General features: G+C 38.7%; 1 protein-coding gene across 1 annotated transcript; it reads left to right on the forward strand.

Moving 5' to 3' along the window:
• The first annotated feature begins 22,788 nt into the window (after positions 1–22,788).
• LPAR4 (lysophosphatidic acid receptor 4) lies at positions 22,789–34,343 on the forward strand. The gene is made up of 4 exons (XM_005700597.3): positions 22,789–23,096; positions 25,358–25,407; positions 26,747–26,848; positions 32,652–34,343. Exon 4 carries the CDS (start codon positions 32,729–32,731, stop codon positions 33,839–33,841), a length of 1,113 nt encoding a protein of 370 aa, XP_005700654.1. The 5' UTR covers positions 22,789–23,096; positions 25,358–25,407; positions 26,747–26,848; positions 32,652–32,728; the 3' UTR covers positions 33,842–34,343.
• Positions 34,344–72,089: the final 37,746 nt, after the last annotated feature.

Consider the following 72,089-nt stretch of genomic DNA (forward strand, 5'->3'; position numbering starts at 1 on the left):
ATCTGAGCCACCCCATAAACAGATATAAAGAAAAAGACTGAAGTAGAAAGGGAGAAAGAACTCCAGAAAGAATGAAGAGGCTGAGTCAAAGTGAAAACAACACCCAGTTGTGGATGTGACTGGTCATGGAAGTAAAGTATGAAGCTGTAAAGAACAATATTGCATAGGAACCTGGAATGTCAGGTCCATGAATCAAGGTAAATTGGAAGTGGTCAAGTAGGAGATGGCAAGAATAAGCATCAACATTTTAGGAATCAGTGAACTAAAAAGGATGGACATGGGCGAATTTAATTCAGATGACCATTATATCTACTACTGTGGGCAAGAATCCCTTAGAAGAAATGAAGTAGCCTTCATAGTCAACAAAGGAGTCCAAAATGAAGTACTTGGGTACAATCTCAAAAATGACAGAATAATCTCTGTTCAGTTCCAAGGAAATCATACACTATCACAGTAATCCAAGTCTGTGCACCAACCACTAATGCCAGAGAAGATGAAGCTGAACAGTTCAGTGAAGACCTTCTAGAACTAATATCAAAAAAAGATGTACTTTTCATCATAGGGGACTGGAGTGCAAAAGCCGGTAGTCAAGAAATATCTGGAGTAACAGGCAAGTTTGCCTTGGAGTACAAAATGAAACAGGGAAGAAAGTAACAGAGTTTTTCCAAGAGAACACACTGGTCAGAGCAAACACCCTCTGTCAACAATGCAAGAGATGACTCTACACATGGACATCACCAGATGGTCAATATTGAAATCAGATTGATTATATTCTTCACCCCAGGGTGAAACCTGCTGCCATGTATAGCTGTGACTGCTGCACATGGTAATGACCTGCTCCAGGACCTTGCTTCAGAAATCCCTTGTGGGTTCCATATTATTCAAGATGGTGGAGTAGAAGGACGTGTGGTCATCTTCTCTAGTAAGAACTCCAAAATTGAAACGTACTGCTGAACAACCATCAATAGGAGAATGTTGGATCCCACCAAAAAAGGTACCCCACACCCGAAAGCAAAGGAGAAGCCCCAAGAAGATGGTGAAGTTGAAAGATGCTCAGTTGTGTCCAACTCTTTGCAACCCCATGGACTATGCAGTCCATGGAATTCTCTAGGCCAGAATACTGGAATGGGTAGCCTTTCCTTTCTCCAGGGGATCTCCCCAACCCAGGGATTGAACCGAGGTCTCCCACACTGCAGGCGGGTTATTTACCAGTTGGGCCACAAACAAGATGGTAGGAGGGGCAAAATCACATTTAGAATCAAACCCCATACCAACCAGAGACACTCAGAGAGCTCAAACAAAACCTTGTGTATACCATGACCCAAAGCCCCAAAGAGACTGAGCCAGGGCTGCCTTGGAGTGTCTCCTGTGGAGGAAGATGCCAGCAGTGGCCTGCAGTGGGGACAGTGGCTCTGACCGCAGCAGACCTGGGTCACACAGCATGCAGCATAAGCCCTCTTGGAGGAGTTTGCCATTAACCCCACCATACAGCCGCCAAGCAGACAAGAACCCCCAAGGAATGTGACTTTGCAGGCCAGTGGGACTTGATTACAGAACTTCCACAGGACTAGGGAAAACAGACTCTTGGAGGACATAAACAAAATCTTGTGCACACCAGGAACCAGGAGAAAGCAACAGTGTCCCCACAAAAGACTGAGTCAGACTTGCATATGAGTGTCCAGAAGTCTCCAGTGGAGGCATGTGCCAACACTTCGACCTCAGGCCAAACAACAGGGAGGGAACACAGCCCTGCCCATCAACAGAAAATTGTATTAAAGATTTACTAAGCATGGCCCATCTCATCACAACAGTTCAGTTCAGTCGCTCAGTTGTGTCCGACTCTTTGTGACCTCATGAATCGCAGCATTCCAGGCCTCCCTGTCCATCACCAACTCCCGGAGTTGACTCAGATTCACGTCCATCGAGTCAGTGATGCCATACAGCCATCTCATCCTCTGTCGTCCCCTTCTCCTCCTGCCCCCAATCCCTCCCACCATCAGAGTCTTTTCCAATGAGTCAACTCTTTGCATGAGGTGGCCAAAGGACTGGAGTTTCAGCTTTAGCATCATTCCTTCCAAAGAAATCCCAGGGTTGATCTCCTTCAGAATGGACTGGTTGGATCTCCTTGCAGTCCAAGGGAGTCTCAAGAGTCTTCTCCAACACCACAGTTCAAAAGCATCAATTCTTCGGTACTCAGCCTTCTTTACAGTCCAACTCTCACATCCATACATGACACAGGAAAGACCATAGCCTTGACTAGACGGACCTTAGTCAGCAAAGTAATGTCTCTGCTTTTGAATATACCATCTAGGTTGGTCATAACTTTTCTTCCAAGGACTAAGCGTCTTTTAGTTTCATGGCTGTAGTCACCATCTGCAGTGATTTTGGAGCCCAAAAAAATAAAGTCTGACACTGTTTCCACTGTTTCCCCATCTATTTCCCATGAAGTGATGGGACTGGATGCCATGATCTTCGTTTTCTGAATGTTGAGCTTTAAGCCAACATTTTCACTCTCCTCTTTCACTTTCATCAAGTGGCTTTTTAGTTCCTCTTCACTTTCTGCCATAAGGGTGGTGTCATCTGAATATCTGAGGTTACTGATATTTCTCCCGGCAATCTTGATTCCAGCTTGTGTTTCTTCCAGTCCAGCGTTTCTCATGATGTACTCTGCATATAAGTTAAATAAGCAGGGTGACAATATACAGCCTTGATGTACTCCTTTTCCTATTTGGAACCAGTCTGTTGTTCCATGTCCAGTTCTAACTTGTTGCTTCCTGACCTGCATACAGATTTCTCAAGAGGCAGGTGAGGTGGTCTGGTATTCCCATCTCTCTCAGAATTTTCCACAGTTTATTGTGATCCACACAGTCAAAGGCTTTGGCATAGTCAATAAAGCAGAAATAGATGTTTTTCTGGAACCCTCTTGCTTTTTTCATGATCCAGCGGAACATCAGAACAAGACCCAGTTTTCCCCACAGTCAGTCTCTCCCATCAGGAAGTTCCATAAGCCTTTAATCCTTGTTCATTAGAGAGCAGAGAGAATGAAAACCACAAACACAGAAAACTAACCAAACTCATCACATGAAGCACAGCCTTGTCTAACTTAATGAAACTGTGAGCCATACTATGTAGGGTCAACCAAGATGGACGGGTCATAGTGGAGAGTTCTGACAAAACGTGGTCCACTAGAGAAAGGAATGGCAAACCACTTCATTATTCTTGCTTTCAGAGCCCATGAACAGTATAAAAAGGCAAAAATATATGACATTGAAAGATGAACTCCCCAGGTCGGTTGCTGCTGCTACTGCTGCTAATTCGCTTCAGTTGTGTCTGACTCTGTGCGACCCCATAGACGGCAGCCCACCAGGCTCCCCATCCCTGGGATTCTCCAGGCAAGAACACTGGAGTGGGTTGCCATTTCATTCTCCAATGCATGAAAGTGAAAAGTGAAAGTGAAGTTGCTCAGTCATTTCCGACTCTTAGCGACCCCATGGACTGAAGCCCACCAGGATCCTCCATCCACGGGATTTTCCAGGCAAGAGTACTGGAGTACGGTGCCACTGAGTAGCCCAATATACTACTGGAGAAGAGTGGAGAAATAACTCCAGAAGAAATGAAGTGATGGAGTCAAAGCAAAACAATGCCCACATGTATATGTGGCTGGTGATGGAAGTAAAGTTCGATGCTGTAAAGAAAAATATTGTATAGGTACCTGGAATGTTAGGTCCATGAATCAAGGCAAATTGGAAGTGGTCAAACAGGAGATGGCAAGAGTGAACATCAACATTTTAGGAATCAGTGAACTAAAATGGACCGGAATGGGAGAATTTAATTCAGATGACCATTATATTTACTACTGTGGGCATGAATCCCTTAGAAGAAATGGAGTGCCCTCATAGTCAATAAAAGAGTCTGAAATGCAGTACTTGTGTATAATCTAAAAAACAACAGAATAATCTCTGTTTCCAAGGCAAGCCATTCAGTATCACAGTAATCCAAGTCTATGCACCAACTACTAATGCCAAAGAAGCTGAAGTTGAATGGTTCTATGAAGACTTACAAGACCTTCTAAAACGAATACCCCAAAGAGATGTCCTTTTCAACATAGAGGAATGGAACACAAAAGTAGGAAGTCAGGGGATACCTGGAGTAACAGACAAATTAGGTCTTGGAGTACAAAATGAAGCAGGACAAAGGCTAACATAGTTTTACCAAGAGAACACACTGGTTATAGCAAACACCCTCTTCCAAAAACACATAGGACAAGTTGATGGTCAATACCGAAAACAGATTGATTCTATTCTTTGCAGCCAAAGATGGAGAAGCTCTATACAGTCAGCAAAAACAAGACAGTTAGCTGACTGTGGCTCAAATCATGAACTCCTTACTGCAAAATTCGGACTTATGTTGAAGAAAGTAGGGTAAATCACTAGAACCATTTCACATATGACCTAAATCAAATCCCTTATGATTATGCAGTGGAAATGATAAATAGATTCATGGGATTAGATCTGATAGACAGAGTGCATGAAGAACTATGGACAAGTGTCATGACATTGTACAGGAAGCAGTAATCAAGACCATTCCCAAGAAAAAGAAATGCAAAAAGACAAAATGGTTGTCTGGGGAAGGCTTACAAATAGCTGAGGAAAGAAAAGCTAAACACAAAGGAGAAATGGAAATCTATATTCAACTGAATGCAGAGTTGCCAAGAACAGGAAGATAAGAAAACCTTTCACCATGATCAAAGAATGGGCAAGACTAGAGATCTAGTAAAGAAAATTAGAGATACTAAGATGTTCAAGCTGGTTTTAGAAAAGGCAGAGGAACCAGAGATCAAATTGCCAACATCTGCTGTCTCCTCAAAAAAGCAAGAGAGTTCCAGAAAAACATCTATTTCTGCTTTATTGACTATGCCAAAGCCTTTGACTGTGTGGATCACAATAAACTGTGGAAAATTCTGAGAGAGATGGGAATACCAGACCACCTCACCTGCCTCTTGAGAAATCTGTATGCAGGTCAGGAAGCAACAGTTAGAACTGGACATGGAACAAAAGACTGGTTCCAAATAGGAAAAGGAGTACGTCAAGGCTGTATATTGTCACCCTGCTTATTTAACTTATATGCAGAGTACATCATGAGAAACGCTGGACTGGAAGAAACACAAGCTGGAATCAAGATTGCCGGGAGAAATACCAATAACCTCAGATATTCAGATGACACCACCCTTAAGGCAGAAAGTGAAGAGGAACTAAAAAGCCACTTGATGAAAGTGAAAGAGTAGAGTGAAAATGTTGACCTAAAGCTCAACATTGAGAAAACGGAGATCACGGCATCCAGTCCCATCACTTCACGGGAAATAGATGGGGAAACAGTGGAAATAGTGTCAGACTTTATTTTTCTGGGCTCTAAAATCACTGCAGATGGTGACTGCAGCCATGAAATTAAAAGATGCTTACTCCTTGGAATAAAAGTTATGACCAACCTAGATAGTATATTCAAAAGCAGAGACATTACTTTGCTGACTAAGGTCCGTCTAGTCAAGGTTATGGTCTTTCCTGTGGTCATGTATGGATGTGAGAGTCGGACTGTAAAGAAAGCTGAGCACCGAAGAATTGATACTTTTGAACTGTGGTGTTGGAGAAGACTCTTGAGAGTCCCTTGGACTGCAAGGAGATCCAACCTGTCCATTCTGAAGGAGATCAACCCTGGGATTTCTTTGGAAGGAATGATGCTAAAGCTGAAACTCCAGTCCTTTGGCCACCTCATGCAAAGAGTTGACTCATTGGAAAAGACTCTGATGCTGGGAGGGATTGGGGGCAGGAGAAGAAGGGGACGACAGAGGATGAGATGGCTGTATGGCATCACTGACTCGATGGAAGTGAATCTGAGTCAACTCCGGGAGTTGGTGATGGACAGGGAGGGCTGGAGTGCTGCGATTCATGGGGTGACAAAGAGTCGGACACGACCGAGCGACTAAACTGAACTGAAGGGAACATTTCCTGCAAAGATGGGCACAATAAAGGACAGAAATGGTATGGACCTAACAGAAGTGGAAGACATTAAGAAAAGATGACAAGAATACATGGAAGAACTATACAAAAAAGATCTTCATGACCCAGAAAACCATGATGGTGTCATCACTCACCTAGAGTCAGAAATCCCAGAGTGCAAAGTCAAGTGTGCTTTAGGAAGCATCACTATGAACAAAGCTAGTGGAGATGATGGAATTCCAGCTGAGCTATTTCAAATCCTAAAAGATGTTGCTGTGAGAGTGCTGTACTCACTATGACAGCAAATTTGGAAAACTTAGCAGTGGCCACAGGACTGCAAAAAGTCAGTTTTCATTCTAATTCCAAAGAAAGGCAATGCCAAAGAATGCTCAAACTACCACATAATTACACTCATCTCACATGCTAGCACAAAAATGCTCAAAATTCCTCAATGGAGGCTTCAACAGTATATGAACCATGAACTTTCAGATGTTCAAGCTGCATTTAGAAAAGGTAGAGGAACCAGAGATCAAATTGCCAACATCTGTTGGATCATAGAAAAAGCAAGAGAGTTCCAGAAAAACATGTACTTATGCTTCACTGACTGCAGTGAAACACTTGAATGTGTGGATCACAGCCAACTGTGGAAAACTCTTAAACTGATGGGAAAACCAGACCACTTTAACTGCCTCCTGAGAAATGTGTATGCAGGTCAAGAAGCAACAGTTAGAACTGGACACGGAACAACAGCCTGGTTCAAAATTAGGAAAGGGGGACGGTCCTAACATGGCAGAGGAATAGGATGGGGAGACCACTTTTCCCCCCACATATTCATCAAAAGAACATTTGAACGCTGAGTAAATTCCACAAAACAACTTCTGAATGCTGGCAGAGGATATAAGGCACCAAGAAAAGCAGCCCATTGTCTTTGAAAGGAGGTAGGAAAAAATATAAAAGATAAAAAGAGAGACAACAGAGGTAGGGATGGAGATCTGTCCTGGGAAGGGAGTCTTGAAAAAGAGAGAAGTTTCCAAACACCAGGCAACACTCTCACTGGCAAGTCTGTGGAGAGCCTTGGAAAATCAGAGGGCAACATAACAGGGAGGAAAAACAAATAAATATTTAAAACCCACAGATTACATGCCCAAAGTTAAATCCTAGCGGAGAAGCAGCACAACACCTATATCCGCCACTAGCAAGCGGGGGCTGGGCAGGGAGGCATGGGCTGCATTGCTTAGGGTAAAGACTGGGCCTGAATGCCCCAAGGACAATCTGAGGGAACTAACTTGAGATAGCAAACCAGACTGTGGGATAGCTATCCCATGAAAAGCCTTAACTTAAGACGTCACCAGCCCTGCTCACAGAACAAAGGACTGAGCAGAGCTAGCCAGCTGGGCACCAGCCCATCCCCCACTGGAGACAGGCAGGTGAGAGCAGCCAGAGTCAGAAGGGGGCAATTGTGGCCGCAGAGAGGCATCATCTACCAAACAGCAAGCAGGCTTCGTTGCTCACTAGGACTTCTTGGGATTCTAGATGGTTGACATCCACTGGGAGGGTTGCAGCCAGAGATCAGCTCTCCAGAAGAGACACACGGCACACCTGTGCTGTGTACACCTTCTTGTACACCTTCTTGGTACACCCAGAAAATTGAGCAGCAGGGACGGGAGAGGTGATATGATGGAGCCTTCAATTGTGGATGACTGCACTCACCAAGCACCTGGTCCCCTGAGCTGGTCGGACCTGGAAAGAGCACATAATGCAGGCCCAACCGAGTCTGCACCTTTGTGGAGTACCCACGTACTTGAGCCTTAGTGGCTTAGACCTGGGAAGTGCATACAACCCAGGGCTGGCCTCAGACAGATCCTGGCAGAGCAGACTAGAGCCTAAGCAGTGTAGACAGGGAAAGCACACACACCGTGAGTGGGGGCAAATCCAGTGTGCCTGGGACACTGCAAGCATATGCCAGTGTTATTTGTCTGCAGTTTTCCTCCCTCCTAAAAGCATGACTGAACAAGGGAGCCTAAAAAAGTGACCACCACCATCACCTAGTGAATGGGCAGAAATGAGACACTGAATAGACCAGCAACAGAAGAAGCTAAAACAGAGGGAACCGCCTTGGAAATGACAGGTGCCACAGATTAAAACCCTGCAGTTAGCACCAACTACATAGGAAAGGCCTATAGATCTTGAGAAGTATAAGCCAGATCAAGGAACTATCTGAAAATGAACTGACCCCACACTGTTCACGACAACACCAGAGAAAGTCCTAGACATATTTTTGCAATTATCATTTTTAAAATTAAATATATATATATTTTAAGTCCTCTATTACTACTTTAATTTTCATTTTTATAACATACTATTAATTTGCAAAAAAAGACCCTATTTTAAAAATCAAACTTCATATCTATATATTTTATAATTTTTGTGACTGTTTTTTTCTTTAATATTGTATTTTTGGGAATCCAACTTCTACACTAGAGTTTTAATCTTTGCTTGGTATTTGTATCAAATTTGTACTTTAAGAACTCAATCTTCAGTACTCATATTTACTTGGGAGTAGATTATTTTTCTCCACCAGGTTGCCTCTATCTCCTCCCTCCCCCTTCTCTTCTCTATGCAACTCGGTGAATCTATTTGTGTGTTCTGGACTGTGGAGAACACTTAAAGAACTGATTACTGGCTGGATCCATCTCTCTCCTTTTGATTCCCCCCTTTAACCTCCTGGTTACTTCTGTCTTCTTCTTCCCTCTTCTCTTCTCTGTATAACTCCGTGAACATCTCTGAGCGGTCCAGACTGTGGAGAACACATAAGGAAGTGATTACTGGCGAGCTTGCTCTCTTCTCTTCTTATTCCCCCTCTTCTTCTCCTGGTTACTTCTATCCCCCTACTCCCTCTTCTCTTCTCCATGTAACTCTGTGAACATCTCTGGGTGTCCCTCACTGGGGGGAAACTTTTTATCATTAACGTTGATGTTTTATCATCTGTGCTGTATAGATGGAGAAGTCTTGAGACTACTGTAAGAATAAGACTGAAAACTAGAGGCAGGAGGCTTAAATCCAAAACCTGAGAACACCAGAAAACTCTCAATTTCGGGCAACATTAATCGATAGCAGCTCATCAAACGCCTCCATACCTACACTGAAACCAAGCACCACCCAAGGGCCAACAAGTTCAACAGCAAGACATACCATGCAAATTCTCCAGCAATACAGGAACATAGCCCTGAGCTTCAATATACAGGCTGCCCAAAGTCACTCCAAACCCACTGACATCTCATAACTCATTACTGGACACTTCGTTGCACTCAAGAGAAAAGAAATCCAGCTCCACAAACCAGAACACCGACACAAGATTCCCTAACCAGGAAACCTTGACAAGCCACTAGTTCAATCCCACCCACAGTGAGGAAACTCCACAATAAAGAGAACTTCACAAACTACCAGAATACAGAAAGGCTACCCCAAAGACACCAATATAAACAAGACGAAGAGGCAGAGAAATATCCAGCTGGGAAAGGAACAGGATAAATGCCTACCAAACCAAACAAAAGAGGAAGAGATAGGGAATCTACCTGATAAAGAATTACAAATAATGATAGTGAAAATGATCCAAAATCTTGAAAACAAAATGGGGTTACAGATAAATAGCCTGGAGACAAGGATCGAGAAGATGCAAGAAAGGTTTAACAAGGACCTACAAGAAATAAAAAAGAGTCAATATGTAATGAATAATACAATAAATGAGATAAAAAACACTCTAGAGGGAACCAAGAGTAGAATAAGGGAGGCAGAAGATAGGATAAGTGAGGTAAAAGATAGAATGGTAGAAATAAATGAATCAGAGAGGGAAAAAAGAAAAATAAAGAGAAATGAGGACAACCTCAGAGATCTCTGGGACAATGTTAAATGGACCAAAATTAGAATCATAGGAGTCCCAGAAGAAGGAGACACAAAGAAAGACCATGAAGAAATATTTGAGGAGATAATAGTTGAAAACTTCCCTAAAATGGGTAAGGAAATAATCACCCAAGTCCAAGAAACCCAGAGAGTCCCAAACAGGATAAGCCCAAGGCCAAACACCCCAAGACAGATATTAACCAAATTAACAAAGATGAAACACAAAGAACAAATATTAAAAACAGGAATGGAAAAACAACAAATAACACATGAGGGGATTCTCATAACGATAACAGCTGATCTTTCTATAGAAACTCTTCACACCAAGAGGAAATGGCAGGACATACTTAAAATGATGAAAGGATGTTACAGCCCAGATTACTGTACCCAGCAAGGATCTCATTCAAATGTGAATGAGAAATCAAAAGCTTTACAGACAAGCAAAAGCTGAGAATATTCAGCACCACTAAACCACCTCTCAAATAAATTCCAATAATCTTTTCAAGAAAGGAAACACAGAAAGGGTGTATAAACTCGAGCCCAAAACAAGAAAGTAAATGGCAACGAGATCATACTTATCAATAATTACCTTAAATATAAATGGGTTGATTGCCCCAAACAAAAGACAAAGACTGGCTGAATGGATACAAAAACAAGACCCCTATATATGTTGTCTACAAGAGACCCACCTCAAAACAAGGGACACATACAGACTGAAAGTGAAGGGCTGTAAAAAGATATTCCGCACAGATAGAGACCAAAAGAAAGCAGTGGTAGCAATACTCATATCAGATAAAATAAACTTTAAAACAAAGGCTGTGAAAATAGACAAAGAAGGACACTACACAATGATCAAAAGATCAATTCAAGAAGAAGATAAAACAATTATAAATATATATGCACCCAACATAGGAGCACCACATATGTAAGACAAATGCTAACAAGTATGAAAGGGGAAATTAACAACACAATAATACTGGGAGACTTTAATACCCCACTCACACCTATGGCTAGATCAATTAAACAGAAAATTAACAAGGAAACACAAACTTTAAATGATACAATAGACCAGCTAGATCTAATTGATATCTATAGAACATTTCACACCAAAACAATGAATTTTACCTTTTTCTCAAGTGCATGCAGAACCGTCTCCAAGACAGATCACATCCTGGGCCGTAAATCTAGCCTTGGTAAATTCAAAAAAAATGAAATCATTACAAGCATCTTTTCTGACCACAATGCGATCTCAATTATAGGAGAAAAACTGTTAAAAATTCCAACATATGGAGGCTGAACAACACGCTGCTGGATAACCAACAAATCACAGAAGAAATTAAAAAAAATCAAAATATGCATAGAAACAAATGAAAATGAAAACACAACAACCCAAATCCTATGGGACACTGTAAAAGCAGTGCTAAGGGGAAGGTTCATAGCAGTAGGGGCATACTTAAAAGAACAAGAAAAAAGTCAAATAAATAACCTAACTCTACACCTAAAGCAACTGAAAAAGGAAGAAATGAAGAACCCCAGGGTTAGTAGGAGGAAAGAAATCTTAAAAATTAGGGCAGAAATAAATGGAAAAGAAACAATAGGGACCATAGCAAAAATCAACAAAGCCAAAAGCTGGTTCTTTGAGAGGATAAATAAAATTGACAAACCATTAGCCAGACTCATCAAGAAACAAAGTGAGAAAAATAAAATCAATAAAATTACAAATGAAAATGGAGAGATCACAACAGACAACACAGAAATACGAAGGATCATAAGAGACTACTATCAGCAATTATATGCCAATAAAATGGACAACGTGGAAGAAATGGACAAATTCTTAGAAAAGCACAACTTTCCAAAACTGAGCCAGGAAGAAATAGGAAATCTTAAGGGGCCCATCACAAGCACGGAAATTGAAACTGTAATCAGAAATCTTCCAGTAAAAAAAGCCCAGGACGAGACAGCTTCACAGCTGAATTCTACCAAAAATTTTGAGAAGAGCTAACACCCATCCTACTCAAACTCTTCCAGAAAATTGCAGAAGAAGTTAAACTTCCAAACTCATTCTATGAGGCCACCATGACCCTAGCACCAAAACCTGAGAAAGAAGACACATAAAAAAGAAAACTACAGGTCAATATCACTGATGAACATAGATGCAAAAATCCTTAACAAAATTCTAGCAAACAGAATCCGACGATATAGTAAAAAGGTCATACATCATAACCAAGTGGGTTTTATCACAGGGATGCAAGGATTCTTCAATATCTGCAAATCAATCAATGCAATGCACCACATTAACAAGTTGAAAAATAAAACCATATGATTATCTCAATAGATGCAGAGAAAGCCTTTCACAAAATTCAACATCCATTTATGATTAAAAACAAAAAACCTCCATAAAGCAGGAATAGAAGGAACATACCTCAACATAATAAAAGCTATATATGACAAACCCACTGGAGAAGGAAATGGTAACCCACTCCAGTATTCTTGCCTGGAAAATCCCATAGACAGAGGAGCCTGGAAGGCTACAGTCCATGGGGTCACTAAGAGTCGGACACGACTGAGCGACTTCACTTTCACTTTTCACCTTCATGTACTGGAAAAGGAAATGGCAACCCACTCTATTGTTCTTACTTGGAGAGTCCCAGGGACTGGGGAGCCTGTTGGGCTGCAGTCTATGGGGTCTCACAGAGTCGGGCACAACAGAAGCAACTTAGCAGCAGCAGTAGCAGCAGAAACAGCAGGACAAACCCATAGCAAACATTATCCTCAATGGTGAAAAATTGAAAGCATTTCCCCTAAAGTCAGGAACAAGACAAGAGTGTCAACTTTCACCACTACTATTCAACATTAATTTGGCCACAGCGATCAGAGCAGAAAAAGAAATAAAAGGAATCCAAATTGGAAAAGAAGATGTAAAACTCTCACTGTTTGCAGATGACATGATCCTCTACACAGAAAACCCTAAAGGCTCCACTAGAAAATTACTAGCACTAATCAATGAATAGAGAAATCTCTTGCATTCCTAAACACTAACAATGAGAAAACAGAAAGAGAAATTAAGGAAACAATTCCATTCTCCACTGCAACGAAAAGAATAAAATACTTAAGAATATATCCACCTAAAGAAACAAAAGACCTATATATAGAAAATTATAAAACACTGCTGAAAGAAATCAAAGAGGACATTAACAGATAGATAAATATACCATGTTCATGGATCAGAGGAATCATTATAGTGAACATGCGTATACTACCCAAAGCAATCTATGGATTCAATGCAAACCCTATCTAGCTACCAATGGTATTTCTCACAGAGCTAGAATAGATAATTTCACAATTTGTATGGAAATACAAAAAACCTCGAATAGCCAAAGCAATCTTGAGAAAGAAGAATGGAACTGGAGGAATCAACCTGCCTAACTTCAGGCCCTACTACACAGCCACACTCATCAAGACAGTATGGTACTGGCACAAAGACAGAAATATAGATCAATGGAACAAAATAGAATGCCCAGAGATAAACCCATGCATCTATGGACACCTTATCTTTGACAAAGGAGGCAAGAATATACAATGGAGAAAAGACAATCTCTTTAACAAGTGGTGCTGGGAAAACTGGTCAACCACTTATAAAAGAATGAAATTAGAACACTTTCTAACACCATACACAAAAATAAACTCAAAATGGATTAAAGATACAAAAAAAAAAAGACCTGAAACTATAAAACTCCTAGAGGAGAACATAGGCAAAACACTCCCTGACATATATCAAAGCAGGATCCTCTATGACTCAATTCCCAGAGTATTGGCAATAAAAGCGAAAATAAATAAACAGGACCTAATTAAAATGAAAAGCTTCTGCAGAACAAAGGAAACTATAAGCAAGGTGAAAAGACAGCCTTCAGTATGGGAGAAAATAACAGCAAAGGAAGCAACTGACAAAGAATTAATCTCAAAAATATACAAGCAACACCTGCAGCTCAATTCCAGAAAAATAAATAACCCAATCTGAAAATGGGCCAAAGAACTAAACAGACATTTCTCCAAAGAAGACATACAGATGGCTAATAAACACATGTAAAGATGCTCAACATCACTCATTATTAGAGAAATGCAAATCAAAACCACAATGAGGTACCATTTCACGCCAGTCAGAATGGCTGCTATCCAAAAGTTTACAAGCAATAAATGCTGGAAAGGGTGTGGAGAAAAGGGAACCCTCTTATACTCTTGGTGGGAATGCAAACTAGTACATCCATTATGGAGACAAGTGTGGAGAGTCCTTAAAAAACTGGAAAATAGAACTGCCTTATGACCCAGTAATCCCACTGATGGGCATACACACTGAGGAAACCAGAATTGAAAGAGACACGTGTACCCCAGTGTTCATCGCAGCACTGTTTATAATAGCCAGGACATGGAAGCAACCTAGATGCCCATTAGCAAACGAATGGATAAGAAAGCTGTGGTATATGTACCACATATATGTAAAAATATAAGTAAATGTAAAAATATACGTAAATGTAAAAGGAATGCATTTAAATCAGTTCTAATGAGATGGATGAAAGTGGAGCCTATTATACAGAGTGAAGTAAGCCAGAAAGAAAAACACTAATACAGTATACTAACCCATACATATGGAATTTAGAAAGATGGTAACGATAACCCTGTATGTGAGACAGCAAAAGAGACACAGATGTATAGAACAGTCTTACGGACTCTGTGGGAGAGGGCGAGGGTGGGATCATTTGGGAGAATGGCTTTGAAACATGTATATTATATGTGAAACAAATCACCAGTCCAGGTTCGAAGCATGATACAGGATGCTCAGGGCTGGTACACTGGGATGACCCAGAGGGATGGGATAGGGAGGGATGTTGGAGGGGGGTTCAGGTTGGTGAACACATGTACACTTGTGGCTGATTCATGTTAATGTATGGCAAAATCAATACAATATTATAAAGTAATTAGCCTCCAATTAAAATAGATAAATTAAAAAAAAAAACCCTTAACATTCAAAAAATAAAGATCATGGCAGCTGGTCCCATCACTTCATGTCAAATAGATGAGAAACAATGGAAACAGTGACAGACTTTATTTTCTTGGGCTCCAAAATTACTGTGAATGGTGATTGCAGCTATTAAATTAAAAGACACTCCTTGGAAGAAAGGCAATGACAAACCTAGACAGCAGATTAAAATGCAGAGTCATTACTTTACCAACAAAGGTCCGTATAATAAAACCTTTGATTTTTACAGTAGTAATGTATGGATTTGAGAGCTGGACAATAAAAAAGGCTAAGCACCAAGGCATTGATGCCTTTGAACTGGGGTGCTGGAGAATACTCTTGAGAGTCCCTTGGACTGCAAGGAGATAAAACCAATCAATCCTAAATGAAATAAATCCTGAATATTCATTGGAAGGACTGATGGAGAAGCTCCAATACTTTGACCACCTAATGGGAAGAGCTGACTCATTGAAAAAGACCCTGGTGCCAGGAAAGATTGAAGGCAGGAGGAGAAGGGAACGACAGAGGATTAGATGGTTGGATGGCATTGCTGACTCAATGGACATGAGTTGAGCAAAATCCAGTAAATGTTGAAGGGCAGCGAAGCCTGGCTTCCATGGGGTTTCAAAGATTTGGATACAACTGAGGGACTGAAAAACAACGATGATGTGCTTAGTCGCTCAGTAGTGTCCAACTCTTTGAGACCCCATGGACTGTAGCCCGACAGGCTCCTCTGTCCATGGGGATTCTCCAGGCAAGAATACTGGAGTGGGTTGTCATGCTCTTCTCCAGGGGATCTTCCAAAACCTGGGATCGAACCCAGTTCTCCCACATTGCAGGTGGATTCTTTACTGTCTGAGCCACCAGGGGATCCCTGACAACAATGATAGTTCTTTTTTAAGCATTTTAAAGAACTTCCATACTGTATTCCATACTGGCTGCATCATTTTACATTCCTACGAATTTTGTGCAAGTGTTGCAATTTCTCTACATCCTGTCCAATACTTTTTTTCTTCGTCTCATAATAGCCATCCTAACAGTTGTAAGGTGATATCTCATTATGGGTTTGACTTGCATAAATAGTGATGTGAGCACATTTTCATGTCCTTATTGGCCATTTAGTTATCTTCTTTGGATGAACATCTATTCCTATAATTTGCCCAGTTTTTAAATTGAACTGTTTGTCTTGTTTCCTATTGAATTGTAAGAGTTCATTCTGTTCTCTGCATACTAACCTCACACGAGATATATAACCAGGAAATATTTTCTCTTATTCTGCAGATTGTTTTTTTATCAAAAGTTTTGATTTTGAGTAAGTGCAAATTCTCAATCAAATTGTTAATTGCCAAAATCCGTTGGATCATCAAAAAAGCAAGAGAGTTCCAGAAAAACATCTACATCTGCTTTATTGACTACACCAAAGCCTTTGACTGTATAGATCACAACAAACTGGAAAATTCTTAAAGAGATGGGAATACCAGACCACCTGATCTGCCTCCTGAGAAATTTGTATACAGGTCAAGAGCAACAGTTAGAACTGAACATGAAACAACAGACTGGTTCCAAACTGGGAAAGGAGTATGTAAAGGCTGTATATTGTCACCCTGCTTATTTAATTGATGTGCAGAATACATTATGCAAAATACCAGGCTGGATGAAGCATAAGCTGGAATCAAGATTACTGGGAGAAATATCAATAACCTCAGATATGCAGATGACACCACCCTTATAGCAGCAAGTGAAGAAGAACTAAAAAAGCTTCTTGATGCAAGTGAAAGAGGAACATTAATACGTTGGCTTAAAACTCAACATTCATAAAACTAAGATCATGGCATCTGGTCTCATCACTTCATGGCAAATAGATGGGAAACAATGGAAACAGTGACAGACTTTATTTTGGGGGGCCCCAAAATCTGTGCAGATGGTGACTGCAGCCATGAAATTAAAAGATGCTTGCTCCTTGGAAGAAAACTTATGACCAACCTAGACAGCATAATAAAAAGCAGAGATATTACTTTGCCAACAAATGTCCATCTAGTCAAAGCTATCTATGGTTTTTCCAGTAGTCATGTATGGATGTGAGAGTTTGACTGTAAAGAAGACTGAGCACTGAATAATTGATGCTTTAGAACTGTGGTGTTGGAGAAGACTCTCGAGAGTCCCTTGGTCTGCAAGAAGATCAAGCCAGTCAATCCTAAAGGAAATCAATCCTTTAGGAAATCAGAATATTCATTGGCAGGAGAAATGCTGAAGCTTCAATACTTTGGCCACCTGATGCAAAGAACTGACTCACTGGAAAAGACCCTGATGCTGGGAAAGACTGAAGGCAGGAGGACAAGGGGACGGCAGAGGTGAGATAGTTGGATGGCATCACCGACTCAATGAACATGAGTTTGAGCAAGCTCTGGGAGTTGGTGACTGACAGGGAAGCCTAGAATGCTGCAGTCCATGGCATCACAAGAGTCGGGTATGACTGGATGACTGAACTGGACTGAAATTCTCAATCTGTTATAGGTCTTGAGTTTTATATTTTAGCTAAGATATCATTGTCTAACCCCTCATCTTGAAGATTTACGCTTATTTTTCTAAGAGTTTTTTTAATTTTACTCTTAATTTTAGGAAGGTGGCTCACTTTAGGTTAATTTTTGCACTGTGTTTGGTGTGAGTTAGAAGTCCAAAGCCATTCTTTTGAGAGCCATCCTTATATCCAGTTCGCCTATTACCATATGTGAAAACATATTCTTTCTCCATTTAATTGTCTTTAGTGCCCTTGTCAAATATCAATTGACATAATGATGTGAGTTTATTTCTGGATTCTCTCTTCTATTTTATTGATCTATGTGTCAGTCTATTCTTATTCCAGTACCACACAATCTTGATTTAATCTAGCTTTGTATTAAGCTTTAAAATTGGTTAAGTATGAGTCTGCAAATTTTGTTATTTTTTAAAACATTATTTTGGCTATTTTGAGTATTATTTACATACTATCATATATATTTATAATAATATACAAATATATTTATGTATAATTATCAGTATGTAAGTCTTGCATTTCTGTTATATTTATTCTCAAGTGTTTTATTGATTTTGTTGGTATTATAAATGGCATTATTTTCTTTATTTCCTTTTCATATTGTTCATTACTGATGTATAACAACTCAACTGATTTTGTATGTTGATCGTATATTCTGCAACCTTGCTGACCTTATTCACTATATCTAATAGCTATTTTTTGGACTCCTTGGGATTTTTTTTAATATATATAACATCACATTATCTGTGAACAGAGACAGTTTTACTTCTTCCTTTCCAGTTTGAATGCCTTTGGTTTGTTTTTCTTGTCTAAGTGCTCTGGTTAGAATTTCCAGTATTATGTTTAATAAAAGTGGTAAAAATCTAGCATTTTTGATTTGTTTCTAACCTTAGTGAGAAAATTTTTATTTAAGAGGTGGGAAGGAGGTTCAAGAGGGAGGGGACTATGGCGGATGCATGTTGATGTATGACAGAAACCAACATAATATTGTAAAACAATTATCTTCCTATTAAAAATAAATTAATTTTAAAAAGAAATTTTTAAACCTTAGAAAGATTAAAAAACCATACATTCTATTAGTGGAATTTGTCAGCTTTTGGTGATCAATTTTCATTACAAAACATACATCCTTGTGCTTGCTCATGAACAATATATTTGGGGCAGAGTTGTAAGTGTTCTATCAAAAGAATATGTGATTATGATTATTAGCCTGAAAATTGGCAAAATTACTGGAGGAATTACTAGATGTATGGCTTTGGGTAAGTCTCTTAACCTTTCTGCACTTGATTTTTAAGTATAAAAGAAGAATAATAACTGTAACTGCAATATGGCATTGTTGTGCAGATTAGGTAAATGAATACGGGAGAAGCACTTAGAATATTACCGGGGTATAGTAATGTTCAAGAATAGTTCTCTATTGCTATTATTATTATTATTATTACCCTGACGTTTTTCTAACCCATACTAAGTATTCAAGGCTTCTGGGTGCTTTACAAAGCTCGCTGGTTAAAACGTTCATTTCCTTCAACCATCAACCCTGCCTATAGCAATGGAACCTTGCTATTATCTAAGCCTCTTCAGTTAAATGAGAAGGAAATCCCAGTTGCCAGAGCAAGTGCTAAGAGGTCATGGTGCTCCAGTGTGAAGGATGAGCTAAAAAATCTTTCAGGGACTATGAGTGATAAAAATATTTTCTGCCCTTCCAGTGATGTAGTGTCCAGTGTTATGAACTGGTTTGGAACTTAACCAGTGGTCCTTTCCTCCCATTGAAACAAAAAAGACTGTATTAAGAAGAAAGTCTGTAAGGTTCAGGATCTTGCCTTTGTTTTATTAAAAGTTTCAAGACATCTGCTAATTAATGCAAAATAAGTAATTAAATGAGCTCTCTTCCTGGAAAACTGCCCAGGTTTATAAAGGCACTGTGTTCAGTTAGAGAAAATAAGAGTCATCAAAATTGTAGTGGGACCCTAAGCCATAGGCATAGTAAAAATCCTTTGGTTACATCTGTACTGTTTCTAAGGAAACTAGCATAGTTTTGAGTCTTAGAATTTGGGGTGAATTCACCTAGTTGTTTGATATTCTTGGCAGAAAAAAAGTGATTTGAGTTTGCGATGTTTAGATCTTAAGCATCTGACTGTCCTTTCCCTAGTGTGTAAATTCCCAGTTGGAAGTTTGTCATATTTTGTTATTCTGTATTCAGATAAAATGAAATTTACACCCTCCCAGGTAGTTCTGAAAGCACTTTTTTCAGCTGCATATTCATCCCTTACCTCCCAGTAGCAAAGACATCAGCAACTCAATGAAGGCATTTTTAAAAGGACTTTTGGGGTTAAGTTGTGTGGGCTATAAACTGGTTGTTTGGAAAACACCTTGGAAAGCTTTAATTTCCTCCCTTCCACCTTACAAATATTAGAGCAAGCAGAACCAGAATGTTCACAGTGAGGATTTTGAGATGCAAGCCAAAGGAGATGGTAGTGGATAAGCTTTAGTACTTTCTTGTTAATAGGACTTTTTATTTATATGTTTGTACCCTTTGTTGTAAAATAACACCTTGATATGGACTTGTTTGTAAAAGATGAAATGACACAGGTTTTCCGCTAATGAGTAAAATAAGAAAATAAAACAAGAAATGTTGCTGCTCTACCTAAGAGTTTTTGAGAACACTACTAATATTAATTTTGAATTAAGCAGATATTTACCCTATCTTCTTGGAGTTTGCAGTTGGGAGAGACTGATAATCAAATTATACAAATAAAAAAAAAAAAACATTGCCACATCTTATAAACTTATACCTGTGATGAATACACTGAACCAAAGGTCCATAATGTTATAAGAACATGTAATAATTATATGTAACCTGAACTAGGGATATGGAAAGGTTCCCTGAAGACAATGATTACTGTGATAAATTCTGAAGGAGGAGTAGGAATTACCTTGGTGAAGGGGCATCTAGAGAGAGGGAGAGTGTTACAGGCAAGGGGACTAATGTGTGGAAAGGGCTATGGTGTGAAGGATCATATATCATTCTAGGAAGCTGAAGTAGGTCAGTTAGGCTAGAGTTCAGAGAAGGAGTGATGCAAGAAGGCCATGTGACCCAGTGAAATGGTAAATAATCTAGAAGTCATTTGAGAGATTAATCAGAAAGGCACTTGGGTACCTTAAGGAGAAATGAAGGCAGATGAGTTGAAAGACTGAGGAATATTAATCCAAAAAGGAGAAAGATAATGAGCTGATCATACAGACAAATAGACAGTGACCATGACTAAAATTTACTTGTGGCTCAGTTGGTAAAAAATCCGCCTGCAATGCAGGAGACCTGGGTTCAATCCCTGGGTTAGGAAGATCCCCTAGAGAAGGGAAAGGCCACGCACTCCAGTATTCTGGCCTGGGGAATTCCATGGATTAGTCCATGGGGTTGCAAAGAGTCAGATAAGACTGAGTGACTTTCACTTTCACTTTCTATGACTAAAATTTGATTTTAATCATTGTGGTGCACCGAGTTGCTACAATTAAGCCCTCTGGCAAAAAAGCTCTTATCATACTTTTTTTTTTTTTCCTCTTCACAAACCAGTTTCATTTTCCCCTCATCTTATTCTACATCACTGCATCTGATCACTTATTATCTGGCCCCCTGAAAAGATTTCTCCTTGTTTTCTTGGATTATTTAAACACCAATTATCTACCAAAGTCCAGTTTGAATTCCACTTCTTCTGGGAAGCCCTTCTGGCCTTATCCATGGGACTTCATCTCCATCCTCTGATCCATTACAGAACTTACTCTCCATATAATGAGTTTAATATTTTTTGAAATTTCCTTTGGTATCTCACCCTTTCATGTGTCTTGTGTCCCTAGCTAGGCTGTGAGGCATTGCAGTACAGTGACTATGTCTTTCTCTTGTAGATTGATAAATATGCCAAGGACTGATACAGGCTCAGAGTGGGTGAATGATCATTTGTGGAGACAAAGCCAATTCTGCAACTGACAGAAATAGACATACCTGAGATAAGTGGAGAGGGGAACAGAACGAGCAGAGACTGGGAGTGGGGGAGAAGGAAAACAACAGAGAAAGTGTTTTTTAGAATCAGTCACAAATAATAAGGCTAGTATCAGCTTCACACTTGCTTGCTAGCTTGACTCTTAATGAAAAGTCACAATTGAGCTATAGAAAGAGGCAGAATTAATAAAGATGAAGCATGCTTTATTTGGGAAGCAACTTAATTATATAGACCAAAGTTTTAAAGCAGTCAGAGAGTCCCTCAGTTCTCCAGGAACACCACTTTGCCCAGAGTAAGAAAGCATCTTGTCCCTGGCCCAGGAGTTTCATTTCAGAGAAGGGGGAGGGGTGGCTGCTGGTGGTAGCATTGGCAGTGAGTGGAGATAGAGGAAAGAAGGATGAGGGGAGCTGACAGAAGGGAAGAATTAGTGAGAAGTTACAGATGAATGAATGAATTTCTGTAACAAATTCAAATCAAAGAGAGGGAGAGAAGGAGGGGGAAAAAAAAAAAAACAGTGTGAGCAACCAAGGTGGTAAACCTATAGGAAAAGAACTTGCCCAGGGGGAAGTAGGTATACAGTTGAAGATAAGTTCTCATTATAAACAAATTGCATCTGTATTATTTATTTTGGTTTTTAGCAAAACTCTGAAAAATCTCATGGTAATTAGATGTCCTTCCAGGAAGATATTTAAGCAAAGTGTAGACCCTCTTTTTGCCACAGAACACTCCCTAGTACATGGAAGGTGGCTACTAAAGCTCTGGGACCTGAGCATATCTCCATCTGAGGGCACTTCACTGGCTTAAGTAAGTGAGTATAGTATTAAATTTCATTTTTATTGTGGTGGTGGGAGATTTAATTTTGCATAGGTAGGAGTGTATTTTGCATAGGAGTGTATTTATGGTACCAATCACTTTGCCTTTCCCTGCCCCTATTATTATTAATACGGTTATTGCAATTATTTTAAACAAGTTGGAACAAATATGGGCTGCTCAAAAGTGAAACACTCCTCCCAGTTTGGAGTTTCATCTCATCCTCCTCATTAGAATTGTAAGGGGATGGGAGAAGATAGCAGTCCTGCAGCAAAGACAGGCACACAGGATTTCTCAGAGGATTTATTGCCCAGGGAAGACATTTTTTTAATATTGTGAAGTGGCACTTAAGACGCCAGTTCTTGACTGTGAAAACTGCTTTTCCTGGGCAATGCTCTTTAAGGAAAAACTTCTTCAGTCCAGTGATTGGTGACTGAGGGAACCGTGGAGCACAGAGGATTGGGCGGGATCTTGGCTCCTAATAATGCCTTCTTATCCAATGAAAAGCATTTCCTATTGAGACCCCCAAGAGTTCCCCAGGCCCTCCGCTCAGGCCCGGACTTTGGGCCTTTTCTTGTGTCTCGGTTTTAAAGGCATGCCAGCTACAGCATTCAAGAGGGCCGTTCCTTAACAAAGGGAAAGAGATAAATGTAAATAAGCTCACATTTTCAGAAGGAGCAGTTTGCTGTAAGAAGCTTCAGCAGCCAGAGTCTGTTACTTTGGGCTGGGATAAACTTTCCCTGTAAAAAATAATAATAGATCAAAATATGCGAGTTTCCCGTTTACATGTTTATTAGCTAATTGTCTACAGGCATGAGCACACTCTCTCATCTAGCACACTCTTTCTTGGGGTAAGTCTCTTTGAGAAGATTTGATTCGGGCGTTTGGGGGTGGGGGATGGCATAACAAACTTCAGTGGAAGCACTGAGGCTTTGAGGGTTTGGGGAAAGAAATTAGATTACAACGCTGAAGTGCTGATCAGGGATCTTCATGTTGAATGGTTACAAAAGAGGATTTTCTATTGTTTTGGCAGTAATACTGTTTTAGTGGAAGAGATACAATATTTTCAGGCTGTTTCATGTTAACGCAGTTGTCCTAAAAAGCTGATTTAAAATCACAGAGTAAAGGAATTTATAAATTTCTTTGGTTAGCTTTATATTTCTTTGGTTTACAATTGATTGTGAGCTAATGTGGCTTCTATTATGATGAGGTTTCTTCTAGTAAAACTATACAGCAGCATGCCTTTGATGCCTAATTGATTGGTGGAGAATGTGACATTTGCTTTATTGACTAATTCATGAATAATCCATAAAGGAAGAAACATAGTTTAATTGAAAATTAATTCTGGCATAAATGGAATTTGCTCTTATATGTGAAATTAATTACCGTTTTTCAAACAAATGCAATAATGTAACATTTAAAATTCTCTTCTTGTATATCCTGAATATTTTTAAGATTTTTTTTTTACTTACAAGATTTTGTTGAATTGATAAATATTATATTTTAGCTACTTTGTTTTAGGAAATTGAGCACTGTAATTTATTATTCCACTATGGAAAGGACCAGACAAATTCTAAGATTAAAATATTTCAGAGCTTAGTTGGGTTGTTCACTTTTCTACCTTATCAAATTTTACCAACTTTCTTTTTCCTTAGCTAATATGCAGAAGACAGCAATAACAACCTAAGCTCCAAATTATTCAGTGGCTTTGAAAAGTTTATTTTTCAGAACAGAATTTCAAATAACATATCCCATCAACATAGACTGTAAATTATTTTGCCTTGTCACAGATGAAATGTGCTTTTGCTGAAAAAGATGAGTTCAGCTAATACACTTGATGGCGGCTATACTCTAAAGCATCTCCTGCTAATCGGAGTTGCAAATGAAAGCCCTATTGGAACAAGCAGACCAGCCTTTCTGAATGTATACTCACAAAAGTTAAAAAGAGGGCTAGGTATATGACTTACAGAGATAGGCTAAGTTTAGCTAAAGCTTAATTTATTCAGTTCCATCTGACAGAAACTGTAATGAAAATTGTTGCCCTTACTGTGGTGTGGTCAAAGATTAATTGTGTAGTTGCCTTTTTTCTGTCTATATGGTCATTGGGTATAGTCTACACTTGGCCTTTTTAATGGAGAGGAGGAAGCATAATAATGTACTTGTGAATATTAGTACTAAAAATTGGGAGCTTAATAGGAATTCACCTACCATGGGTTATCTGGTCCCATTTTTGGTAGATAAATGATCGGTTATTAGAGCAAAGCATAAGATAAGTAATCTACTGATTCCTTAGAGTTATGTTCTGAAGTATTTCAATAATCTTATATTTTGAAGAGAGGTGACTGGGGAACAGGTAGAATAGGTCAAGGATTAAGACCTAGACAATTAGGGCTGATATGAGCATGAGGAAAGAAGAGGAGGAAAATGAGAGTATCAGGGAGACTTTACCATGTAAATGCCAGCTTGATCTGTGATTCTCAGGTTCTGATAAAAATTAATAATATTTACTTCTGATGTTAAATCTAAACTATGTATGGTAATGGATATTGACTAGACTTACCGTGATAATCATTTCACAATGCATACAAATATCAATCAAATCATCATTATAATATATACTTTAAACTAATAATATGTCAATTATACCTCAATTAAAAATAAAATAAATTAGCAGTAGTTTTACTGAGTCTAATAAAAATTAATTCCCCTTATCTCAGACTTTGAGGGATTAAAATTTTTATTTGCAGTGACAAATGGGAGCTGGTGAAAACAACCGATAGGAGGGAACAGCCAGTAAAGTCACACTGCCATGACGCCAGTTGAAGGCTGCTAATAATCAAGGCAAAGATGGAGGAAAATGAGAAACTGAGGACCAGAAGGGGCCTGTGACTTGGTCTCACACAGTTAGCTAGTGATGGGGCTGGATGTGGCTACATTGAATTAATACCAAGTATGAAAACTTCTAGGTATTTGAACTTTTTAAGTTTTCTTTGATTCTAAACCAAAAGAAATTTTTTCTTTATAATCTGTGTCAATTGTGAAAGCCATAAAAGAAATGTTAATGGTTATTTCTTTAAGATAAACCAATAAAATAATGTTAATTTCTTTCTAGGAACACTGGTCTCTGGAGGAGTGTGAAAATTGATTCTCCTTAATGTTAAGGTGATCTCAAATATATTTAAAATTGTCTCATGATTTTATTTTTAAGTTTTGATTCCTTTAGATTAGAGAAAAATTATTTCAGGAGAGTTCAAGCATAGCAGTCTACTTTGTTTTGTTTAGGCCACCTTCAGAAAGGAGTGAGATGTGATGATAGTATAAGTTTGCCACTTTACAGGCAGTAAGTGCTACTTGTAAGAATACCATTGCAGAATATTTCTGGTTCTATACAGTTATTTTAGGTAGAATTGTGATTTGAAGATGTTACAGACATGCTATATTAGGTTGGCCTAGGACATCCTAGTAGAGGCAGCGGTGACTGTCAGTGTGCTAATATCCAGTAATTGAAGACTTGCTCATATGACTACAGTTCAGAGAAGGAAGACATCCAGCTGGACTAGGGATGCAGGTTAGAGACAAGGCAGTAAGGTCTCCACAAGTTGTTCCAGTCTTCTTTTCTCTTCGCCTATCAAGGCTCCTGCTCAATAGTAATAGTCATTGCCAGGGAAAAAGAAAGCAGAAAAACAACAACAACAACAAAACCCAAAGAACCAATACAACTTCAATCAAAATAAAGAAATCTCCTTTGTTCAATTATTTTTGATATAAAGTAATCTGAGTAAACTGCAGAAAATAGTGAAGGACAGGGGAGCCTGGCGGGCGTGCTGTAGTCCATGGGGTCACAAAGAGTCAGACACATCTTAGTGACTGAATAACAACAACAAAAACAATTACCTTACAAAGTGGAAGAAGTATTTTATGCCTTTTGTCACTAGTTATCCTTAAATGATTATAAGTTACATAAACTCATGGACTTCATGTGTGTTAATATAACTAATAAAATATGACATAGCAGTAACAAGTTTCAAAAATAAAATGTTATCAGCAACTCCGTAATAATGAAATTGAAAGCATTTATATACCATTTTTAAATGTGTTGGCTCTCATTTACTCTGATTTATATTATATAATTGGAGAAGACAGTGGCTACCCACTCCACTACTCTTGCCTGGAAAATCCCATGGACGGAGGAGCCCAGTAGGCTATAGTCCATGGGGTCGCAAAGAGTTGGAACGACTGAGAGACTTCACTTTCACTTTTCATTTTCATGCATTGAAGAAGGAAATGGCAGCCCACTCCAGTGTTCTTGCCTGGAGAATCCCGGGGACGGCGGAGCTTGGTGGGCTGCCATCTATGGGGTTGCACACTGTCAGACATGACTGAAGCGACTTAGCAGCAGCAGCATATCATATAATCAATTTTTTTACCTTATGATTTTGGTATACACTTTATTGAAAAGTTCTTTCCATGATATGCTATTGTGATCATTTCTATTTCACAGCATCCACTGGAGGAAATCTCTAACCACAGTACCTCCAGAAAGTTCATTGATCAACCAAGTCTTGGATAAAATTGGTGCCAGAATTTGGTTTGAACTAATGTGGTGAGTACCACTGTCCTGGTAATAACTCTGTCTAAAATTCTTAATTTTATTCTCCAACTTTTTTTTTCTAACCAGTGTTTCCAGTTTGTTACAGATTATATGATTTAAAAAATCCAGAATGTATGGAAGAATTGTATTTGTTTATTGTAATCCAGGCAGATTTGGGGTGGAAAAATATTGATTCTTTGGTTTAAGCCTTCTCTGCCACTGGTATATACCTTTAGTAATGGGAGACGTGACTTTTGTTCATATTATCAGGATCAGTATTCAAGTATATCAGATGAATTGATATGCAAATTGGTAACTAATTTACTTGTTCAAATATGTGAAATAAAGTCAGATTCCTAGCTGGCATTTATGAACCTCACAGGATTTGGAAATAGGTTCTTTTAGGAACACCTAAAAATTTCCTCAAAATGTCTGGGACTTCTGCTAAGGTCAGATATTAAGTTTCAAGACTCTAGACAATTTCATAATATTAGGTTGAACAATTTATCTACAGTTGTCTTACTCTATATCTTACTGCTAAGGAAAATTCTGCTTTAGTAGGAATGATGAGCTCTTTGACACCATCATGTTGAGCACTAAACCACATTATTTTTCAAATATTAGACTGTGTTATCAGATGAAAGGTTAGTGAGAGGCTAGAATAATTTTTTGGTGAAAAAAAAATTAAGTTAATCACCAGGATAGAACTGCTCAGATTAGGATATATGTCAATTTCCTGCTCATTTCAAATAAAGCAGGAGGACAAAACAGTCATAACAATCTTAGTGTGAACCAAATTTAACATAAAGAGATTTCTTCAAAAGGATATTTCTTGTATAAACAATAAATGAGGATAAAAATAAAATAAATAAGGCTCATTAATCTAAACATTTGACACAGGCTTGTTTGAGATGAAGCCTGGTATAGATGAATTTCCCAGCTCAGTTATGGAGTGAAACATTTACCAATGGTTTCCTCCGTATGTAATTTTATATGGCTAGGTTGTATTTTGAAAACTATTATGAAACAGTAACCAGTGCACAGAAACATCAATTAGAACCATGTGTTTGATTGTGACCTGTGCTTGTGACTTGGCCTAGAAGATTTCCTTAAGGAGTCTTCTCTGTGAGCAGCCACTCGTCTGAGGAATGGCAATCTGGACGTATTCCCTATTACTCCAGTGGGATAGTTTTAATCTATATTTTTGCAACATTTTTGTATTTTTTAGTTTGCGTCACTGCTAAATATTTATAGACAAAGACCCAATAAGTTTCAGCTTCCTCTGAAAACTATTGTGGCAGTGTTCCGAAGCTTCGACGAGAGTAGAAAGAGGAAATGACTCTGGGGATCAGAGGCATTCTGATCTGACCCAAGCTCATTAAAAAGGGAGCCAAGCAAGGAAAATTGAGTATTCTCTTCCTTTAAGGCCTTGTCTCCCTGAATTTCAGATTGTCTTCTGTAAGGGACAAAAGCAAGTCAGCCTTTCTGGGCTACTGGGAATATGCCAGAAATTAGACCTTTGATTTCAATATATCATCTGAAAATTTAGCGCTTAGTAAAGTGATTTAGATATTCATCTTTACAGGAAAAAAAGGGCTAACTCTACTTCCTCCAGTAGCCCCAAAGACCCCAAGTGTGTTATATTTCGTTATCATTAGAAATTTTTTATAAGGGAAAAACATTGTGAACACTACTGTGAACTGTCTGAACTGGCTCCATATGTGTAGGTCAAAGTTAAAAATTCATGAAGGTCAGATTTCTTTTTGGCCAACCTCCAGGTGACTTGTTTCCTGCTTGTTGTCACTGAAAATACATCCACTCAGCACTCTGAACCCCTAGGTGATTAATTTAGAATAATTGGCTGTAAAGGTCCTCACAAGATAGTAGTCTAATGCTACTTACAGTCAAAGATGTAATTAACTGTATCAGTCTAATTTTTTTTTTCTTCTTCATCTCATCTGAAGCTCAAGTGCTGGCCCTTTGCTTCCATTCAGTACACAATATGTTAGCCATTTAGGAAAATCTAGTGGTTAAAAAAACACTGGTTATTTCAGTGGAAAGAAAGGAAAGCCAGTCAGAAAACAGATCTTGTTTCTCTTTTTCATTGATTTTTTCTTCAGAATTAGTTTTGAGTCAAATGCCTCTCTGATTTTTTTTTTTAACCATAGCTCAGTGGGAAGATATTCCTTTTGGTACACATTCCTGGATTGTCCTGTTATGATAAAATTGTGTAGTTAAGGTCAAAATTCAAGGGAAGATTTCTGAAGTAGAGTGTTAGGAGGTGTTAGGAGGAAGATGTGTTACTAATATGAAGTTCAGCATACCAAGAAAGACAGAGACATAGGTGTCCAGCTGTGCTAGATGAAGGAGAATGAAAAAACTCCTGTAATATTTCTTTGTGGTTAGGTAGGACTGAATGCTGGGCAAGCTCATAAAGCTACTCACAAACCCTGTTGAATCTTCCTAGCCTCAGCTGTGAGGCTCAGAGGTAATGTTTATACAAGGAAGAGAAACTGTATAGCCAAGTTACAGAGAGAACCAATGTCTGAATCAGAAATAGAACTCCTTGCTTCCAGTGCTGTATTAAATCCTAGCACCACACCCTCTCTGCCAGACAGCAAAAGGTGCTGTGTGTTTGAGTAAGGGAAAGCTGTGAATAGGGCCTTAGTGACAGTTTTCCCATGCTCTCTCTTCAGGATTGGGACTGTAATGTCTTATTGTCTTTAGTCCTTTCTCTCCCACAGAATTTGGTTATGCAAAGCAGAAGAACAGAAATGCCAGGCATTTGCAGACTGTCTGCTGTGGATATAGTGTATATGTTCTGAGAGATATAAAACTGAATAGAAAACTGAGGAGCAAAGCTCAGCTATTTGAAACATGCCATCCTGGGAAGTACAAAATAATACAGAGCCAGTGAGCTAGAAGTATGCTCTGTAAGGGGATCACCAGTGGGCAGACTGGAGGGACTCAGAGCAAATATAGAAAGTCTTCTATTATGAAAGCATTTTCCGAATAAAATTTATTGACAGTACTTATTGTAGAAGGCAAATACAAGCAGATCATAGTGAGTGAGGCTTGATTTTAATGTTAGGGGTTTTTCAGTCTCATAATTTCTTTAGATTATGTGATTTTTAAAAAATAAATTTATTTATTTTAATTGGAGGTTAATTACTTTACAATATTGTATTGGTTTGCCATACATCAACATGAATCTGCCACAGGAATACATGTGTTCCCCATCCTGAACCCCCCTCCCTCCTTCCTCCCTGTACCATCCCTCTGGGTCGTCTCAGCCCACCAGCCCCAAGCATCCAGTATCATGCATCGAACCTGGACTGGCGATTCATTTCATGTATGATAGTCTACATGTTTCAATGCCATTCTCCCAAATCATCTCACCCTCTCCCTCTCTCACAGAGTCCAAAAGACTGTTCTGTACATCTGTGTCTCTTTTGCTGTCTCGCATACAGGGTTATCATTATGTTAGAGGGATATTTTTGACTATTTTGATTTCTTTCAGCAATAAAAAAAATGACTTTCAGACTAATGGGTAGCATGTCGGGTGTAAACTAGTATGTAATGTGGTTTAAACAGTTGAAAGCTACCATTGTTTTCATTTCTGCCACCCCCTTGGTGAAGCAATCTGTAGAAACTTAGATTTATAGCTCTCAAGGTGAGGTTTGAACCCCATTGACTGAACTTTTCCTGGCTTTTTGTTTTTATTTTTCAGATTAGATTCATTGACCTTAAGCAGTCATTGTGTACTGGTTTTTTTTCTGAGAAAAATGGAAGAAGTCAGATGAAGCAAGGTAGAGAGGATGGAATTAGAGTAATTATCTTCTGAGCTCTTAATACAAATTAGATGGAAATAGTGACCTCTCTCCCACAAGGTCTTCTTTTTTGTGTGTTCTATTCTTCCTTTTCTTTCAGTTCTTCTATTTTTCTTTCTCTGCTACTTTCTTTCCTATCTCCTCTTCTGCTTTCCCCATCTATTTTTATTTCTTCCGTGTCTGGCTTTTTTTTTCCTCCTGGACCTTACTTTGTCAAGATTCTTACTATACTCTGCTTTCATATATCAAGGTCACTTCTGGCAAAAGTTGAGCTGGCTTTTGAGTTGAGCCATTTCATATGAGATGAAATGGCCAAGAAGGAATATGACCTTACAGAAGTGTTAGACTCAGGGGAGGCACTCCATAAAGCTCATGAAATGAGAATTCAGAAACAGCACACTTCCAATTTTAACTTTAAACTTTAGCTATTAAAAATGCCAGTAATTTTTTGCACTCTGTTTTCTCCAAAGTCAACTCTCATTCTAGGCACTACAGTGAGTGAATTTTTTTTTTTCTTCTCTCAAATCATGTTTTCTTCCCTCAGGCCAAACACTGGTTGAAGTGACTTCAGACCTCTATATCTCTGGCAGGTTCCTCCTGCCACTCCCTTTTCTGTTATATATAAGGCCCTGTGGTCTGTTCCAGGAGCTGGAAAGAAAGAGTGACATAAGGAGGAATCAATTCAGAGAAATGGCTTTCACATTTTAAAATATAATCATGTGCAAACTCATTACTGGGTATGTCAGGAACAAAGACTACTTTCACTCCATATCCTCTTCATTGAAAAGAATTCATTCAGCTGCAGCTTATTCATAGTGCGTTATAGAGCATTCAGAAGACAGTCCTCCAATGGCAGCTGTTGACCTAGGAGCATGTTAGTAAGATTTCTATATGCACCTTTGAACGACATTGGTTCAGATATTCAACAAAGATAATTAGTCAGTGACCTCCACACGTACAAGAATGGCTGTTCAACTCAAATCTACCTTTCATATTTCACTTGTATTTAGCCAGAAAAGGCTTTATTGACCTGGCCCATTTTAAAAGCTAAAAGCATGAATGTAACTCATGGAATGGGCAGTGGGAGAGGGAGTAGGACAATATCCAAGGCTCAAGGTATGGCATGAAAGAACCTTGATAAGGGACCACAATCTAAAGGAGAGAAACACTGTGATTGTCGTTTGAATTCTCTCTATATAAAGGCATTGTAATGGAGTGAAAAAAGTTTCAGCCAGAAGCTTTAATGTACTGAGGAATTCCTGCTCTCTGAACCTGTATTTTAGAAGAAAAGGTGAATCAACATTTTAATTCAGGAGTTTAGTTATAACTTTTAAAAGAGGTTTTCCTGGAGGTCCCATATCCACCTTTAGTCTTGTGCAGTAGAACTAACACTCAACAATGAAGTTTAGTAATACCAGAGAGTAGACAATATAATTTAGAGAAGCTTAATAATCCTCTGGTTAGGAATTTAAAAAGAACACCTGAATTCTGGTTCTGACTATACCATTTACATGTTCTTCCAATTCTGACATTGTATTTCTAAATTATGTAAGCCTCAGTTTTTGCTTCTGCAACATGGTGATGAATTCCTGCCTTGCCTATCTTATGGTGTTCTTGTGGGAATCAAATAAAACATGTTTTAGAAGTTAAAAATATTATACAAATTTCCAAGTATTAGCATTGTTTTAACTATCAGAGTCTCTGTATTTCTACCCTTGCTAGCCTAGGGCTCTGAAGGAACAAATACCTTATTCTTGTGAATTGCAATGCTACAGTATTGTGCTTACTGTCTTGAGTGTGGTCCCTCCTGTTCCTGCAAGATACTCTTGTAGTACCTTTTAATATATGGTAGGTATTCAAAAGGTACTTGTTAAACCAAACTGAATATGCATGTTATTTCCAGTCTGTGTGAACAGAATATCTTTTACTCCACAAAAATGGATTGAAGGTAGATTTAATGACTCATTTAATCTTATTTCCCATAGGAGGAAAACATTTCCTACCAGTCTTTAGTCTCAGAGTGCTGAACCCTGCAGCCTGCAGGCCTCCTGAATAAAAGTCCATGGGTGACAGAAGATTCATTGACTTCCAATTCCAAGATTTAAATTCAAACCTCAGACCCAGGTTGGGCAATTCTACTGCCAATAATACTTGCATTGTTGATGATTCTTTCAAGTATAATCTGAATGGTGCTGTCTACAGTGTTGTATTCATCCTGGGTTTGATAACCAACAGTGCCTCTCTGTTTGTCTTCTGCTTCCGCATGAAAATGAGAAGTGAGACGGCTATTTTCATCACCAATCTGGCCCTCTCTGATTTGCTCTTTGTCTGCACTCTACCTTTCAAAATATTTTACAATTTCAACCGCCACTGGCCTTTTGGTGATACCCTCTGCAAGATCTCTGGGACTGCATTCCTAACCAACATCTATGGGAGCATGCTCTTCCTTACCTGTATTAGTGTGGATCGTTTCCTGGCCATTGTCTATCCCTTCCGATCCCGTACCATTAGGACCAGGAGGAATTCTGCCATTGTGTGTGCTGGAGTCTGGATCCTAGTCCTCAGTGGTGGTATTTCAGCCTCTTTATTCTCCACCACTAATGTCAACAATGCAACCACCACCTGCTTTGAGGGCTTCTCCAAACGTGTATGGAAGACGTATCTGTCCAAGATAACCATATTTATTGAAGTTGTTGGTTTTATCATTCCTTTGATACTGAATGTCTCTTGCTCTTCTGTGGTGCTAAAAACCCTCCGTAAGCCTGCTACATTGTCTCAAATTGGGACTAATAAGAAAAAAGTGCTGAAGATGATCACAGTGCATATGGCAGTCTTTGTGGTATGCTTTGTACCCTATAACTCTGTTCTCTTCCTGTATGCCCTGGTGCGCTCCCAAGCCATTACCAATTGCTTGTTGGAAAGATTTGCAAAGATTATGTATCCAATCACCTTGTGCCTTGCAACTCTAAACTGTTGCTTTGACCCTTTCATCTATTACTTCACCCTTGAGTCCTTTCAGAAGTCCTTCTATATCAATACACATATCAAGATGGAGTCTCTGTTTAAGACTGAAACACCCCTGACCACAAAGCCTTCCCTTCCAGCTATTCAAGAGGAAGTTAGTGATCAAACAACACATAATGGTGGTGAATTAATGCTAGAATCCACCTTCTAGGTACAAGAAGTCTCTTTAGGTCCAGATATAGTTTCTTCTATGATTTTCCTATGCTTTGAATAAAAAATTTGAAGCTAATGATATTGAGAATAGATTAATGTACTGAATATAGTCAGATACATTTATTTGAATGTTTATTGTAATACATATATTGTTTTGTTCAATAATTATAGGTCACATCTAATTACAACAGCCAAAAGGAATTGCCAAACTCTTCTTCTGGGTTGGAAATTCATTGTACCACATTATATAAGTCAATAGTAGCCTTGACTTCAGTGATATGGAGGTTACTTAAAAACTTTGAAAAAATATATTTCCATTCCAATATTTGGTAATTAGTTTGGGCCTATAAATATAGAACAAATTCAGGTTTTTTTTTTTAAACAATCTTTTGTGTTACTACTGATATATACTAGTCATTTTTTGCTTTTTGAATTGTCATTGAGTTTTTTAGTACAAGAATATACTTTAGTTTAATATTATTAATAAAAATATCAAATTTTTAAAAGTTAGTATAATGAATTGTATATATTTTAAAAGCAGAAACATAAGTTGTGTTTGTATGAATATTGCTGGGAAGAAATGGAAAATTAACTGAATTTACATATTTGCAGTTACCAGCAGTGTCAGCTTTGAAAAACTTTTCCTTTTTTATACTATATTAAATTTTTTTATATGAAATGTCAAATCCAGAAAGCTGCTAAGTATGTGCCTGAAACAGGGCAAAATGGAAAATCACATAAAACAACAAATGTTCATAAAAAAAACTAAGAGAAATTAACATTTTCTCTAAGAATTTTCAATTATTTTTCTTTTGGGAGACTAATTTTTATAAATATTCCATATGTGAAATTTTGAAGCACAGTGCAACCATAAAGCTGCTGTATTTGTGCCCAGGTCAGAAGCAAATTGAAAAAACAAAAGAGACAAAAGTATAACAAAAATATAATAATAAAACAAAAAACTTTCTTAAAACTTGCATCAATCATTTCTTGAGTGAGAGAGCAGAGATCTGTAAATTACTTATGCTTTCATATTAATTTTGGAGCACAATGTAGCCAGAGAGCTGCTGAATTTGTGCCCAGGTTGGGAATATATTGAAAAAAAAAATACATAAACCAAACTAAACCAATGCAAACAAACAAACACACACAAAAAGAAAAACTGTAAAACAATAAAAAACACAAAAATATTCCTAACACTTACATTAATATTTTATTTATTATTTGAGTATATGTAAATTTTAAATTACTGTATTATTTGTATAAAATTTTAGAGTACAGGTAGAAATCCACTACATTTGTGCCCAAGTCAGGACCTAATTGGAAAAAAATAAAAGCAAAATAACTCCTTTAAAGACAAGAACAACAACACACACACACAAAACTTAAAACTTTTCTTTTCTGAGCATTTTTAAAACTTAAAAGATACTATAACTTTCTTATGATGCATTGAATTAAAATGGAACTAGGAAGTTACTAAACTGGCATCTGCTTCAGGAGCAATTAAAATCAATATTTCAAAGTATATACAAAGAAACTTTTTGTAACCAACTTAAACAACAAAAGCAGCAAAAACATCTTTAGAATCTCTTACCATTTATTGAATGAAGTATAGATTTAAGAATATTAAAACCTTAAACAAAACTTCTGAGCATGGTGTAGCTTGAAAGATTTGTGCTCAGGTAAGAAGTAGTGAAAATAAATATCCTGCATACATACTACACACAAATACACACATAATTGAAGCACTGCAAAACAAAACCAAAATATTCTTAAAATATGTTTTAATCATTTAAAAAAAATTATTTAGAAATGTGATAATTTTAAAATGCTAAGACTTCTTAAATAAAAATTTCAGAAACACATTTTGTAAGTTGCTGAACTTGCACCAGGGAGTGATTTAAAAAAGATTAAAAACCATAAAATAATGACAAAAAATTAAAACTTCTAAAGCGGTAAGCTAATTGTTAAAACTCTTATTAACCTTTGTCTTTCAGATATGTGAAGTTACTCAGTCATGTAGGACTCTTTGTGATCCCATGGACTGTAGCCCACCAGGCTCCTCCATCCATGGAATTTTCTAGGCAAGAATATTGGAGTGGGTTGCCATTTCCTTCTCCAGGGGATCTTCCCAAACCAGGGATCGAACCCGGGTCTCCTGCATCGCGGGCAGATGCTTTACCATCCGAGCCACCAGGGAATCCCACATATATGTAGATTAAAAATACTAAAATTTTAAGATGAAAATTCATGAGCATAATGTAACTCTTAAAAACTGCTAAATCTGTGCCTGGACTAGGAACTGATTGAAAAAAAGGCTAAAACAATAGAAAAATAATAAAACAGAGTTCTTAAAAATGGCATTACTTTTTCCTCACGATCTAAATTCCTAAAAATAATCAGGCATTATATTGTCTTCTGAAAACAGGTTATAGATAGAATATGTAAGGCATTAGATTAAGTTAGATGATATTAGGTTAAGTTAGGTAAATTTTGGTTGTTAGGTTATATTGTAAGATCAAATTAGTTATCAAAGTATGAATAATCTTTTTGTTTATTTTAGTATTCTTTCTCTTCTGTTTCTTATAAATATAAACTATATGTGAACTTTTGTTTGTGCCCTTGACTCTCAAAATTATGAAATTTTAGGATTATTACACCAAACCATTTAATAGAATATATTAACCAAGTTGACATATATCAATAAACCAATTTCCTACTGTATAATTTCCATATTTAGTTTTGTTTACTTTTCCATATTTCAATTTATTTTAATTTCAAATTTTATAGTTAATATAGCTGGCTAGTGATAAATTTTTTGTCATATTAACAATGTAACCAACAAAATGTAATGTAAGTTAAATATAAAATTACCTTTTATTTTACATTTAAAAGCAAAAGCAATCATTCAACTGTAGTTATGACTTGGATTTTAAGTGCTTATTAAATGTAATAAAATACACTTGAATTATCTAGCAGTCATACTTCGGTCAAATATTTATTCAACTTGCCCTTTTTAGTGAATTATAATTGATATACAATGTTATATTAGTTTCAGGTATGCAGAAGACCTGAATAGACATTTTTCCAAGGAAGATGGTCAACAGGCATATCACATGAAAAGATGCTCAGCATCACTAATCATCAGGGATATGCAAGTAAAATGAGATACCACCTCACATCTGTCAGAATGGCTATTATTAAAAAGACAAGAAACAACAAATGTTGGCAAGAATATGGAGAAAAGGGACCCCTGAACTTTGCCTTTATCTGTGAGAATCCAGAGACAATTTTCTTTTATCTTCCCTCCATCCTTCAGCAAAGAACTTATTAAAGGATATTTGATCTCAAATCAATTCCAATACTTTGTTTTTGAAATTGTCTGAAGACTAATGTGCAGTTGCAAAAGGAAAATCCCCAGGTGACTTTTCAGGGATCAAACTGAAAGGTTAAGCTGATTTGTTCAACTTGGCTTTGATTTATTTGCAGTTTATTGCCAAGTTGATGCTTGAATCTGACTTTTCAGGCTTGCTGAAATACCCTAGGATGACTGGGAGGCCTGCGGAAAGTCAGGGGGAAAAATCATCTAACAACAGTGAGATGATTTTGGAAAGAGGTGACTGATTGATCAATAACTAAAACAAGTGGTGGTCCCAGGATAGCAGCACAGGAAATTCCTAGTCATCCTTATGCATTCTAACTCTCAGGGAAAGCAGTGTCAGCATTTCATAAAGTACATTGTATATCAGTTCCCCATGTGATGACAGCAAACACTGCCTTTTCTAACATCATGACCAGCATGGTCAACCCTAGGCTATGTTTTAAATTATAAGGACTTTGTCATTAGTGACCTTCTAAGAAAGATCCTCAGAAGAAATGGGGATATACCATTGGTTTTACATCCTTATTAACCATCTTCCATCTCTGTCTGTACCCCCAAAGCCCAGCAGTTTATGTTTGCTATTGTTTACCAAAATCTTTATCTATGTTTCTTGTGGCCCTTTAACATCTTTCCCCATCTCTTACAGAAATAGTACTTCTTTGTGGACCAAAACCAATACATAAATGACATAAATGTCTGCCAAGACAGTGACATATTAAACAGATTTACATTAAGACACCTCTACCCACTGCTTTTAATTCTCACTTTGGTGTTTGCATCTTATAAAAGGAGTCTGGGTAATTCAAATGACTGAAGCAGGGTTGAGATGGGGAGAGATAACTGTCCTTGTAAATGGTAAATCATCTCATGAACTTCAGCCTCCTTCATCTCATGGTAAGGCCTCTGTACTGCCACTCTCTTTTCTCGCTCTCTTGACACTACCCTGTATATTACTGAGTCTAAAATATACAGCACCTTCCTCTACACAGTCTTTTCTTCCAAAATTGCCCCCCTATGACTGGGAACACATGCTCTCATTTCATATCTACTTGGATTATTTCCCTCAAATGTCTCCTGATTCTGGTGGAATTGGTGAAGTGGTTCTTAAAATATGAAGCAGTTGGTTTCAATGGAGAAGCCAAAGTACAGATGACTGAGTAAAAATTTGCCTGTATTCAGAGTTTTGAATAGCTATATACTTCCTACTGCTTTACTTCTTTCTCTGTCTGAGTGTCTGGGAATGAAGCTCTTCTGTCCCAAACACCCAGAGAGGTACTGAATCCAGGAGGGTGGAGGAGTAGAGCCAGTGTGAAGCCTAAAATGTGTCAGTGAGAGAAACTAGGCAAGCCCTAAGATTGGGATGACTTGTACATCCCTTGTTTTCCATATCATGGTGGAGCTTTGCCCTAAAAGATGAAAAGCTTGTTACAAAGAGCCTTCATTGCTCCCACTGCTAGTCTAGTATAAACTGTCTGCTCAGCTTTTCACCTTCCTCACTCAAGGTCACCGTCTTCCTCAGTTGAGATTATGGGACTTCTGGACTAGTCTTAATTCAAGGCAGTTTGAGGTTCTTGGGAAAGTTTGTCTGGGGGAGCGACTCATATTCATTCATTTACTTTTTCAACAAATTCCTTGAACACCAACCATGTGTCAAACATTCTTCTAGACACTAAGAATGCAGTGGTGAAAATAACAGACAAAAAGTTGTTTCAAATCTTATGTTCTAGACTCAGAGCATGGAGAACTAAAACCAACAACAACAAAATAAGCTAAAAAGTAATATGACAGACTATAATAAGTGTTATGGAGAAAATAAAGTGAAGTAAAGGAGAACACATGCCTGAAACCAAATTTTGAGCTCCACAGCAGTACTAGATTAAAATGTTAAAGATCATAAACATTACAAAGAAAAGGATGCCTCTCTCTAAATAAATTATTTTAATTAAGTTTATGCAATACATAACAATGCATGTAAAGAAGTGCAAAAAAGTTCTGACTTTAAAACATCACATCACTAATGTTTGTTTTTAAAGGGGTTATGCAGACCTGAATTGTCCAAATTCTGTGGTTAGTCTGTCTACCTTTAGCTGTTTATGCTCTTGCCCAAGCCAAAGACCTCAAAAGGCTACTGAAAACCCAGGCATAGGCAACTTTCAGTCATCAAAGCTGATAATGTCATGGCCTCAGCCTCCTCTCCCTTAGGCTTCATCCTAGAGCAAGAGGTTCACTTGTTTTCTCTCTGTTTCTGTCCTTCCTCTGACTCCCTCTCTCTCCACCATTCTTTTCAGGAAAACTGGTAAAGAGTCCACCTGCAATGCGGGAGACCTGGGTTCGATCCCTGGGTTGGGAAGATCCCCTGGAGAAGGGAAAGGCTACCCACTCCAATATTCTGGCCTGGAGAATTCCATGGACTATATGGAGTAGCAAAGAGTCAGACACGACTGAGCGACTTTCACTTTCACTTTAGGGATTCCCTCATAGCAAGTCAGCAAAGACTCTGCCTGCAATACAGGAAACTTGGGTTCGATTCCTGGATGGGAAAGATCCCCTGGAGAAGGAAGTGACAACCCATTACAGTATTTTTACCTGGAGAAACACATGGACAGAGGAGCCTGGCAGGCTACAGTCCATGGGGTCCCATGAGTCAGACATGGCTTAGTGAGTAAACCACCACCACTCCCCTGTGAGGCCAGAACGAGTTTAAATAATAACAATAGCAATATTAATGGAGATATTTCAAATGCTCAATAAGTGTCAGGAAGTAGTACACATAGTCTTATGATTTCATTAGTGGTATTGAAACATGTATACTATCATGTAAGAAACGAATTGCCAGACTATGTTTGATGCAGGATACAGGATGCTTGGGGCTGGGGCACTGGGATGATCCAGAGAGATGATATGGGGTGGGAGGTGGGAGGGAGGTTCATGTTTGAGAACTCATGCACACCTGTGGTGGATTCATGTCAATGTATGGCAAAACCAATACAGTACTGTAAAGTAAAATAAAGTAAAAATAAAAATTAAAAAAATAATAATAATAAATAAATTAAAAAAAAATAAAAAGCAGAGACATTACTTTGCCAACAACAACAACAAAAAAAGGTGACAAAACTGAGGAACTGGGAGCTTAAGTAACACGCCCAAAGTCATACAGCCAATAAAAGGCAGAACCAAGACTTACATATTTATACAGGCTAGTTAAAATCAGCAGCCAAGAAACTTGTTTTAATATATAATAATTAAGTATCAAATGTTTACTATGTGCCAGACACTATGCTTTGTAAGTTCAGTCTCTCAGTTGTGTCCGACTCTTTGTGACCACATGGACTGCAGCACGCCAGGCTTCCCTGTCCATCACCAAATCCCAGAGCTTGCTCAAACTCATGCCCATCTAGTTGGTGATGCCATACAACCATCTTGTCCTCTCGTCCCCTTCTCCTCCTGCCTTTAATCTTTTCCAGCCTCAGGGTCTTTTCTAATGAGTCGGCTCTTTGCATCAGGTGGCCAAAGTATTGAAGCTTCAGCTTCAGTCCCCCAATGAATATTCAGGATTTATTTCCTTTAGGATTGACTGATTGGATCTCCTTGCAGTCCAAGGGACTCTCAAGAGTCTTCTCCAACACCATAGTCCAAAAGCATCAATTCTTCAGTGCTCAGCTTTCTTAATGGTCCAACTCACATCCATACATGACTACTGGAAAAACCATAGCTTTGACTATGTGGACCTCTCTCTTGGAAAAGTAAATGTCTTTGCTTTTTAGTATGCTGTCTAGGTGGGTCATTGGTTTTCTTCAAGGAGCAAGCATCTTTTAATTTCATGTCACAGTCCGCAGTGATTTTGGAGCCCAAGAAAATAAAGTCTGTCAATATTTCTATTGTTTCTCCATCTATTTGTCATTAAGTGATGGGACCACATGCCATGATCTTTTTTTAAATGTTGAATTTTAAGCCAACTTTTTCACTCTTCTCTTTCACTTTAATCAAGAGGCTCTTTAGTTCTTTGCTTTCTTCCATAAAGATGGTATCATCTGTATATCTGAGGTTATTCATATTTCTCCCAGCAATCTTAATTCCAGCTTATGCTTCATTCAGCCCAGCATTTTGCATGATGTATTCTGCATATGTTAAATAATCAGGGTGATAAGGTACAGCATTGACATACTCCTTTCCCAATTTTGAACTAGTCTATGTCCGGTTCTAACTGTTGCTTCTTGACCTGCATACAGATTTCTCAGGAGGGAGGTAAGGTGGTCTGGTATTCCCATCACTTTAAGAATTTTTCCTAGTTTGCTGTGATCCACAAAGTCAAAAGTCTTGAATATTGATTGGAAGGACTGGTGCTGAAGCTGAAACTCCAATACTTTGGCCACCTGATGCGAAGAATTGACTCATTGGAAAAGACCCTGATGCTGGGAAAGGTTGACGGCAGGATGAGAAAGGGACAACAGAGGATGAGATGTTCGGATGGCACCTCCAACTTGATGGACATGAGTTTGAGTAAGCTCCAGGAGTTGGTGATGGACAAGGAAGCCTAGCATGCTGCAGTCCATGGGGTCACAAAGAGTTGGACACGACTGAGCAGCTGAACTGAACTGAACACAGTCAAAGGCTTTGGCATAGTCATGAAGCAGAAGTAGATGCTTGTTTGGAATCTTGTGCTTTTTCTATGATCCAATAGATGATGGCAATTTTATCTCTGGTTCCTCTGCCTTTTCTAAATCCAACTTGAACATATGGAATTTCTCAGTTCAAGTATCGTTGAAACCTAGCTTAGAATTTTGAGCATTACTTTGCCAGTGTGTGAGATGGGTCCAATTGTGCAGTAATTTGAACATTGGCATTGCCTTTCTTTGTGACTGGAATGAAAACTGACTTTTTCCAGTTCTATGACCACTGCTGAGTTTTCCAAATTTGCTTTCATATTGAGTGCAGCACTTACATAGCATCATCTTTTAGGATTTGAAATAGTTCAATTGGAATTCCATCACCTCCTAGCTTTGTTTGTAGTGATGTTTCTAAAGGCCCACTTGACTTTGCATTCAGGATGTCTGGCTCTCGGTGAGTGATGACACCATCATGGTTATCTGGGTCATGAAGATCTATTTTGTATAGTTCTTCTGTGTATGCTTGCCACCTCTTCTTAATATCTTCAACTTCTTTTTAGGTCCATACCATTTTTGTCCTTTATTGTGCACTTCTTGTAAGAAGTGTTCCTTTGGTATGTCTAATTTTCTTAAAGAGATTTCTAGTATTTCCTATTCTATTGTTTTCCTCTATTTCTTTGCATTGATCGCTGAGGAAGACTTTCTTCTCTCTTCTTGCTATTCTTCAGAATTCTGCATTCAGATGGATATATCTTTCCTTTTCTCCTTTACCTTTTGCTTCTCTTCTTTTCTCAGCTATTTGTAAAGACTCCTCAGACAGCCATTTTGCCTTTTTGCATTTCTTTTTCTTGGGGATTTTTTTTTTTTTTCACCACCGCCTGTACAATGCTACGAAACTTTTCTTATAGTTCTTCAGGCACTCTGTTTATCAGATATAATCCCCTGAATCCATCTGAAAGCCTACAAGACCTTCTAGAACTAACACCTAAAAAAGATGTTGTTTTCATCATAGAGGTCTGGAATGCAAAAATGGGAAGTTAAGAGATACTTGGAGTAACAGGCAAGTTTGGCCTTGGAGTACATAATGAACCAGGGCCAAGGCTGACAGAGTTTTGCCCTGAAAACACAGCAGCCATAGCAAACACCCTCTTCCAACAACACAAAGGATGACTCTACACATGGACATCACCAGATAGTCAATACTGAAATCAGATTGATTATATTCTTTTCAGCCAAAGATGGGGAAGCTCTATACAGTCAACAAAAATAAGACCAGGAGCTGACTGTGGCTCAGATAATGAACTCCTTATTGTCATATTCAGACTTAAATTGAAGAAAGTGGGGGAAACCATTGGACTATTCTGGTATGACTTAAATCAAATCCCTTAGGATGCTTTACAAATATCTCTTTTTATCTTCATAATAATCTTCTGAGGTAAATGCTCTTATCATCCCTCTCTTTTACAAGTGAGGGAGCTGAGACAGAGTTAAGGAACTTCCCCAAAATCTCATAGATAACAAATGAGTCTTTATGAAATACAGCACTTAACGTGGTAGCCCCTCTCCAGGTGAAGCTCATACCTATTGCCCACCCTAATATTTCTACTCTCTCCTTCATACTTGAACTCCAAATACATTGGTCTTCTTTCCATTATTTATTTATTATTTTTTAAATTTTTTATTTTTACTTTATTTTACTTTACAATACTGTATTGGTTTTGCCATACATTGACATGAATCCACCACGGGTGTACATGCATTCTCAAACATGAACCCCCCTCCCACCTCCCTCCCCATAACATCTCTCTGGGTCATCCCCGTGCACCAGCCCCAAGCATGCTGTACCCTGCATCGGACATAGACTGGCGATTCGTTTCTTACATGATAGTATACATGTTTCAATGTCATTCTCCCAAATCATCCCACCCTCTCCCTCTCCCTCAGAGTCCAAAAGTCCACTCTACACATCTGTGTCTCTTTTGCTGTCTTGCATACAGGGTCGTCATTGCCATCTTTCTAAATTCCATATATATGTGTTAGTATACTGTACTGGTGTTTTTCTTTCTGGCTTACTTCACTCTGTATAATAGGCTCCAGTTTCATCCATCTCATTAGAACTGATTTAAATCTATTCTTTATAATGGCTGAGTAATACTCCATTGTGTATATATACCACAGCTTTCTTATCCATTCATCTGCTGATGGACATCTAGGTTGTTTCCATGTCCTGGCTATTATAAACAGTGCTGCGATGAACATTGGGGTACATGTGTCTCTTTCAATTCTGGTTTCCTTGGTGTGTATGCCCAGCAGTGGGATTGCTGGGTCATAAGGCAGTTCTATTTGCAATTTTTAAAGGAATCTCCACACTGTTCTCCATAGTGGCTGTACTAGTTTGCATTCCCACCAACAGTGTAGGAGGGTTCCCTTTCCTTCACACCCTCTCCAGCATTTATTGCTTGTAGACTTTTGGATCACAGCCATTCTGACTGGTGTGAAGTGGTAACTCATTGTGGTTTTGATTTTCATTTCTCTAATAATGAGTGATATTGAGCATCTTTTCATGTGTTTGTTAGCCATCCGTATGTCTTCTTTGGAGAAATGTCTGTTTAGTTCTTTGGCCCATTTTTTGATTGGGTCATTTATTTTTCTGGAATTGAGCTTCATGAGTTGCTTGTTTATTTTTATTTTTTTTTATTTTATTTTTTTTTAAATTTTTTATTTTTTTTTAAAATTTAAAATCTTTAATTCTTACATGCGTTCCCAAACATGAACCCTCCTCCCACCTCCCTCCCCACAACATCTCTCTGTTTATTTTTGAGATTAGTTGTTTGTCAGTTGCTTCATTTGCTATTATTTTCTCCCATTCAGAAGGCTGTCTTTTCACCTTGCTTATATTTTCCTTTGTTGTGCAGAAGCTTTTAATTTTAATTAGATCCCATTTGTTTATTTTTGCTTTTATTTTCCAGAATTCTGGGGGGTGGATCATAGAGGATCCTGCTGTGATTTATGTCTGAGAGTGTTTTGCCTATGTTCTCCTCTAGGAGTTTTATAGTTTCTGGTCTTACATTAAGATCTTTAATTCATTTTGAGTTCATTTTTGTGTGTGGTGTTAGAAAGTGATCTAGTTTCATTCTTTTACAAGTGGCTGACCAGTTTTCCCAGCACCACTTGTTAAAGAGATTGTCTTTTCTCCATTGTATATTCTTGCCTCCTTTGTCAAAGATAAGGTGTCCATATGTGTGTGGATTTATCTCTGGGCTTTCTATTTTGTTCCATTGATCTATATGTCTGTCTTTGTGCCAGTACCATACTGTCCTGATTACTGTGGCTTTGTAGTAGAGCCTGAAGTCAGGCAAGTTGATTCCTCCAGTTCCATTCTTCTTTCTCAAGATTGCTTTGTCCATTATTTAATAAGTGAAACTCATTTTTGTCTTAGAGCCTTTGTCTTTGCTTTTCCCTCTGCTTAAAATACTTTTTCACTAGGTCTTCACATGCTGGCTCCTTCTCATCATTCAGGTTTGAATGCCACCTTTTCAGAGAGGCCTTCCCTGATCATCCAATCTATAGTAGATTTGCAGATACTCCTGTCAGTTTACCCTATTATAATTTTCTTCATAGAATTCACTGATGTTCTTTTTAATTAATTTGTTCAGTGCCTGTCTACATTACTCTTCATATAATGTAAGTTCCATGAGGGCAGAAATCATGTTGCTTTTATCAGTACAATATCTAGCACATAGTAGACATTCAAGTAATAATTATTGAATGAATCAAGGTGGTAGATCTGGGATAGGAAACCAGGTCTGCTTGAATTCAAGGCTCTTGCTCTTATACTGTCTCTTCATTTATTTCTTGAAACTTCTCTTTTCCCTAAAGCTCAACATCTTTTCCAATTGCTTTATGTTGACTTTCATCAGAATTTGAACATTGAAGGGCAAATCATCTTTATTTTAAAATATAATTGGAAAAGTACATAATTTCCTAAAGAGACTACTTTCATTACTCTATCTTTTGCTTCTTTTGAGTTTGTGCAGAATCTAGGTGTTCCCAAATATTTTCCCAAGTATTCAAGGAAGAACTCAAAGAAAGGAGACAAATCTTGAACATATTTAAAATTTGTAAGCTATATTCAAGTTCTTAAATAAATGACTCTGCCTTTCCTTTGCAGTTTCCCCTCATTTAATTTGTACTTTCTGGCACTTCTGAATTACATATTAGACTGGAGTCTTTGATCCATATGGCATACCACATAGCACATAAAGTTGACTACAAATAATTATCTTGTTAATGGTCATTTAGAAAACTCTCTAATTACTTTCAGCACACATTCCCCTGGTTGATTTTCAGTTTATTTCTTTACTGGAAACCACTGCCTAGCCATTAAGAGGGCATGTTTTCATTAAAAAAGAGTAAAAAACAGTAACAGAGGGAAAAGTGCTATGTGATTGGATGCCATCCAGGAAGTGCATACATAGCTTTAACTGTAATGGAGTATAATGGCAGCCTTTTTCTAGGAGGATCTGGGGCCAGTGCTCACAGATTTCTGTTTGCACTTTTAGTGGGAGAAGTCTGTGCTGGCTTCTCACATAAACTGTGCTGCTATTATCATCTGCCAAGATGCTAACTGAAAAGATTCATTATTTGACATTTAATACCTTGTAAATTATATGGAGATTGTGGTGACTGACATGAACATCTGGAAAGATGGTCAGGAAATTTTTTCCTAGGTAGACTCAAGTAGTCTGAGTGACTGCTTGTTTGTTCATCAATGACCAATTATGCATTGATAGAGAAAAAGTTTCTTCTCAGCTACTGGTCAGCTAGCCTCAGAGGAACTGGTATGGCTGGATTTGAAGGAGGGGATGCAAATGAGCAGCGGGCAGTTGGAATTTATATGGAAAATGTATAGCTGCCTGTTTCCTAACAGATGTGGACTGTAAACTGGCCAGGTCTTGAAGATAATGAAAAATCCCATCTTGGTTAAGCCAGAGCTGAATGTGCTTTCAGAGCCTTTCTCACCTTTCCTATTGGCTCTCTCTGCCTATTGGAGAAGGTGCTTTTCTCTTGAATATTGACAAGAAGTTATCTAGTTTCTGATCAATGTCTTCAAATTTACTCCTAAGCTTATCTCAACAAGAGAGATGAGAGCTGCAAAACCAATGGTGGTGTCTGGTTGGTCATGAATACTTTTTCTTCCACTCCTAATTCACCTGCTTGTTCCTTGCAAAAACACTTGCAGTTATATTTTGGTTCACTGCTTTTTTTTTTTCTGGGTCATTTTTGGCTCTATGTTTAAGTCTTAATATGTGGAGTGCTTGACACACCTCCCCCTAAAGTAGGGCATGCCTGAGGATTAGCTGTTCCTGCAAGCTGAGATAGATTTTCAATGAGCTATTCACTCTCTCTTGCCTGTCCCTGTGTCGAATGATATGCCTTTGTTAGGCAGTGAACTGGGACAGAGACTATAGTGGGAATTAAAGGAGTAAATGAGAACAAGCTTCACATTATTGAATTAACAGAAGATGAGTTAAAATGAAACAAAATTAATATTTTTAATAAAGTCAGAGTTGAAAAGCATCAATACTGCTTTTGTAAACATAATTTTTAGCTGATTTTTAGGAACTCAAACCAGCATTTAATGATAATTACATTCTTTTTTAGGCTTTAAATCGAGTATTATACTCATGGAATGCTGGCTATCAATTTCACTTCTGCATGCAGAGCTTTTTCTAAGTGGTATGTGTGTGTGTGTGTGTTGTGTGTGTGTGATATGTACACTTGCTAAAAGACATACACATCATGTGTGTGTGAGACTATATGTGGGTATGTATGTTATGTTTCTTTTTAAAGTCATGTTTCGTGTGCCAGTAATGATATCTGAAAACAATGGTCACTAATAACAGTAAAATTTTAACTACCTGATGACAAAAAATAGACATTTTAAGTTCCACTTCGAGAAAAAATATTTGAGGGTATGCTTGTTATCATGGAGAAATTTTTTTATGTTGCTTTCTAGAAAAACTCAAATATAGTATATGAACTCACAAAACGGAAATCAGTAATAGAAGAGAATACCTCCCAATCTAACACCTCAACAATATCTACTCAGAAAAACAGTAGCTATTTATCACTTATGTATTTAAGGATCATTTAAGTCCCAGTACAACCATCACTTTCTCTAGTTAAGACTTCCTTATTACCCTCAGGTAGAATTGGCTGGTTGTTTTCTACCTTTGGCTGCCATAGCATAGTTTTATGTAATTCTATTTTTCTGTCATATTATGTCTACTTCTATGTCTGCTCTTCTATATAACATATTTACCCTTCTGGCATCATTTACCTGGCAAACAATGAGTGCTCAATAAATTCTTGCTGTGTGAAAGAATGAAGAAGGAAGTGCCACTTTTGTACATATTGCAAAGAATTCTAGGTACAGTGATCACAATTTATGAATCAAGTATCAGGCCTATGGCTTAATAACTGGAGAAGGAAATGGCAACCCACTCCAGGACTCTTGCCTGGAAAATTCCATGGACAGAGAAACCTGGTAGACTACAGTCCATGGGATCGACAAAGAGTCAGACACGGCTGAGCGACTTCACTTTTTTGTCAAATGGCTTAATAAATAACTTCTGTGCTGCTTTTGGGTATGAGTGGCAGAGGTAAGATATATATTTTGAAAAGCAAAATATTATAATTGCCAGGCATTTGCAGTGATTTATGAGAACATAAGACATAGGGTGCAATACATGAAATGGAGTCTGTTTTAGAAAAACAAACAAACAAACACAAAAACTATGTGTAATAACCATAGCTATAGGATCTCAAGAATGGTTGATTAAGGAGTGTGAATTTTAACTGAAAAATGTTAGCAATCTACTGTAGTAGTCAGATGGTTGATGGTCTTGATCCCTGAAAGAAGGGTAGTGCACTGTAGATACTTAAAACACTCCTTAAAACAACCCTGCAATGTAGATATTATTTTCCAGATAGAAAAACTGAGGTTCAGAAAAGTTAAATATCCTGCCTAAGTTACATAGTTAGTGTATGATAGCTTTAACACTTAGACACTCACTGTGAATACTTCCAAATCCCAGACCTTTGAGGTATATTTTGAACGTACACCTGTTGATTGCCTTGCTCTCATTCTGGAGGGGACTGTGATTCCCTCTTCTGTGACAGTCTCCCTCCCTTTTATTCCAGTAGTCAGCCATTTCTCAACAGTGCCCAAGAGCAAGCCCACCTTTGAGACTGTGAATAACATACTTTCACTGTCATTCAGGTTGTAAGACTAATAAAGTCTAAATTTTCCTCTCCTCTGGCCCTGGAGCTGATAGAAAAGCATCTCTCAGAAGGAATATCTCTCAGAGCACTCCTGAATATTTGAAGCTAAAGACTGGCTGTTATCTCAGCAAGTAATCCAAAGTATCATTGAATATGTGTCTTCTGAAGTGAGTAGTGAGTTGGAGGTTGCTTCTAAATGTCAATGAGCAGCTGGGGCTGTAGGGAAAGAAAGATAGGAAGATACTGAAGGCTAGGTTTCTAGAAACCAGCTAGTTATACTTTTCCCAGGAGGCAACTTTATGAGACATGATAGAAGGCCTTTATAAATGTGTAATGCCTGTATACTTGTTTTCACTCTCTCCAAAGTTTGTTCCTGGAATCCCTCCCCCTGAGTAAATAGTTCATGTTTGTCCTCTATTTGCCTCAAAGAGAAACCAAAAATAGCTGCAAGTTTGTGCTTCAAGAAAAAAGTGTCTGAATATTTCTGATTATGGAAACATGCTCCTTCCTCCATTTGGTGGTCAAAAGAGAAGGCATAGTGACACACAAGCACAGCAACAGAGCAGAGAACTGTGAAAGTAAAAAAGCATAAATATTCCCTCAATTCCACTCTCATTCACTGTTCAGGTCTCCACAAATAATGGAACTACCAAGTGTTTCCAAGAAATTTAAAATGTTGTTTTATTCTGTGGAATTTATGCCATAAAATGTTAATATTATATGCATTTTCTTGCAAAATGAGTTATAGGCACTACTTGTCTATACATCAAGTCCCTTTGCTAGGAATGCCTCTGTGGTGAGAAATTCACTGTAGCAGAAGCATTCCCAAGGCTTAGGCAATAGCTTATGGAAAGGGGGTTTTATTGACCTGATGAAGGAAGTATTTAGCACAAAGGGTATTTCTGCTGTATTGCAGAAAGGAACAATTACTTTTCTTCTGAGAGGAATAACCAGCCACAGCAGATGACTTAGCTTGAAAAAATGCTATTTGCTGAGCAGTTGCATTGGCTAATTAACCACTAAGTGAGAGGCAAAAAAGCACAGTTGGAAGAACATTCACCTTAGAATTAGACCAGAGTTTAAACCTCAACTTTTTCACTTAGCACTTACATGGGTTTTTGCAGATTGGATTATAGCTTCTTTATTTTTATTTTATTTATTTATTTAAAAAATTTTATTTTTACTTTATTTTACTTTACAATACTGTATTGGTTTTGCCATACATTGGCATGAGTCCACCACGGGTGTACAAATTAGAAATGAAAATGGAGAGATCACAACAGACAACACAAAAATACAAAGGATCATAAGAGACTACTATCAGTAATTATATGCCAATAAAATGGACAACTTGGAAGAAATGGACAAATTCTTAGAAAAGTACAATTTTCCAAAACTGAGCCAGGAAGAAATAGAAAATCTTAACAGACCCATCACAAGCAAGGAAATTGAAACCGTAATCAGAAATCTTCCAGCAAACAAAAGCCCAGGTCCAGATGGCTTCACAGCTGAATTCTACCAAAAATTTCGAGAAGAGCTAACACCTATCCTACTCAAAATCTTCCAGAAAATTGCAGAGGAAGGTAAACTTCCAAACTCATTCTTTATTTTTAAAATGAAAATATATAATAACATCTCCCTCATAGTGTTGTTTTAATGATCAGCGATCATGACTAACTTACAAGCTGTTTCCCTGGAGATGCTAGGTAAGCTGGGTGTGCTTCAGTCTTCTTGAAGCATAGTGCTTAAACTTTTGGTAACTTTGCTTAACACCTGTAACCATTTCCAAAGGTGCAGCTGAAGTGATGGTGAAGAAACTAAGCCAACACTATGATTTTGGACTTTGAGAAGGTCCCTTTTCCCCTTTTCTTTTTTTCTTTTATCTGCTCCTCAGAGAAACTCCTAGGGAAGCTGCTAAGTAGCACCTGAGTTTTATTTATTTTTTAATATAAATTAATTTATTTTAATTGGAGGTTAATTACTTTACAATATTGCATTGGTTTTGCCATATATCAACATGAATCCACAACAGGTATACACGTGTTGCCCATCATGAACCCCTCTTCCTCCCTTCCTGTACCATCCCTCTGGGTTGTCTCAGTGCACCAGCCCCAAGCATCCAGTATCATGCATCGAAACTGGGGTGGCAATTCATTTCATATATGATATTATATAGGTTTCAATGCCATTCTCCCAAATCATCCCACCCTCTTCCTCTTCCACACACTCCAAAAGACTGTTCTATACATCTGTGTCTCTTTTTCTGTCTCGCATACAGGGTTATCATGACCATCTTTCTAAATTCCATATATATGTGTTAGTATACTGTATTGGTGTTTTTCTTTCTGGCTTACTTCACTTTGTATAATAGGCTCTAGTTTCATTCACCTCATTAGAACTGACTCAAATGTATTCTTTTTAACGGCTGAGTAATACTCCATTGGGTATATGTACCACTGCTTTCTTATCCATTCGTCTGCTGATGGACATCTAGGTTGCTTCCATGTCCTGGCTATCATAAACAGTGCTGCGATGAACATTGGGGTACATGTATCTCTTTCAATTCTGGTTTCCTCGGTGTGTATGCCCAGCAGTGGGATTGCTGTGTCATAAGGCAGTTCTATTTCCAGTTTTTTAAGGAATTTCCACACTGTTCTCCATAGTGGCTGTACTAGTTTGCATTCCCACCAACAGTGTAAGAGGATTCCTTTTTCTCCACACACTTTCCAGCATTTATTGCTTGTAGACTTTTGGATAGCAGACATTCTGACTGGCATAGAATAGTACCTCATTGTGGTTTTGATTTACATTTCTCTGATAATGAGTGCTGTTGAGCATCTTTTCATGTGTTTGTTAGCCAAATTTATGTCTCCTTTGGAGAAATGTCTGTTTAGTTCTTTGGCCCATTTTTGATTGGGTCATTTATTTTTCTGGACTTGAGTTGCAGGAGTTGCTTGTATATTTCTGAAATTAGTTGTTTATCAGTTGCTTCATTTGCTATTATTTTCTCCCATTCTGAAGGCTGTCTTATCACCTTGCTTATAGTTTCCTTTGTTCTGCAGAAGCTTTTAAGTTTAATTAGGTCCCATTTGTTTATTTTTGCTTTTATTTCCAATATTCTGGGAGGTGGGTCATAGAGGATCCTATGGTGGTTTATGTCAGAGAGTGGTTTGCCTATGTTCTCCTCTAGGAGTTTTACAGTTTCTGGTCTTATGTTTATATCTTTAATCCATTTTGAGTTTATTTTTGTGTATGGTGTTAGAAAGTGTTCTAGTTTCATTCTTTTACAAGTGGTTGACCAGTTTTCCCAGCACCACTTGTTAAAAAGATTGTCTTTAACCCATCATATATTCTTGCCTCCTTTGTCAAAGATAAGGTGTCCAAAGGTGCGTGGATTTATCTCTGGACTTTCTATTTTATTCCATTGATCTATATTTCTGTCTTTGTGCTCGTACCATACTGTCTAGATGAGTGTGGCTGTGTAGTAGGGCCTGAAGTTAGGCAGGTTGATTCCTCCAGTTCCATTCTTCTTTCTCAAGATTGCTTTGGCTATTCGAGTTTTTTTTTTTTTTTTTTTTTGTATTTCCATACAAATTGTGAAATTTTTTGTTCTAGCTCTCTGAAAAATACCATTGGTAGCTTGATAGGGATTGCATTGAATCTATAGATTGCTTTGTGTAGTATACTCATTTTCACTGTATTGATTCTTCCAATCCATGAACATGGTGTATTTCTCCATCTATTAGTGTCCTCTATGATTTCTTTCACAAGTGTTGAATAGTTTTCTATATATAGGTCTTTAGTTTCTTTAAGTAGATATATTCTTAAGTATTTTTCTCTTTTCATTGCAATGGTGAATGGAATTGTTTCCTTAATTTCTTTTTCTATTTTCTCATTATTAATGTATAGGAATGCACGGGATTTCTGTGTGTTGATTTTATATCCTGCAACTTTACTGTATTCATTGTTTAGCTCTGGTAATTTTCTGGTGGAGTCTTTAGGGTTTTCTATGTAGAGGATCATGTCATCTGCAAACAGTGAGAGTTTTACTTCTTCTTTTTCAATTTGAATTCCTTTTATTTCTTTTACTTCTCTGATTGCTGTGGCCAAAATTCCAGAACTATGTTGAGTAGTAGTGGTGAAAGTGGGCACCCTTGTCTTGTTCCTGACTTTAGGGCAAATGCTTTCAATTTTTCACCATTGAGGATAATGTTTGCAGTGGGTTTGCCATATATAGCTTTTATTATGTTGAGGTATGTTCCTTCTATTCCTGCTTTCTGGAGAGTTTTTTTTTTTTTTCTTTAATCATAAATGGATGTTGAATTTTGTCAAAGGCTTTCTCTGCATCTATTGAGATAATCATATGGCTTTTATTTTTCAATTTGTTAATGTGGTGGATTACATTGTTTGATTTGCAGATATTGAAGAATCCTTGCATCACTGGGATAAAGCCCACTTGGTCATGGTGTACGGTCTTTTTAATGTGTTGTTGGATTCTGATTGCTAGAATTTTGTTAAGGATATTTGCATCTATGTTCATCAGTGATATTGGCCTGTAGTTTTCTTTTCTTGTGGCATCTTTGTCAGGTTTTGGTATTAGGGTGATGGTGGCCTCATAGAATGAGTTTAGAAGTTTACTTTCTCTGAAATTTTCTGGAAGAGTTTGAGTAGAATAGGTGCTAGGTCTTCTCTAAATATTTGGTAGAATTCAGCTGTGAAGCCGTCTGGACCTGGGCTTTTGTTTGCTGGAAGATTTCTGATTACAGTTTCAATTTCCGTGCTTGTGATGGGATCTGTTAAGATTTTCTATTTCTTCCTGGTTCAGTTTTGGAAAGTTGTACTTTCTAAGAATTTGTCCATTTCTTCCATGTTGTCCATTTTATTGGCATATAATTGCTGATAGTAGTCTCTTATGATCCTTTGTATTTCTGTGTTGTCTGTTGTGATCTGTTGTCTGTTGTGATCTCTCCATTTTCATTGCTAATTTTATTGATTTGATTTTTCTCCCTTTGTTTCTTGATGAGTCTGGCTAATGGTTTCTCAATTTTACTTATCCTGTCAAAGAACCAGCTTTTGGCTTTGTTGATTTTTGCTATGGTCTCTTTTGTTTCTTTGGTATTTATTTCTGCCCTAATTTTTAAGATTTCTTTCCTTCTACTAACTCTGGGCTTCTTCATTTCTTCCTTTTCTAGTTGCTTTATGTATAGAGTTAGGTTATTTATTTGACTTTTCTCTTGTTTCTTGAGGTGTGCCTGTATTGCTATGAACTTTCCCCTTAGTACTGCTTTTACAGTGTTCCACAGGTGTCAGGTTGTTGTTTCGTTTTCATTTTCATTCGTTTCTATGCATGTTTTGATTTCTTTTTTGATTTCTTCTGTGATTTGTTGGTTATTCAGCAGTGTTCAGCCTCCATATGTTGGAATTTTTAATAGTTTTTCTCCTGTAATTGAGATCTAATCTTACTGCATTGTGGTCAGAAAAGATGCTTGGAACGATATCGATTTTTTTTTTTAAATTTATCAAGGTTAGATTTATGGCCCAGGATGTGCTCTCTCCTGGAGAAGGTTTTGTGTGCACGTGACAAAAAGGTGAAATTGATTGTTTGAGGTGAAATGTCCTGTAGATATCAGTTAGGTCTAACTGGCCTATTGTATCATTTAAGGTTTGTGTTTCCTTGTTAATTTTCTGTTTAGTTGATATATCCATAGGTGTGAGTGGTGTATTCAAGTCTCCCAATATTATTGTGTTATTGTTAATTTCCCCTTTCATACTTGTTAGCATTTGTCTTACATATTGCAGTGCTCCTATGTTGAGTACATATGTATTTATAATTGTTATATCTTCTTCTTGGTCTGATCCTTTGATCATTATGTAGTGTCCTTCTTTGTCTCTTTTCACACCCTTTGTTTTAATCTCTGTTTTATCTGATATGAGTATTGCTACTCCTGCTTTCTTTTGGTCTTTATTTGCATGGAATATCTTTTTCTGGCCCTTCACTTTCAGTCTGTATGTGTCTCCTCTTTTGAGGTGGGTCTCTTGTAGACAATATATATAGGGGTTTTGTTTTTGTATCCGTTCAGCCAGTCTTTGTCTTTTGGTTGGGGCATTCAACCTATTTATGTTTAAGGTAATTATTGATAAGTATGATCCTGTTGCCATTTACTTTATTGTTTTGGGTTTGAGTTTATACACCCTTTCTGTGTTTCCTGTTTAGAGAATATCCTTTAGCATTTGTTGGAGAGCTGTTTTGGTGATGCTGAATTCTCTCAGCTTTTGCTTGTCTGTAAAGCTTTTGATTTCTCCTTAATATTTGAATTAGATCCTTGCTGGGTACAGTAATCTGGGCTGTAGGTTATTTTCTTTCATCACTTTAAGTAAGTCTACTCATTCCCTTATGGCCTGAAGAGTTGCTATGGAAAGCTCAGTTGTTATCCTTATGGGAATCCCCTTGTGTGTTATTTGTTGTTTTCCCCTTGCTGCTTTTAATATTTGTTCTTTGTGTTTGATCTTTGTTAATGTGATTAATATGTGTCTTGGGGTGTTTCACCTTGGGTTTATCCTGTTTGGGACTTTCTGGGTTTCTTGGACTCTGGTGATTATTTCCTTCCCCATTTTAGGGAAGTTTTCCACTATTATCTCCTCAAGTATGTTCTCATGGTCTTTCTTTTTGTCATCTTTTTCTGGGACTCCTATGATTCGAATGTTGGGGCATTTGACACTTTCCTGGAGGTCTCTGAGATTGTCCTCATTTCTTTTAATTCGTTTTTCTTTTTTCCTCTCTGATTCATTTATTTCTACCATTCTATCTTCTAATTCACTAATCCTGTCTTCTGCCTCTGTTATTCTACTATTTGTTTCCTCCAAAGTGTTTTTGATCTCATTTATTGCATTATTCATTATATATTGACTTTTAAAAATTTCTTCTAGGTTCTTGTTAAACCTTTCTTGCATCTTCTCAATCCTTGTCTCCAAGCTATTTATCTGTGATTCCATTTTGATTTCAAGATTTTGGATCATTTTCACTATCATTATTCGGAATTCTTTATCAGGTAGATTCCCTTTCAGTTCCTCTTTTGTTTGGTTTGGTAGGCATTCGTCCTGTTCCTTTCCCTGCTAGGCATTCCTCTGTCTTTTCATCTTGTTTATATTGCTGTTTTGGGGTGTCCTTTCTGGATTCTGGTAGTTTGTGGAGTTCTCTTTATTGTGGAGTTTTCTCACTGTGGGTGGGCTTGTACAGGTGGCTTGTCAAGGTTTCTTGGTTAGGGAAGCTTGTGTCGGTGTTCTGGTGGATAGAGCTAGATTTCTTCTCTCTGGAGTGTAATGAAGTGTCCAGTAATGAGTTATGAGATGTCAGTGGTTTTGGAGTAACTTTGGGCAGCCTGTATATTGGAGCTCAGGGCTGTGTTCCTGTGTTGCTGGAGAATTTGTGTGGTATGTCTTGCTCTGGAACTTGTTGGCCCTTGGGTGGTGCTTGGTTTCAGTGTAGGTATGGAGGCATTTGATGAGCTCCTGTCAATTAATGTTCCCTGGTGTCAGGAGTTCTCTGGTGTTCTCAGGGTTTGGACTTAAGCCTCCTGCTTCTGGTTTTCAGTCTTATTTTTATGGTAGTCTCAAGACTTCTCCTTCTGTACAACACCATTGATAAAGCATCTAGGTTAAAGGTGAAAAGTTTCTCCACTGTGAGGGACACCCAGAAAGTTCCCAGAGTTACATGGAGAAGGGAAATTGATAACAAATATGAAAAAGCAAAGATTAAAAATCTAGAGTAGAGTTTGGAATTTCAAAAATACAATATTAAAGAAAAGGAGAAAAAAGAGATAGAGAAAAAAACAAAATCATAAAAATTATAAAAAATGCATATATGTATATATATATATATGAAGTTTGCTTTTATAAAAAAGGGTCTTTTTTTTTGCAAAGTAATAGTAGGTTATAAAAGTGAAAATCAAAGGAGTAATAGAGGACTTTAAATTAAAAAAATTAAAAAATAGTAAAAATATATCTAGGACTTCCTCTGGTGTTGTGGGTATTGTGCGGTCAGTTCATTTTGGGATAGTTCCTTGTTCCAGGTTACATTTCTCAAGATCTATGGGCCCCTTCCTATGTAGTCGGTACTAACGACAGGGTTTTAATCCATTGCATCTGTCACATCCAAGATGGTTCCTCTGTTTTATCTTTTTCTGTTTGCTGGTCTCTTCAGTGTCTGATTTCCACCCTGACACAAAGTGGGCAGTGGTGGACACTTTTTTTTTAGGCTTACTTGTTCAGTTGTCCTGTGGGGAGGGAGGGACGCTGCAAACAAATAGCACTGGCGTGTGCTCACAGTGCCTCAGGCACCTTGGGCCTGTCCCCCGCTCACAGCGCGTGTGCCCTCCTTGCCCACACTGCTCAGGCTCTAGGTTGCTCTGCCAGGAACCGTCTGAAGCCGGCCCTGGGCTGCATGCAACTCCCAGGTCTAAGCCACTCAGGTTCAGGCACTTGGGTAGTCCTCAGAGGGGCAGATTTGGTTGGGCCTGTGTTTTTTGCCCTTCCCAGGTCTGAGCAGCTCAGGTGATGAGGTCTTTGGTGAGCACGGTTGCTGCAACTTATTGCCTCCCATGTCCCTGCCACTCGGTTTTCTGGGTGAACAACCGGAGCACCTCCTCAGGTGGATGTTGACTGTCCAGAACCCCAAGAAGTCTTAGTTAGCAAAGAAGCCTGCTTGCAGTTTGGTAGATATTGTCTCTCTGGGGCTGTGATTGCCCCCTTCTGGCTCTGGCTGCCTGTAACCAGAGCGGGATGGTCTACAGCCAGCTAGTTTTCTTCAGTCCTTTGTTCTGGGCGCAGGCCTGGAGGTGTCTTAGGGCTTTTCATGTTGTAGCTATCCCGCAGTCTGGTTTGCTAGCCCAAGTTAATTTGCTCAGATTACCCTCGGGGCATACAGGCCAGATCCTTACTCTAAGCAATGCAGCCTGGGCTTCCCTGCCCAGCCCCCACTTGCTAGTGGTGGGTGCAGACGTTACCGTTGGGCTCGTAATCTGTGGGTTTTAATTATTTATTTATTTTCCCTCCCTGTTATGTTGCCCTTTGTGCTTCCAAGGCTCACCACAGACTCAGCAGTGAGAGTGTTTCCTGGTGTTTGGAAAATTCTCTCTTTTTAAGACTCCCTTCCTGGGACAGAGCTCCCTCCCTACCTCTTTTGTCGCTTTTTTGTCTTTTATATTTTTTTCCTACCTCCTTTCAAAGACCCTGGGCTGCTTTTCTGGGTGCCTGATGTCCTCTGCTGGCATTCAGAAGTTGTTTTGTGGAAGTTACTCAGCATTTAAATGTTCTTTTGATGAATTTGTGGTGGAGAAAGTGGTCTCCCTGTCCTATTCCTCCACCATCTTAACTCATCAGTGCACATGAATTTTAAAGGTAAACTGTAGAAAAACAATCCAAAGACAGTTTCTAATAAAATGGCCCCCTGCTAGCAAGCAGCCCTGGTATTACCTTTTGTCATCCTCAAGGTTGGTAGAACTTCTAGAAGAGATCCTTAGTCTTTTCCATTCTACTTTATCCCTCTTTCTTTGTATTGTTCATTTAAGAAGACCTTCTTATCTCTCCTTGCTTTTCTCTAGAACTATGCATTCAGTTGAGTATATCTTTCCCTTTATCTCTTGCTGTTTGCTTATTTTCTTCTCAGAGCTATTTGTAAGGGCTCCTCAGACAATCACTTTGCCTTCTTGCATTTCTTTTTCTTTGGCATGGTTTTGGTCACTGCTTCCTGTACAGTTTTACAAACCTCCATCCATAGTTCTTCAGGCACTTGGTCTACCAGATCTAATCCCTTGAATCTATTCCTCACCTCCACAATCATATGAGATTTGATCAATGTCATACCTGAAGAGCCTAGTGGTTTTCCCTATTTTATTCCATTTAAGGCTGAATTTTGTAATAAAGGGCTCATGATCTAAGCCACAGTCAGCTCCAGGTCTTGTTTTTGCTGACTGTATACAGCTTCTTCATCTTCAGCTGCAAAGAACAGACTCAATCTGATTTTGGTGTTGACCATCTAGTGATGTCCACATGTAGAGTTGTCTCTTGTGTTGTTTGAAGAGGATGTTTCCTATGACTAATGTGTTCTCTTGACAAAACTCTGTTAGCCTTTTCCCTGTTTCATTTTGTACTCCTAGGCCAAACTTGCCTGTTATTCCAGGTATCACTTGACTTCCTACTCTTGCATTTCAATCCTTTATGATAAAAAGGGACATCTGTTTGTGGTGTTAAGTCCAGAAGGTATTGTAGGTCTTCATAGATCCAGTCAACTTCAGCTTCTTCAGCATTAGTAGTTGGGGCATAGACTTGGATAACTGTGGTGTTGAATGGTTTGCCTTGGAAACATACCCAGATCATTCTGTTGTTTTTGAGACTGCAACCAAGTACTGCATTTCAAACTCTTTTTCTTGACTATCAGGGCTACTGCATTTCTTCTGAGGGATTCTTGCCCACAGTAGTAGATATAATGGTCATCTGAATTAAATTCAACCATGCTCTTCCATTTTAGTTCACTGATTCCTAAAATGTCAGTGTTCACTCTTGCCATCTCCTGCTTGGCCACATCCAATTTATCTTGACTCATGGGCCTAACATTCTAGGTTCCTATGCAATATTGTTCTTTACAGTATAAAACTCTAATTTCACCACCTGACACATCCACAACTGAGCATCATTTGTGCTTTGGCCCAGACACTTCATTCTCTCTGGAGTTATGAATAATTGCCTTCTGCTCCTCCCCCAGTAGCATATTTGATACCTTTTGACCTGGGGTGCTCATTGTGTGATGTCATACCGTTTTGCCTTTTCATACTGTTTATAAGTTTCTTCAGACAAGAATACTGGAGTGTTTTTCCATTACCCCCTCCAGTGGACCAAGTTTTGTCAGAACTCTTCACTATGACCTGTCCATCTTGGTATCCCTGCCTGGCATGGCTCATAGCTTCATTGAGTTATGCAAGCCCCTTCACTGCAACAAGGCTGTGATCCATGAAGGAGGGCTAAGGTAGTAGTTGGTTTATTTACATGGACATGAAAATATCTCTAGATGACATGTAGATTTAAAGTGGAAAAGTAGCTTAGATATAGGGCCTTCATGAAAGGAAAAGAGCAGTGATCAACAGATAGCATCAAAATGGAAGGAGAGGATGGTACAGCCATGTGTCATTTATCTCAAAGAACAGCAATTGTGGTACAAAATAAAGAGAGATTTTTGGTCTGGCAATGACAATGAGAGCAAGGAGGCTACTAATGCCACCCCTGGAGATGTGGAAATCATAAGAGAATCAAAGTCACTATTTGATGAAGCTGCAGAGGACCACTTAATGCAGGGTTTGCTAGTTGTCTCAAAGAGATTTGAGACTGACCACTTGATTATTTTATTTGTTGATTAGAATTTATTTTTCTCTATTTCTTTACACTTGGGTAAAATAAGTGTTTTATGTGTTCTCAAAAAGCAACAAACCCAAACACTTTGAGGCAGTGTGAAATTTTTGAAAGCTAATTTTACTAGAATTCAACGTTCAAATTTATATATATATATGTATATAAATATATATATATTTCCATTTAACTTATAATTGTTTTGTTCTGTGGCTTCTCAAAAAGAAACAAACGCAAACACTTTGAGGCAGTGTGAAATTTTTGAAAGCTAATTTTACTAGAATTCAATGTTCTAATTTATATATATATATATATATATATTTTTTTTTCCATTTAACTTATAATTGTTTTGTTCTGTGGCTTCATGGTCCTGGGCAGACAAAATAGATGCTATCCTTGGGATTAGATAATAAGTATTTAGGTGGTGCTGCTGCTGCTGCTGCTACTGCTGCTGCTGCTGCGTCATTTCAGTCGTGTCTGACTCTGTGCGACCCCATAGGCGGCAGCCCACCAGGCTCCCCTATCCCTGGGATTCTCCCTGCAAGAACACTGGAGTGGGTTGCCATTTCCTTCTCCAAGGTGCTCCTCAGTTCGGTTGCTCAGTCGTGTCTTACTCTTTTCTCTCTCTCTCTCTCTTCTCCTTTTATATACTTTTCTTTTTTAATATAAATTTATTTATTTTAATTGTCTGACTCTTTGCGACCCTATGAATCTGAGCACGCCAGGCTTCCCTGTCCATCACCAACTCCCAAAGTTCACTCAGACTCACATCCATTGAGTCAGGGATGCCATCCAGCCAACTCATCCTCTGTCATCCCCTTTTCCTCCTGCCCCCAATCACTCCCAGCATCAGAGTCTTTTTCAATGAGTCAACTCTTCACATGAAGTGGCCAAAGTACTGGAGTTTCAGATTTAGCATCATTCCTTCCAAAGGACACCCAGGGCTGATCTCCTTTAGAATGGACTGGTTGGATCTCCTTGCAGTCTCAGGTGATCTTAGTAAAACACAAATACATGTTGAACTTTGGAAGAGTAACATATTAATAGCCATTATCATTCACAGAACACAGAGACATGTAAGTGAAGTTTGGGAGGAGGCAAGAAAAGTTCTTCAATTTTAACACAAGTATAAACATGAATTTGAGGTGTTATTAGGCTTGGTAACAAAGGATGGGTCTAGCTGAGTAGTTTCAGTAGTAAGAGTGAAAGTAAGAGTGGTGAAACACACAGGCTAAATATCTAGAGGTTAATTGTCATGGCCAATATGTATATTCCTTTGAGAAAAGGGGATAATGAATTGAATATCTACTGTGTACAAAGCCTGTGATATTCAGCATACAAATTCATTTTTCACATAAACCCCTAGTTGTTGTTTTTAAGCTTATTTTATGGGAGGCAAGAAATGAAAGATCAGAAAAGTTAAGTAAAATGCTTAAGGTCAGGCAGCTAATAAATAGTAGAGCAGAGATTCAAATCCAGGTCTAAATCCAAAGCCCATCTTCATAATAATTCTAAATAACAACTTTGCATTAAAAGTCTGATTAAACTAAAGAAGAAGGAATATTATAATGTGAGTCATGATAAAATAAGAATTAATTGTACAGCCTGACATTCCTGGTCTACCACTTATTTTTTTTTGTTGTTTTAATTTTTTTTTTCTTTTAAGCTTTTTATCTTGCATTGGGGCATAGCCAGTTAACAATGTTGTGGTAGTTTCAGGTGAACAGCAAAGGGACTCAGCCATACATATACAGCCTGTCTTCTCCATCAAACCCCACTTCCCTCCAGGCTGCCATATAACATTGGGCAGAGTTCCATGTGCTGTACAAATAGGTCCTTGTTTGTTAGCCATTTTAAATATTTCAGTGTGTACATGTCCATCCCAAACACCCTAACTATCCCATCCCTCTGGCAACCATAAATTTGTTCTCTAAGTCTGTGAGTCTCTTTCTGTTTTGTAAGTATCATATCTTTCTCGATTCCACAGATAAAGAATAACATATGGTATTTCTCCTTCTTTTTCTGAGTTACTTCACTCAGTATGACACTCTCTAGGCCCATCCATGTTGCTGTAAGTGGGATAATTTCATTATGTTTGCTGCTAAGTCACTTCAGTCGTGTCCGACTCTGTGCGACCCTATAGATGGCAGCCAACCAGGCTCTGCCATCCCTGGGATTCTCCAGGCAAGAACACTGGAGTGGGTTGCCATTTCCTTCTCCAATGCATAAAAATGAAAGTGAAGTCATTCAGTTGTGCCGGACTCTCAGCGACCCCATGAACTGCAGCCCACAGGCTCCTCTGTCCATGAGATTTTCCAGGCAAGAGTACTAGAATGGGGTGCCATTGCCTTCTCTGAGTCTAGCAGGTGCTTAAAAAGCCTCCAGTGATATGCAGGAGAGTTGTGAGCATGGAGTGTAGTAGCAAGATGAATTTTACTGGGGCAGCCCTTGAGAGACCCCAGACTTCTTCACCCATGTTGTAGACAAGCAGATGTGTTTTCAGGATGTGTGACTGGGCAAAAGAGTACTGTGGCTTTTTGACAGCTGGATTCCTGAGACTGTCACACAGGCAGAGCTTTTCTCATAAGCCTTGGTCAGTCTTCCTGGGGGCGGGGTACACATCAATTTGTTGACTGGTAACTGTGGCAGAGGGCAGTGGAAGCCTTCCAGGCCAGTTAGGTGGCGGTGCGGGGAGTAGGAACAAACCTGCCCAGCTCACCCAGAGGTTGGTGCTTGAATACCATCACAGCTGGAACAGGGACTCCTGGACACTAAGAATGGCCTGTGCCTAGGGACAGCCTGGCCCATGGATGGGTTCAGGCCCCAGGGAGGAAGGCTTAACCCCTTTCAGCTTGGGGGACAAAGAAGCTCCAAGCTGACCCCAGCCTGATGGCCACACTCCAAGAGAGCCACCAAGGGTGGTGACAAACCTTGTCTTTTGCAGAGTTACTCCCCAAACCTGTGTCTTCTGGCTAAGTGTTTCCTCGACCACAAGACGTACTATGACACAGACCCTTTCCTCTTCTACATCATGACAGAGTACGACTGCAAGGGCTTCCATATAGTGGGCTACTTCTCCAAGGTGAGCACTCCTGCAGGCAATCCTTCAGTCCTGCCCTGAGCTGGGTCCCTCCCCTCATACTCACTCCAGCCCAGCTTTTCCAGGAAAAGGAATCCATGGAAGACTACAACGTGGCCTGCATCCTGACTCTGGCCCCCTACCAGCGCCGGGGCTACAGCAAGCTGCTGATCGAGTTCAGTGAGTACTCCGGCTGCTGGCCGGGGGCCAGGGTGGGAGCAGGCAGGCCCAGGCCCCCAGGCTGCACACACAGACAGATGGGGCTACTGTGTTCCCAGCCCTGGCCTTGCAGTCAAGTTATCAGGGGAACTGGCCAGGAATAAATGTGGGCCCCTCCCAAGGTTCTCTCGGTTCTGGGGTGACTCCCCTGCTTGTCTGCACTAGGCTCTCAGTCCCTCGTAGTTCCTTGGCCATGGTGCTGAGCACTACTCAGCTATGTTCATTATGTTTAATGCCTGAGTAATATTCCATTTATATATGTACCACATCTTTATCCATTCTTTTGTTGATGGACATTTAGGTTGCTTCCATGTTTTGTCTATTGTAAACAATGCTGTGATGAAAACTTGGGTGCATGTTTCCTTTTGGGTCATGTTTTCATCTGGATATATGAATAGGATGGGATTGCAGGGTATTACAGTGGCTTTATGCTTAGTTTTTTTAAGGAACCTCCATATTGTTTTTTGCAGTGACTGTACCAATTTACATTCCCACTAACAGTGTAGAAGGGTTCCCTTCTCTCCACACTCTCTCCAGTATTTATTGTTTGTGGATTTTTTGATGAGAGCCACTCTGGCTGGTATGAGGTGACATCTCATAGTTTTGATTTGCATTTTTCTAATAGGGGTGTTTAACATCTTTTCACAGGTGTCTTGATAATCTGTATGTCCTCTTTGGAGAATATATATTTATTTACTTAGTTGTTGTTCAATCTCTCAGTCAACCCCATGGACTGTAGTACTCCAGGCTTCCCTGTCCTTCACTATCTCCTGGAGTTTGCCCAAACTCATATCCATTGAGCTGATGATGCCATCCAACTGTCTCATTCTCTGTCACCACCTTCTCCTCCTATGCCCAATCTTTCCCAGCAACAGAGAGTTTCCAATGAGTCACCTCTTAGCACCAGGTGGCCAAAGTATTAGAACTTCAGTTTTAACATCAGTCTTTTCAATGAATCCTCAGGGTTGATTTGCTTTAGGATTGATTGTTTTGATCTTTTTTTTTTTTTTTAGGTTCAAGCTGGTTTTATTTTTTTTTAATTTATTTTTTAAATTTTAAAATCTTTAATTCTTACATGCGTTCCCAAACATGAACCCCCCTCCCACCTCCCTCCCCATAACATCTCTCTGGGTCATCCCCATGCACCAGCTCCAAGCATGCTGTATCCTGCATCAGACATAGACTGGCGATTCAATTCTTACATGATAGTATACATGTTAGAATGATCTTTTTTGCTGTCCAAGGGACTCTCAAGAGTCTTCTCCAGCACCATAGCTTGAATACATCAATTCTTTGGTGTTCAGCCTTTTTTATGGTCCTACTACCATATCTTTGACTTGATGGACCGTTGTCTGCAAAGTGATGTATCTGCTTTTCAATATACTGCCTAGGTTTGTCACAGCTTTTCTTTCAAGAAACAGTTCAGTTCAGTTCAGTCGTTTAGTTGTGTCTGAATCTTTGCGACCCCATGAACCGCAGCACGTCAGGCCTCCCTGTCCATCACCAACACCTGGAGTCCTCCCAAACCCATGCCCATCGAGTTGGTGATGCCATCCAACCACTTTATCCTCTGTTGTCCCCTTCTCCTCTTGCCCTCAATCTTTCCCAGCATCAGGGTCTTTTCAAGTGTTTTCCAGCAGCATATTAAAAAGCAGAGACATTACTTTACCAACAAAGGTCGGTCTAGTCAAGGCTATGGTTTTTCCGGTGGTCGTATATGGATGTGAGAGTTGGACTATAAAGAAAGCTGAGTGCTGAAGACTTGCTCCTTTTGAATTGTGGTGTTGGAGAAGACGCTTGAGAGTCCCTTGGACTGCAAGGAGATCCAACCAGTCCATCCTAAAGGAGATCAATCCTGGGTGTTCACTGGAAGGACTGATGTTGAAGCTGAAACTCCAATACTTTGGCCACTTGATGAAAAGAGCTGACTCACATAAAAAGACCCTGATTGTGGGAAATATTGAGGGCAGGAGGAGAAGGGGATGACAAAGGATAAGATGGTTGGATGGAATCACCGACTCGATGGAGATGGGTTTGGGTAGACTCTGGGAGTTGGTGATGGACAGGGAAGCCTGGCATGCTGCATTTCATGAGGTCACAAAAACATGATTGAGAGAATGAACTGAACTGAAAGATTTCAGATAGTAAGATAAGTCACCTTTCTATGTGAAAAAGAATTTCTGCCACCCAACTGAGTGTGTGGAATCTTCCAGATTTTGTCAGAATCATATTAAAATCTGAGATATATACTCAGTGAGACAAAGTGGGACTGTAAGAGGAAAAATTTTAAAGTCTAATTGTGTTTATTTTTCACTTTGGTGAAAATTTGCTTTTTCTGTGTCTATTGAGATGCTTCCAGATCTCAATAGACACATTGAGCTCAAATTGAGAACTTCCAGATGTTCAAGCTGGTTTTAGAAAAGGCAGAGGCACCAGAGGTCAAATTGCCAACATCCACTGGATCATGGAAAAAGCAGGAGAGTTCCAGAAAAAACATTTATTTCTGCTTTATTGACTATGCCAAAGCCTTTGACTGTGTGGATCACAGTAAACTGTGGAAAATTCTGAAAGAGATGGAAATACCAGACCACCTGACCTGCCTCTTGAGAAACATATATGCAGGTCAGGAAGCGACAGAACTGGACACAGAACAACAGACTGGTTCCAAACAGGAAAAAGAGTACATCAAGCCTGTAAATTGTCACCCTCCTTATTTAACTTATATGCAGAGTACATCATGAGAAACACTGGACTGGAAGAAACACAATCTGGAATCAAGATTGCCGGGAGAACTATCAATAACCTCAGATATGCAGATGACACCACCCTTATGGCAGAAAGTGAAGAGGAGCTAAAAAGCTTCTTGATGAAAGTGAAAGAGGAGAGTGAAAAAACTGGCTTAAAGCTCAACATTCAGAAAATGAAGATCATGGCATCTCGTCCCATCACTTCATGGGAAATAGATGGGGAAACAGTGGAAACAGTGGCTTACTTTATTTTTGGGGCTCCAAAATCACTGCAGATGGTGATTGCAGCCATGAAATTAAAAGACGCTTACTCCTTGGAAGGAAAGTTATGACCAACCTAGACAGCATATTAAAAGGTAGAGACATTACTTTGCCAACAAAGGTCTGTCTAGTCAAGGCTATGGTTTTTCCAGTAGTCATGTATGGATGTGAGAGTTGGACTGTGAAGAAAGCTGAGCACCAAAGAATTGATGCTTTTGAACTGTGGTGTTGGAGAAGACTCTGAAGAGTTCCTTGGACTGCAAGTGGATCCAACCAGTCCATTCTAAAGGAGATCAGTCCTGGGTGTTCATTGGAAGGACTGAGGCTAAAGCTGAAACTCTAATACTTTGGCCACCTGATGCAAAGAGTTGACTCATTGGAAAAGACCCTGATGGTGGGAGGAATTGGGGGCAGGAGGAAAAGGGGACAAAGGAGGATGAGATTGCTTGATGGTATCTTGATGGACGTGAGTCTGAGTGAACTCCGGGAGTTGGTGATGGACAGGGAGGCCTGGCATGCTGCAGTTCATGGGATCGCAAAGAGTCAGACACAACTGAGTGATCGAACTGAAGTGAACTGAACTTTCTCTGTCTCCGTGAATTTAGGAGAAATAGTCATATACTGTGGTTATGAAGGAATGTTTATGTGGTAGCATTCCTGTGTAGACTGTGCCTTTCCAATATTTTTGTTTGAAGGGTTGGTTTCATTACAGACAGCAGCTGCATCTTTCCTTAAAGTGTGCTGTCCATTATTCCCTTGATAATGATTGTAGTGTGTGTTATAGTATCTGGAACCTGTGCTGGACATGAGGCAAAGCTTCCTCTCTGCTCCATGGCTGTCCTTGCCTTATCAGGAGAGAGGTCTGCTCCCCAGTTGTTGGAGTAGAATCTCTGAGGGTCAGGTTTGCATATGTTCCATTGCCCTTGATTACATGTTCCTCCCCAAAGAAGGTGATTGCTGAAGTAAGTTAGGCCTATGCAGTCACAGAGGACTTTTGCACTGCCTGTGGATATGTCCAAGATTCCATTCAGTAGTTTACGATTACATCTCTCTTTTTTGTTCATACTAAATCTAGTGCAGAACTGTGGTGTGAATCAGACTGGGAAATTGAGGCTGCAGGAATTGAGATGACTGTACTGCTGCTGCCTTGGATCTGAGCTGCTTCTATGGCATATTTCTCCCAGGGCTGCTTTGCCTCAGATCTAGTGCTAACCTTAAGTGTAGAGTGAGAGGAACTAGGACACTCTCACTAGGAGGTGAAACTGCGTGTACTTCTGAGTGTGCCATCAGTGGTTATTCTCACCCCATCCAGACCATACTTAAAGCCCTCTGGGCTGTCTCTGCATAGCTAGATCAAGTGCTCTCCCAGGGCCCATCCACCCAAGATTCAGTGCTTAACTGCTGCTTATTCCTATGGCACCTCTTTGCACACACACTGACGATATCCATTTTGATTATATCCACTGATCTGTGGGCATGCTGATGATATTTATGTTTTCACCAGGTTCATATCCCAGGATGTCTGTCTCTGTCTCTGCAGCTAAACTGGGTCTCTGTACAGATTTTTGCACCAGGCTGTGGTATAGAGTGAGTGAGGCCAGGGTGTAGACCCCTTTGTATTGAGAAATACAGTGAGGTGGCAGACATCAGTGCAAGGCTCTCTCTGCCCTAATTGTCCACAGTCAGCATGGACACACTTCTTGCAAGTAGAGTCAAGGCTTCTCCAGCACTTCTGTCTGTTGTAACAAATTTTCCATCATGCAAGGAACCCATCTCTTCTGTAAAGGACTTTAGGACTGGAATGCCTGGATTGTGGTTTGACCTTCTCACTCTCCAGGATAAGGGTCCTCCTGTCCAGACCTTCTCCTTCTTACAGGTCCTTTCCAGTGGTGAAGGTCCTGACCTAATGCTTTTTTTTTTTTTCCTGTCCTACTCGATTATTTGGAAATATTTATTGCAGCTTTGGTTGAATAAGAGTCCTTCTGCTAGTTTCCAATTAACTTTTCTTTAGAATTTTTCCACATGTGAATGTATTTTTGATGTGTTTGTTGGGGGGAGGTGAGCTGCATGTCCTCCTACTCTGCCATCTTGATCCTAATTCATCCTGGCTTTTGAGTCTGCTTGTGTTCACCAGCTCAATGATAGCACACAAAGAAATAGTTCTTAACTGGCTATCACTTGATGGCTCAGTACAGAGGAACAGACAGAAATGCCCATTTCCCAGACTTCCCCTGTAAGAGGTATATTTGCAGACTTAAAAGCTGTTGCCCAAGGTTCTAGTTGCCAATCAACCTCATTCTAGGTGCTGACTGAAATCATCCTTGTTGGAACATGGACAGATCTTGGCATACTCTCAGTTACTGGGAACCACTAAGAACAAAGTAAACTGCTTGGACAATCATAAAGGCTTGAAAGACAACCACAGCTAGGGCAAGGTTAAATGATGTTTCATCTTCTATATGAGACCACTCTTTTAAGACTAGGAAAGGTGGCTATTTATTCTAATGCACAGAAACAAAAACAAAATTAAAGAAAGTGATGAAAGAGGAGACTATTTTTTAAAGGACAAGATAAAACTTAAGAAAACTAAAAATAAATACAAATGATATAGCTGATAAAGAGTCAAAAACAACAATATAAAGAAGTTTACCAAATTTCAAAGAAGAACGAATCAACAAAGTGATAATTGCAACAAAGAGAAAATATAAGGAAGTGCCATGTAGAAGTCACACAGCAGAAAAACAAGAACTAAAAAATGCAATAGAGTGGTTCAACAACAGACCAAATGAAGTAGAAGGAAGGATCAGTGAACTCAAAGACAAAGTAGTGAAAATCACCTAATGAGATATCAAAGAGAAAAAAATAACTAAAAATTTGTGAAGAAAAAAAAAATTTGTGAAGATAGCTTAAAGGAATTGTGGAACAATATCAAGCAGATCATCTTTTGCATTATGAGTCCTAAAGGGAGAAATGAAAGTGAAAATTGGTCAGTCGTGTCAAACTCTTTGCGACCCCATAGACTATATGGTCCATGGAATTCTACAGGCCAGAATACTGGAATGGGTAGCCTTTCCTTTCTCCAGGGGATCTTCCCAACCCAGAGATTTAACCCAGGTCTCCTACATTGCAGACAGATCCTTTACCAGCTGAGCTACCAGGGAAGCCCAAAGGGAGAAGAGAGATTAGTTCTTTTAGCTTTTCCTTCTCTGGAACTCCCATTTCTTCTTCAATTCTGAAGGAAGTATTTACCAGGTAGGGTTCTTGGTTGGAATTTTACATATACATTTTATATGTATATATATATATGGAATATTAGTCATAATAAAATAGAAAAGAAGGTTATCCTATCATTTGCAATAACGGGAGTAAGCCTTGAAGGCATTATGTTAAGTGAGATAAGTTAGACTGAGAAAGATTAATACCATATGATCTCATTTATATGTGAAATACAAAACAAAAAGAAAACCAAAACCCAAAATTATAGATACACAGAATGGATTGGTAGTTACCAGAGATGGTAATTGTAGGTGTGTAAGACGTGTGAGAGTGTTCAAAAGCTAAACTTCTAGTAAAATAAATAAGTCTGGTGATGAAATATGCAGCATGTTTAGTACAGCTAATAATACTGTGTTATATATTAAAATTTGTAAAAAGTATGTCTTAATTCTTATCACATGAACAAAATTTTGTAACTATGTGTGGTGATGGATGTTAACTGGACTTATTTTTGTGATCATTTTGTGGTACACCTGAATCTACTTAACATTAATGTCTATTATATCTCAGTTTTAAAGGATACTAAAATAATAAGTGGTAGAGAGGAAATGTGTGGATAGAGGAGGTATAATGTGAGGAAGAGGTATAATGTGATTCAGCACGTCAGTCAATGACCAGCTTGGTTTTCCCAAAGTGCTTTAGATAAACCAATGAAAAAAACCCAGTCTCTCTCCTCCTTTCCCTGATAACTATGGCAAAGCAAAGATTTACTATGCTGGATCCATGGCCACTATTGCAGAAGTTCCTCAGCAGAGTCCAGTCTAGCACTTTATCATTTAGACTGCTTTGATTCTACTTGAGCCTTCACAGATCTGTTGGAATCAGTAGCACACATGAAAACTAGATCATAAATATGCAGTCACTCAGTTCAGGGGAAGGACAGTAGTAAGTTCTGAAAAGGAATTTTCCCAGAGCAACTGTTTTTGCTGAGGTGATCCATTGAAGGGATTCACTTAAAGGGTGTCCATTCTGTATGAATGCCAATATAGTCACTCCTTTGCAAATAAAAATAGACCTTTATGGTGAGTCTGGCCCTGATCTGAACCAAAGTAAAAGTTTATTCTGGGAACTTCTTGAAAACGTTTGTTTTTCTAAATCTGAATCAGTAAGAGAACAAAGGCAAGGATTCAGAAACTTTGACTCCAAGATTTGTATTAAATACATTAATGTGCTTCCCACCACCTACACCTATTTCTTCTCTGTTTTGGGGAAATATAATACACGATTATTTGCACTTCCTAAGGGAAATGGACAACTGAAAACATTCAACTTCTAGGGAGTTCTTACCCAATGAGTATGTCTGCATATACTGTATGCAAGTGGAAAATTGCTTTAGTTTGAATTGCCAGACATAAGCCATACATAAGACCCAGGGATAAGCTACAGAGGGAGAATTCCTTGGAGCTGGATAAGAAAGCCACTGTGGCTTCCTGAGTCATCCGCCATTAGGAACCTCTGAAAGGAACAAAAATCATCTTACAGTGTCAATGGTCACCTCAGGTTTTACCCTCTATGTTTTGTATTTTACATATATTTCTGTTGACCTAGTATGCTTTCACTGCTTTACACTTAGCTAAGCGTTTCTATTATCTCCATCTGATTCCTTGGCTCACTTCTATCCTCCATTTCTATTTTGCATGTATATCTATGGAGATATAGTCTAGTCTAGTAGAATACATTCTAGATAGGAACTTGGAAGGTTATATTATTAGTTCTGTAATTAGCTATGCGACATTAGGCAAGTGATAGAATTGCAAAATTGTATTGTTCAGTGCCTCCCAAAGTATGGAATGTGTACCAGTGATATGTTTGTGAGTTGATTTTAGCTGGTACACAGATAAATTAAATATGAACATTGATTTGTTTATGAATATAGTTAATGTTATGAAAGCTATAAACATAACACTAAGTTTTAAAATTCATAGATGATATTGCTTAGGACAGCCTCGGAGAAGGCAATGGCACCCCACACCAGTACTCTTGCCTGGAAA

Source organism: Capra hircus (assembly GCF_001704415.2).
Source record: "Capra hircus breed San Clemente chromosome X unlocalized genomic scaffold, ASM170441v1, whole genome shotgun sequence".
Lineage (NCBI taxonomy): Eukaryota > Metazoa > Chordata > Mammalia > Artiodactyla > Bovidae > Capra > Capra hircus.

Coding starts and splice junctions, on each gene's coding strand:
- LPAR4 (XM_005700597.3), top strand. CDS start 32,729: ATGGGTGACAGAAGATTCATTGACTTCCAATTCCAAGATTTAAATTCA.